At 43.1% G+C, this 66,486-nt stretch overlaps 1 protein-coding gene across 1 annotated transcript; it reads right to left on the minus strand.

Moving 5' to 3' along the window:
- Nucleotides 1–1,748: 1,748 nt before the first annotated feature.
- LOC120064072 (exportin-4) lies at nt 1,749–59,674 on the minus strand. Its single transcript, XM_039014403.1, has 22 exons — nt 59,606–59,674; nt 58,385–58,490; nt 53,709–53,850; nt 53,458–53,596; nt 49,760–49,876; nt 49,440–49,593; nt 40,392–40,504; nt 36,725–36,882; nt 35,795–35,969; nt 35,469–35,645; nt 35,080–35,222; nt 30,076–30,221; nt 25,076–25,253; nt 23,357–23,516; nt 20,768–20,937; nt 20,408–20,582; nt 13,272–13,565; nt 12,935–13,115; nt 11,455–11,576; nt 11,085–11,333; nt 10,887–10,979; nt 1,749–3,254 (listed from the first exon to the last, which is right to left on the minus strand). Exons 1-22 carry the CDS (start codon nt 59,669–59,671, stop codon nt 3,057–3,059), a joined length of 3,456 nt encoding a protein of 1,151 aa, XP_038870331.1. The 5' UTR covers nt 59,672–59,674; the 3' UTR covers nt 1,749–3,056.
- Between the last annotated feature and the right edge of the window lie 6,812 nt (nt 59,675–66,486).

Raw genomic sequence — 66,486 nt, forward strand, 5'->3', positions numbered from 1 at the left:
ACAGGGACAGTTTCGTTGCAAACAGGACACACTGATTTGGTGTTGGAGATAAGATGAACACAGGCATATCTATGTTCATTCTTAGCCTGTAATTTGTGTGGTATTAAAAAAGTGTAAAATGACTAGAATTGCATTTTTCCACCCTTACTCGTTTGTCCATGGTGGTCTGTGAACCAACAACCTTCTGGCCCACAGCGCTATCAAAATTCCTGCGTTGCCATGTAATGCTTACAGGATGAAGAGTTTCTAAAACTTCATATGGCTCTGGTCTGTCCAAGAAGTGAGGATAAATGGTAGGCATGTTCTCTATCCACTTAATTATTGTTTAATATATAGGGGAAGGTCACTTTTAAGAGTTCAGGGAGGACTAGGTTAAATATATTTTGCTGAAGGGAGGGCCATACGTTTTCATTTCAGGGAGGTCTGATTTTCTCCATGTAACAATTTTAAATAACTTTCACTTTAAAGGAGTAGTTCACTATTTTACAACTCGATGTTAGATGGTCCCTCCCCCTGAGAAACTGTAGTCCATGGTTCAGTTGTCTTTAAACAGCCACTACAAACTAAAGCTAACATTAGCCACCACATGCTAACAATCAATGGAAGTGATAATGTCCAAATCACTGAAAATCTATTCAAACAAACTCCGTATTTGGTTTGATGTTACTTAAGGTGATTTGGCAACTTTAAAAAAACATGCTCATATGCCCCCATCACTTCCATTGATTGCTAGCTTGTGTTGTGGTGGCTAAAGTTTGTAGTGGCTGTTTAAAGAAAACTGAACAATGGATTATAGTTTCTCCTGGCCCATAGACTACTTTCAGGGTGAGGAACCATCTAACATCATTTTAAAATGGTGAACTACACCTTTAACACGTGCAGACGGGCACTGGTACTGATGATTGTCAGTGTGCTTGTAAAACATTTTTGGGATACTACTTATACTTTTCACATTATAACCATATTAGAAATCCCAATGCATTTCAGGGGCCATATACTTTAATGGGGAAAATTCTGGTCGTCACTAGTCTGCAACTGTTGGAAGATGGAAATGCCATTTAAACTATAAAACGTGCAGACTGGTCTGGAATGGTGTGCTTGTATACAGCTTACATTTTTTAGTATAAAGCTACATAAGTATTTGGATTCACCACTTGTGTTGAACTGTTAAGGTACAAACTCCAAACCAACTTTGACATGTACAAACTAACAACTTACATTGAAGGTCAAAAGATTTGATTCCATTATTGAACTATAACTTTCAAATTAGCATAGACGCTCCAGACTTCAACGGCTAAATTTGTATTCACCATTGATTATTCTTAATGCATTTCACCTACAGAGACCACCTCAATGTTCACATGTGCAGACCGACTCAACTTAATGGCTTCACAGGTTTTCTACCATTCCTACTTCAAACTATAAAGCGTGTTGTATCCCCATTCATTTCAATGGCAGAATGCAAGCTGCAACATTCTAAACCTAAATCACCGCCACAAAACATTCAGAATGTTCAAAATAAAACATTTTGAAAGCTTAAAAACATATGGTTTATGATAGTACTCTCTAGCCTACTATACTAGCCCACTATAACCACCTTAAAGTAGGTCCTATAACAAACAGCCTACAAAAACTATTACTACCATTTCATAACCATAAATACTTCAACACTAGCAAGCACACCACATTTACTATTGTAAATGTCATTTTCTGAAAATAATTTCTAATTTCAATTTTTTTTATTTCATAGATATTGAAAGCAATTTTGGGTTTCATGTGTGGAACTTGTTTGCATATTCTGTAGAACAGGACATTGAGGAAAAAAACTTTATACAGAAGAGGAAAAACAACTCCATATTTTATATAATAAGTTTATGTACACTTTTACATTTCAATACAATTCAGTCAGGCATTCCAAAATAACCAGGGTAGTGGTCTAAACAGAGGAAGGGCAGCGAGTCCACCTCAAATGTCATGGTTACAACAAGTGGCTCGGTTCCTTTTTTGGTTTGTTATTGCTTCCATTCAGTGTGTTTTGAAATGGAGATAGTGGCTGTGACATAGAAAAATATAACTAGACAGAAGATTGCTAAACTTCAGGGGCCCAAACTTCCTAAGGCCTCCAATTTTCTGGATATTGGCTGTGGGCAGTCCGGACTGAGACAAAAGGGTGGCAGAGAATAAAATTACAATCTAGAACAATAAAGAAATCAAAACCCAAAGTTTTCAAACTTGCCCCCTTTTTCTTCAAGTGATCATAACCATAAAATTTCAGCTCCTCTGCCATCTTATAAAAACTTTTCAGTCATTGTTTTAAAATTTCCCCCACTTTTTTTGGAAAACATATATACACCCTTGATGACGAAGTGAATCGTTTTTTTGTCCAGTTAACAGGTTCAGCAACCTGAAGGTGGTGGGATCTAGCCTCTCGTGGTCATGGAGATGTGTGTGTGTGTGTGTGTGCTTCCACTGTGTTTTTGGTGTGTGTGACAGGCACAGTTGTTGCTGTAAGACACCTCTCAGCTTGGCCACACAGACACACTGGAGTCGACACAAATAAGAAAACCAAGGCACTCTGGGAGGGGAGAGAGGGTATGGGCATGGGGAGAGAGGGAGGGGCATAGCGTTCTCAGAACAGATTGGCACCTCCTGTGTTCATCCCAACCCTCCCACTGGCAAACGTAAACAATGATTGGATGATGGGACAGAGGGGTAGAGCGGGCAAGTCCATCCCTCTCTGACCCCCCCACCACCAAATCTTAATCCCCGAAGCCACTGTATGTTTGCGCTGGGGGCCTTTGAGGAAAAAGGAGGGGTTAGGGGGAGGAGCGGGTGTGAACCTGCCCAAACCACACCCTAGTCCAGGCCACACCACAGCTCCCGTCAGTGTCTCAACCTCACCTATTTTTTCCCACACAGTCTAACAGTGCAGCTCATCAGCTCAGTCTGTCCGTCTTCTCAATGGTTTGGCTTGGTCAGATGTGGTCAAGGTAGGTAGGTAGATCATCTGTGAGCGGGATGGATATAGAGGGGGTAGGAGGGAGGGGAGCTAATAGTTATTTGACACAAAGTAGCCCCCCTACATTGGACACAAACTCCTCCAGACTCTTGAGGAAGGCCACCTTCTGCTTGCGGTCCATGCTGGGCGGCGTGCTGCTGGCTGTCAGCTTGTTGAAGGCGTCGGCCAGTCTCTGGTAGATGACGGCGTCTCTCTGGGTGGCAAGCAGAGACTCCACCAGCTCCTGGTACTCCACCTGGAGAGAGAATAGGAAATGACATCATCATATGAGGCCGACAGGAGGTACAACATCCAGATCACCAGAGCCAATAAAAAGAATGAGATGCATGTGTGCAGGAAGTTTAAAAACAAAGGATACCTCCCCGCTCAGTCACAATTCTGTGTTCCAACAAAAAAAAAACGGGAACAGTTAGCAACGCACAACGTCTCCCCCTCCCCACCAAAGAAATGCCTCATCCTCTCCGCCCCGCATTGAGTAAATGACAACGTAGCCCCCGTCCAGACCACATTAAAAAAGGGAGAAAATAAAATCAATAGCCCAGCCTACATATAGTAGGCCTAGGTTATAATATGGGGCCTATCCCTCTCAGCTAAAGGAACATAAATATAGATTGGACGGCTATAATGACATTTAGCAGGGCGGGTGGGTCTTTGGATATCGGCTATATGTTGTCTTACCTCCTTTAGTAATAACAGTAATCGCATTTAGTCAATGGTCCATTTCTCATTGACCGGGGTTGTCTTTCAAAAAACGTTTTGCCTCTTCGGGAGTTTTGAAGTGTCGCAGGGCTCCTTGGTGAAGAATCCTGAGCTCGTTTGGGTATTTGAATCCCCTAAAGATGCCTCGGTCAATGGAGCATTTCTTCACCTCGTCAAACTCTCGGCGCTTTCGGCGTATTCCAGCTGACAGGTCCTGGAGTAAGGTGAGTTTGGCGTTTCCCACTGTGATGGTGTTGGTTTTCGCCGCCTGTAGGACTCGTTCCTTGTCGGTGAATCTCAGGAAACGTATGGTGATTGGGCGCGGTGGTTGTCTGGCTGCTGGTGGGGGCCTCAGTGCTCGGTGAGCTCTCTCGAGTTCTATGGGCCTGTCGGTGGACAGGTGGAGCCACTCGGGAAGTTTGTCTTGCAGGTAGCGGATCAGTGGCATGTTTCCCTCTTCTTTTTCGCCCAGATTTAATAGAACACAATTATTCCTTCGCCCCCTGTTTTCCAGGTCCTCTGTTTTCTCTTCCAGCTGCTCTATTTTTTTTTTAGCATATGCTATTGTTTCCATGGCGTCTGTCAATAAGTTTTCCGTGGATAGGATTCGCCCCTCTGCCTCGTCCAGGCGCCCCGCGTTTATGGTTATCTTGTTGTTTATGTCAGGCAAAGCATTTTCCAGGATTGTCACCTTGCCCCCTATCGCACTGAGCTGAGCGTTAATGGCATCTATGTTAGTGTTGAGTTCTGTAAGTTGGGATCTCAGCTCAGAAAAGATGTCTTCGACAGAGTGCGAGGTTGGCATTCGTTGGGCCTCGGGGGGGAACGGGTCCTCTTTCTCCTGGCTAATGGCGCTAGCTTTTTCTGAAGCTAGCTGCTTCTTGGAGGCTTTTTCCGTCGCTAGTGCTCGAGTCCGGGTAAAAATGTCACCTGTAGTGTCGCCTTTTGTAGCCACCATGACTTTTTGACTAAAGTTAAATGAGTTTAAACTTGAAGTGGAGGTAAGATTAGGAATTGGAAACTACTTGTGCGGAGCTCCTAGTTCATGCGGCCATCTCGTTCGGGGAGGTAATAGATCCAACGGGATATGTCGAGTTGTTTGGGAACTCGGCTGGGGTGTTCAGAGATTGTTATTTTATGTAAACCATTTATTTTCCTTTTATGTGAACGCAGCTGTAACTACTATCCACCTTTACCCAGAGATGACTTGCACTAAAGTTCGATTACTGTTCGATGACGATGACTAGTACCTTAAATCTATTGACATGGAACTGCCACGGTCTAGGCCATGCAATAAAACGGAAAAAGATACTATGTGCTCTAAAAAAGGAAAAAGCAGACATCGCGCTATTGCAAGAGACACAACTCTGTGATGCTGAACATGCCAAACTCCGCAGAGCTTGGGTGGGACAGGTGTATTTCTCATCTTTCAAATCCAACAGTAGAGGTACAGCAATACTTATCCATAAGAATGTTCCATTCATAATTGACAAAAACATATCTGATCCGGAGGGGAGATTTATTTTGATAACTGGGTCACTGTATGGGCAACCAATTACTATCTTAAACATATACGCCCCTAACACAGATACTCCTGCTTTTATGTCGAAAATGATAACCCTGTTCAATGAGCATTGTGTTTCCTTTGGAGTGTTGGCCGGAGATTTTAATTGTACCCTGAACCCAACCCTAGACAAATCATCTCAAGTCCCCACCACAAATCCTAGATCTGCAAAGATGTTGAACTCTCTTACTAAAGAGATGGGACTGATAGATATCTGGAGAGAGACTAATAGCTCATCTATGGACTATACATACTACTCTAATGTCCATAACACCTACTCCCGTATAGATTACATTTTTATCCCAAAGAGTTTCATAAATTCAGCCACGTGTACAATCGGACCCATAGCGCTTTCGGATCACGCCTTTGTCCACCTCCGCTTTGACCTCTGCAAAAACATCCCGAGGTCAAAGAGCTGGAAATTCAACACCTCCATGCTATCAAACGAAGCATTCCATACATTGGTAACTACATGGATAGACAACTACACACAAGACAACAAAGATTCTCCTGTTTCTCCGGCCACAATGTGGGACGCTGCTAAAGCCACACTAAGAGGTCATCTAATTGCATATGCTTCCTCTAAGAAAAAAGCAATGGAAGCACACAGGCTAGATCTGGAGAGGGAGCTGGAACGCTGTGAAAAAGTACATAAACAATCCCCAGACAGCACCTCCTGGAGTCAACTCATATGATTGAGTGTAGTCTGGCCCAGGAGTGTGAAGGTGAACGGAAAGGCTCTGGAGCAACGAACCGCCCTTGCTGTCTCTGCCAGGCCGGTTCCCCTCTCTCCACTGGGATTCTCTGCCTCTAACCCTATTACAGGGGCTGAGTCACTGGCTTACTGGTGCTCTTTCATGCCGTCCCTAGGAGGGGTGCGTCACTTGAGTGGGTTGAGTTACTGACGTGATCTTCCTGTCTGGGTTGGCGCCCCCCCTTGGTTTGTGCTGTGGTGGAGACCTTTGTGGGCTATACTCGGCCTTGTCTCAGGATTGTAAGTTGGTGGTTGAAGATATCCCTCTAGTGGTGCGGGGGCTGTGCTTTGGCAAAGTGGGTGGGGTTATATCCTTCCTGTTTGGCCCTGTCCGGGGGTTTCTTCGGATGGGGCCACAGTGTCTCCTGACCGCTCCTGTCTCAGCCTCCAGTATTTATGCTGCAGTAGTTTATGTGTCGGGGGGCTAGGGTCAGTTGGTTATACCTGGAGTACTTCTCCTGTCTTATCCAGTGTCCTGTGTGAATTTAAGTATGCTCTCTCTAATTCTCTCGTTCTCTCTTTCTCTCTGAGAACCTGAGCCCTAGGACCATACGTCAGGACTACCGGGCATGATGACTCCTTGCTGTCCCCAGTCCGCCTGGCCTTGCTGCTATTCCAGTTTCAACTGTTCTGCCTGCGGTTACGGAACCCCTACCTGTCCCAGACCTGCTGTTTTCAACTCTTAATGATCGGCTATGAAAAGCCAACTGAGATTTATTCCTGATTATTATTTGACCATGCTTGTCATTTATGAACATTTTGAAAATCTTGGCTCTCTCTAATTTTTCTCCCTCTCTCTTTCTTTCTCTCGGAGGACCTGAGCCCTAGGACCATACGTCGGGACTACCGGCCGTGGTGACTCCTTGCTGTCCCCAGTCCGCCTGGCCTTGCTGCTATTCCAGTTTCAACTGTTCTGCCTGCGGTTATGGAACCCCTACCTGTCCCAGACCTGCTGTTTTCAACTCTTAATGATCGGCTATGAAAAGCCAACAGATTTATTCCTGATTATTATTTGACCATGCTTGTCATTTATGAACATTTTGAAAATCTTGGCTCTCTCTAATTTTCTCCTTCTCTCTTTCTTTCTCTCGGAGGACCTGGGCCCTAGGACCATGCGTCGGGACTGCCGGCCGTGGTGACTCCTTGCTGTCCCCAGTCCGCCTGGCCTTGCTGCTATTCCAGTTTCAGCTGTTCTGCCTGCGGTTATGGAACCGCCACCTGTCCCAGACCTGTTGTTTTTCAACTCTTAATGATCGGCTATGAAAAGCCAACTGACATTTATTCATGATTATTATTTGACCATGCTTGTCACTTATGAACATTTTTGAACATCTTGGCATAGTTCTGTTATAATCTCCACCCGGCACAGCCAGAAGAGGACTGGCCACCCCTCATAGCCTGGTTCCTCTCTAGGTTTCTTCCTAGGTTTTGGCCTTTCTAGGGAGTTTTTCCTAGCCACCGTGCTTCTACACCTGCATTACTAGCTGTTTGGGGTTTTAGGCTGGGTTTCTGTACAGCACTTCGAGATATTAGCTGATGTACGAAGGGCTATATAAAATAAAATTGATTGATTGATTGATTGAACTTAAAGCAGCCAAAGCCAAACTGAATTTGGACTATACTCGGGAGATTAAAAAAAACGTTTTCTTTACTAAACAGAAATACCATGAGTATAGCAATAGGCCTAGTAGATTGCTTGCTTATCAATTAAAAAAAGAGCAGTCAGAGCGTACAATTATGGCTATCCGAACAGCAGAGGATGAGGTCACATATGACCCAAAAAATATCAATTTAACTTTTCATGATTTTTACTGCAAACTATATACCTCTGAGAGAAAACACACGGAGGCAGAACTCCACTCCTTCCTAGAGGGAATCTCGCTACCTAAACTATCAGAGACCGACCAAGAAGATCTCAACTCCCCCTTCACTCCTGAGGAGATCCTGGAGGCAATTACCTCCATGCCACCTAACAAGTCCCCAGGCCCAGATGGATTCCCCAGAGAGTTCTACAAAGCTTTTTGGCCCCAGCTTAGCCCTATTTTCATGCCAATGCTGGAGGATTTTTGCAAAAACGGAGTTCTCCCAGACTCAATGCACACAGCTCGCATTACAGTGTTGCTCAAAAAAGACAAGGACCCCCTATCCTGCTCCTCCTTCCGGCCCATAAGCTTGTTGGATTTCGACTACAAAATAATTACCAAATTGCTCGCCAAAAGACTAAACACTCTTCTTCCCAAAATAATAAAAGCGGACCAAACTGGATTTATTAGAGACAGATACTCTTCTGATAACATTCGCCGTCTTTTTGATATTATTGATCAAGTAAACGCACAGAAGACCCCTGTCCTGCTGGCTTCACTGGATGCTGAGAAGGCGTTCGACAGGATGGAGTGGAGCTTTCTGTTCTCAGTCTTAGAAAAGTTCAATATGGGCCCAAACTTTATTAAATGGATCAAATCACTATACTCTCATCCAAATGCCATGGTGACTACTAACGGACTGAACTCTGACAGATTCCCTTTGGGACGGGGCACAAGACAAGGGTGCTCGCTGTCCCCCCTGCTCTACTTGTTGGGGGCGGAGCCTCTGGCAGAGTTGATAAGGAGCAATCCAAGTATTATGGGTGTTCCTGCAGGCGGCCTGCAGCACAAGATTCCGCTTTACGCGGATGATGTCTTGCTCTACATATCCAACCCTGAGAAATCCCTTCCTCCCATTTTAGACACAATTGCTCAGTATGGCACGTTTTCAGGTTATAAGATTAATTTTAACAAATCCACTGTCTGCCCTCTCAATATTACACTCACCAGTTCTATGAAGACACTATGCCCATTCCAATGGAAGACACAGGGGTTTCAATACCTTGGAATATTCATAACACCAGATCTGAATAGGCTTTTCAAGGAGAATTATCTTCCACTCCTGGATCGAATCAAGAACAACCTCCAAACCTGGATCTCCCTCCCAATTAGCTTAGTAGGAAGAATTAATGTAATCCGTATGAACATCCTCCCTAGACTGAACTATTTATTTCAGATGCTCCCATGCTATCTCCCAGCTTCTTTTTTCAAAACAATTAACCAAAGCATCACCAAATTTATATGGGGCAATAAAAAACCTAGGATCAAGCTCTCCACTCTATCGAAACCTGAATCTAAGGGTGGTCTTGCCCTTCCCTCCCTTCAATTGTACTACTGGTCTGCCCAAATCCGCAACATGCTAACATGGATCACAAACAGACAAGAGTCAACGTGGATCCAGATAGAAGCCCAATCCTGTGGTTCATTGCCACTAAGCTCAACTATATTCATTAATAACTTTAGTGAAGTGGGCAACATAGCCAAAACATTTGTGATTTACAGCACCCTACTAGCGTGGAGGGACTGTAAGAAATACCTGGGCATCTCCTCCCAAATATGTTCTCACTCGCCTATAGTAGGCAACCCAGACTTGCCAAAAGCCCTGAGGGATGCCAACTTTAATCTTTGGCATACTCTAGGAATCAGGACCTTTTCAGACCTATTTCATCAGAAGACCACTACACTGAAATCCTTTCAAGAGCTCTGCAATTAATTCAATGTGCCAAGATCCCATTTTTTAAAATATCTTCAAATTAGACATGTCATCTCCTCATTTACTTCCAAGAGGAGGTTTAGAACTCAGTTGAATGAAGTTGAAACCCTTCTTGTCACAGCACAATCCATTAAAGGCAAAATATCCTATATCTATAGACTCCTTTCTGAGAAAGGAGGATCCTCCTTTACTCCTTTGAAAATAATATGGGAAAAGGACCTTGGTCTGACTATCAGTGATGAGTTATGGGCGGAGGTTTGCGACAGGGTATACTGCTCCTCTACTAATGTAAAAATGAAAGAATCTAATTACAAATTTTTGTACAAATTTTATTACACTCCCTTGAGACTCCATAAAATGAAAACAGACATTTCTCCTAACTGTAAAAGATGTACCTCTGAAAGTGGAACCTATATGCATGTATTTTGGAGCTGTAGAGAGATTGCCAGATTTTGGCAATCTATACATACTGCTGCACAGAAAATACTAGATGTACAGTTTGATATGACCCCGTGTCTCTATCTTCTTAATGCCCAGCAGGACTTTGTTCTTGATCCTGACAGAGAAAATTTGCTCATGACCATTACATACTTTGCTAAGAAATGTATTCTTCTATTGTGGGCCTCTAATACTTCTCCTACATTTAAAATGTGGATTGACCAGATTGTTGACTTTCTCCCTCTTGAAAAGCTCACTTATGACCTCCACAAGAGACAGCCCAAGTTTGATAGCCTCTGGTCTCCACTACATTTCAAATTGGACAGAGTGAATGGGGGAATCAGGGAGATGAGCAGATGCGTGTTGTGTAAGGTGCTGTAAAATCTAAAAACTAATTATTGGCTCGTCATCTCAGCTAAGGCTGGAAATGGCTAATAAGAACCTTGATAGTGCTGCTGCAAGTTCTATAATTTAAATTTTGTTATAATTATTATTTGTGTGTGTGTGTGTGTGTGTATGTATGTATGTATGTATGTATGTGTGTATGTATGTATGTATGTATGTATGTATGTATGTATGTATGTATGTATGTATGTATGTATGTATGTATGTATGTATATGTATGTATGTATGTATGTATGTATGTATGTATGTATGTATGTATGTATGTATGTATGTATGTGTATGTATGTGTATGTATGTATATATATATATAAAATAATTTTGTATTATTATTATTTTTTAAGTCACATCTGTGAATGTGGAATGTGTTTGGTTGGTTGATTGAAAACTTAATAAAACTTTAAATTGAAAAAAACAAAACAAAGGATACTCACTTGATGCAGGCACACTAGTGTATAGAGAGCTTCTCCCGCTGCCACTGTGATCTCTGTGTTGTGTTTTTGCAGTACCAGCATGTCAAACACCAACTAGAGAGGGAGAGATTTTCATTACAAAACATTTCCTCTTTTTGAGCATAATGGAATGAAGCAGACCTTGTAGTTAGGAGGAAATCCCAGGAGGGGGTGTCTCACCTTGAGGAAGTGGCGTGTGGCGATGAAGAGGGGCGTGTCTTTCTCCTGGGTCTTGGCACACTGCTCGGCCAGGGGAGACAGAGCCTCCAGACACAGCTGGCTGACCTCTGAACTCATGGATGTCATGCCCAGCTCTAGGGAGTACATGAGACTCTTAAACAGCTCCTCTGGTAACTGGGGGATCTTCTCAGGGAAGATCTCACAGATGAACGTGATAAGCTTGTAATACTGGTTACACAGAGACGGGAACTGAAAACACAGACAAACCAGTTTAACAACAGTTTGTAGTACAGTGACAATGTACATCAGTGATTACTTTGAGGAAGGAAGAAGCATTGTTTAAGTATTGAGACTGGGCCCTGGGTCTTACCTTGAGTAGGTCCTGAGACATGAGAGGCAGAATGATGTTGACCCCAAACAGAACTACGTCTGCAGCCGACACCGACCGACCTGCCGCTCCCGAACCCTGCTCCTGCCCCCGGAAAACCTCATCTGTTCCACCATCAACACACACACAAACCAGAGGATTCTGTAAGTTGACTATAGCTCAGCCTTCAACACCATAGTACCCACCAAGCTCATCAAGCTCAGGGCCTGAAATCCACCCTATGCAACTGGGTCCTGGACTTCCTGACGGGCCGCCCCCAGGTGGTGAAAGTAGGAAACACCTCCAATTAACTTATCCTCAACACGGGCCCGACAAGGGTGCGTGCTCAGCCCCCTTCTGTACTCCCTGTTCACTCTTGACTGCGTGGCCACACACGCCTCCAACTCAAATCATCAAGTTTGCAGACGACACAACAGTAGTACGCCTGATTACCAACAATGACGAGACAGCCTACAGGGAGGCAGAGTGGTGCCAGGAAAACAATCTCTCCCTCAATGTCAAAACAAAGGAGCTGATCGTGGACTTCAGGAAAAAGCAGCGTGAGCACATCCCTATAAACATCGACGGGACCGCAGTGGAGAAGGTGGAAAGCTTCAAGTTCCTCGGTGTACACGTCACTGACAATCTGAAATGATCCACCCACACAGACAATGTGGTGAAGGCGGCGCAACAGTGCCTACAGCTTAGCCCCTAAGACCCTCAGAAACTTTTCCAGATGCACAATTGAGAGCATCCTGTTGGGCTGTATCACCGCCTGGTATTTGCAACTGCGCCGCCCGCAACCGCAGGGCTCTCCAGAGGGTGGTGCGGTCTGCCCAACGCATCACCGGAGGCACACTGCCTGCCCTCCAGGACACCTACAGCACCCGATGTCACAGGAAGGCCAAAAAGATCATCAAGGACAACAACCACCTGAGACACGGCCTGTTCACCCTGCTATCATCCAGAAGGCGAGGTCAGTACAGGTGCATCAAAGCTGGGACTGAAAAACAGCTATCTATCAAGGCCATCAGACTGTTAAATAGAAATCACTAGCCGGCTACCACCTGGTTGGTTACTCAGCCCTGCACCTTAGAGGCTGCTGCTCTATGTACATATAATCACTGGCCACTTTAATAATGGAACACTAGTCACTTTAATGTTTACATACTGCTTTACTCATCTCATATGTATATACTGAATTTAGTCAATGCCACTCCAACATTGCTTGTCCTAATTTATATATTTCTTAATTCCATTATTTTACTTTTAGATGTGTGTATTGTTAGATATTACTGCACTGCCTAAGAGCTAGGAACACAGGTATTTCGCTACACCCGCAATAACATCTGCTAAATATGTGTATGTGATCAATAAAATTTGATAAGTATTGATAACTAACTATGAACTTAAAGTATCATACATAAATGCAGACTGATGTCATTGGGGATGGTGGAGATGTACACACACCCACCGTCCACACCTGTGTCTGAGAAGTCAATGAACTCCTTAGAGAGCAGGTTGGTGAGCAGCTCCATGATGAGCAGCAGGTCCTGGTACTGGTCCTCCTCAGCAGCCACATCAGCTCTCTTCCTGCCCAGGTTGTTCTTAGAGTAGACCTGCAGCAGTGTCAGGCACACCTCGTACAGCTTCATAGACTTAGACTGGGGGTCAGAGAGGGAGAAGAGGTGGCTGTTAACTCTTTCCAGTGGAAGCCCCATATTCGATTACATTGCTCTACACATAATACAAGTATAGGGATTTGTAATTCTAAGTGTGTAGTTATTATTAAAGCGATTAAGTGTTTTTGCTATCTTCACCTCTCCAAGGTAGCAGATCTGTTTGTGGGCGACCTCCACGAACACCTCAATGATGAGGTTGATCGTCTCGGGCGTGTTGCGGTACACCTCCATCAGGCCGATGCAACTGGACAGGAAGTCCATGAGGAAGCTGAAGAGAGACGCCACGTTGTCGATCTGCGTTGCCTCGGCGATGCCACATAGAGCCTCCAGGGTGGCAACGATCTCCCGCTTCACACTCTCCTCCTGACAGATCTGAGGAAAGTTCTCCTGGTTGATCAGGTTGAGGAAGCGCTGCTGGAGGGGGTGCAACACCTGAAGGAGGAGAAAGGGAGGGAGGAAGGGGGAGAGAGGTGATCAATCAACAACATTTGTCACAAAGTGCTTTACAGTAACCTGGACCCAACCCCCAAAGAAGGAGAGCAGGGAAGAAGAGACAAAGATCAGCTGCAGGCTATTTTCATTCCCACCTCTTCTTGAATGGGCTACTGTACTGTACACACTGGTCACAGCAGCTGGAAGGCAGGACAGCTGCCGTCTCACTCATACATCTCTACTAATGGCTTTGGAGTCGTCTTGCATTACTATAGAATGGCCTTCAAGATCATTATGAGGATCATTATCTAACCATATACTCTAGGGAGGTCTAATGGTTTTGGCTAAATCATTTGGCTTCGCCGTTTGTTACTACTGAAGTCTATAGGGAGAGTGGTTAAATAGAATCACCATAGTAGGGAAAAGACATTTGATCTCACAACTTGTTACCAACTAAAGTCTATGGGAAAGAGAGCCTATATAGAGAACATCTGAAGGGAAATTACACTTGAGAGCTTTAAGTTATAGCTCCATTTCTCTGGGTCCTTGGAAAGGCGTGTGTGCGCAAGTTAGTTCCATTCAGGGATTCAGAGTGGGGGGGTTCCATGTAGGGGTGTGACGTTTAAACGAATTTGGGATTGGTAACGCTTAGAAGAAAAAAATGATTTGCCACAGATAGTCGTTAACAGTTGTAAAAATGGAAGAGAGTGAGACAGGGAAGCGGCAGCTGCGAAGTTCTGTATGGCAGTACTTTGAGAAGTTAAATGAGAAGGTGATGAAATGCAAACTTTGCGAGGTAGAATTGAGCTACAGTGGCAGTACAGGTGCAATGCTGAAAGAGGCACTGTGAGAGCCAAACCATTTCTATCAGCAGTGCGATTATGGGCGGAGTGAGAAAATCACAGCGCTGATTACAGAAATGACTGCAGTTGATAATCAGCCATTGTTAAATGGTAGAGGATGTCGGTCTTCAATACCCTAATGCAGGGATCATCAACTAGATTGAGCCGAGGGCCAATTTTTTTCTTGAGCGGATGGTCAGGGGGCCAGAACATACAGTTGAAGTCGGAATTTCACATACACTTAGGTTGGAGTCATTAAAACTCGTTTTCTAACCACTCCACAAATTTCTTGTTAACAAACTACAGTTTTTGCAAGTCAGTTAGGACATCTACTTTGTGCATGACACAAGTCATTTTTCCAACAATTGTTTACAGACAGATTATTTCACTTATATACAATTCCAATGGGTCAAAAGTTTACATACACTAAGTTGACTGCCTTTAAACAGCTTGGAAGATTCCAGGAAATTATGTCATGGCTTTAGAAGCTTCTGATAGGCTAATTGACATCATTTGAGTCAATTGGAGGTGTACCTGTGGATGTATTTCAAGGCCTACCTTCAAACTCATTGGCTCTTTGCTTGACATCATGGGAAAATCAAAAGAAATCAGTCAAAACCCCAGAAAAAAAATTGTAGACCTCCACAAGTCTGGTTCATCCTTGGGAGCAATTTCCAAACGCCTGAAGGTACCACGTTCATCTGTACAAACAATAGTACGCAAGTATAAACACCATGGGACCATGCAGCCGTCAGGAAGGAGACGCGTTCTGTCTCCTAGAGATAAATGTACTTTGGTGCAAAAAGTGCAAATCAATCCCAGAACAACAGCAAAGGACCTTGTGAAGATGCTGGAGGAAACAGGTACAAAAGTATCTATATCCACAGTAAAACAAGTCCTATATCGACATAACCTGAAAGGCCGCTCAGCAAAGAAGAAGCCACTGCTCCAAAACCGCCATAAACAAGCCAGACTACGGTTTGCAACTGCACATGGGGACAAAGATGCTACTTTTTGGAGAAATGTCCTCTGGTCTGATGAAACAAAAATATAACTGTTTGGTCAAAATGACCATTGTTATGTTTGGAGGAGAAAGGGGAGGCTTGCAAGCCGAAGAACACCATCCCAACAGTGAAGCACTGGGATGGCAGCATCATGTTGTGGGGGTGCTTTGCTGTAGGAGGGACTGGTGCACTTCACAAAATAGATAGCATCATGAGGTAGGAAAATTATGTGGATATATTGAAGCAACATCTCAAGACCTCAGTCAGGAAGTTAAAGCTTGGTCGCAAATGGGTCTTCCAAATGGACAATGACCCCAAGCATACTTCCAAAGTTGTGGCAAAATGGCTTAAGGGCAACAAAGTCAAGGTATTGAAGTGCCCATCACAAAGCTCTGACCTCAATCCTATAGAAATTTTTTGGGCAGAACTGAAAAGGCGTGTGCGAGCAAGGAGGCCTACAAACCTGACTCAGTTACACCAGCTCTGTCAGGAGGAATGGGCCAAAATTCACCCAACTTATTGTGGGAAGCTTGTGGAAGGCTAGCCGAAACGTTTGACCCAAGTTAAACAATTTGAAGGCAATGCTACCAAATACTAATAGTGTGTATGTAAACTACTGACCCAATGGGAATGTGATGAAATGAATAAAAGCTGAAATAAATCACTACTATTATTCTGACATTTCACATTCTTAAAATAAAAGTGGTGATCCTAACTGACCTAAGACAGAAAATGTTTACTAGGATTAAATGTCAGGAATTGTGAAAAACTGAGTTTAAATGTATTTGGCTAAGGTGTATGTAAATTTCCGACTTCAACAACTCAATTACAAATTGACCGCAAGAAGCCCAAACAGAGATGAATTTCAAACCTTGCTTACATTTGTATACAATCACATATCTCTTGTGTGGGAATACTTTGGAACAAAATTCCAAAATGTAAAAAAAATCACTTGGAGCTGATTTGCTGGTGTTTTTAGTCTACATAAAAAAAGAAAAAATTTGGGGGCTCAAAACAAGGGGGGCCAAATGAAATTGTTAAGTTCATGTTTTAAGTATCCCTATATTTCTGTTATTACGGGGCTATCACTCAGTCAAGAGTGTGCCTGCGCAGGGAGTCTGGTTGTCGATGGACCTAGCCTTGAGTGTAATGGCTGCCTTTGAGTGTGTTCATACGGTATAGTAAACTTTGTTAAACTGGAACCTTGTCGTTGTGTCATTTCAAATTTGGAGATGGGAGAACTGTCCATTCTACCAAGAGAGTTAAGATACCAGCAAAAGTTGGTCAGACTAAGTGTCACATTGAAACAGAGGTGGTCCCTACAGATATTCCCTTACTATTAAGCAAAGCTTCCCTCAAGAAGGCAGAGGCTGTACTAGACATAAAAAATGACAAGGCAGTGATGTTTAAACAACCAGTGACTCTTGAACTTACTACCTCAGGCCACTATTGTGTAAACATTTTAGACAAAGACATCACACAGAGTCCATGCAAAAATGAGATTCTGACTGACACAGAGCACATGGAGATTCTGACAGTCACAGAGAACATGAAAACTAAAGAAAAACACAAAGTATTGTTAAAGCTTTACAAACAGTTTAGACATGCTACAGTTGACAGACTTCAGAAGTTACTCAGCAGTTCAGGGAATAATGATGATAAGTCAGACTGTTTGGCCCTGTCCGGGGGTATCATCGGATGGGGCCACAGTGTCTCTTGACCCCTCCTGTCTCAGCCTCCAGTATTTATGCTGCATTAGTTTATGTGTCGGGGGGCTAAGGTCAGTTTGTTATATCTGGAGTACTTCTGTCTTATCCGGTGTGAATTTAAGTATGCTCTCTCTAATTCTTTCTCTCTTTCTCTCTTTCTTTCTCTCTCTCGGAGGACCTGAGCCCTAGGACCATGCCTCAGGACGACCTGACATGATGACTCCTTGCTGTCCCCAGTCCACCTGGCCATGCTGCTGCTCCAGTTTCAACTGTTCTGCCTGCGGCTATGGAACCCTGACCTGTTCACCGGACGTGCTACCTGTCCCAGACCTGCTGTTTTCAACTCTCTAGAGACAGCAGGAGCGGTAGAGATACTCTTAATGATCGGCTATGAAAAGCCAACTGACATTTACTCCTGAGGTGCTGACTTGCTGCACCCTCGACAACTACTGTGATTATTATTATTTGACCATGCTGAACATCTTGGCCATGTTCTGTTATAATCTCCACCCGGCACAGCCAGAAGAGGACTGGCCACCCCTCATAGCCTGGTTCCTCTCTAGGTTTCTTCCTAGGTTTTGGCCTTTCTAGGGAGTTTTTCCTAGCCACCGTGCTTCTACACCTGCATTGCTTGCTGTTTGGGATTTAGGCTGGGTTTCTGTACAGCACTTTGAGATATCAGCTGATGTACGAAGGGCTATATAAATAAATTTGATAAGTACGAAACTGGAAACAAAGTAAACTACAAACGAGTTGACTGTCAAGAGTGGAAAGGACCGGGAGTAGTCATTGGTCAAGATGGTGTGGTGATATTTGTGAGGCAAGGAGGCATCATTGTCAGGGTGCATCACTCAAGATTGTGGAAAGTAAATGATCAACAAGATAGAGGGGCTGTTGCTGAGAATCAGTCTCCTAATGAAAATGACAAAAAGGACACAGTAACAGACACAAACCTACCAGATGTCGCATCCAATGATATGGACACCGAAACTGACACAGGAAATGAACCATGCCACAGGTAATACTGTTGAGCGTTCAAATGAGGAAAACATTCAACAACAGCCACATGTGTTAAGAGAACATGGTTGTTCCAATCTGAATACTGGACAAACTGTTAAATACATGGACAGAGAAAGGGGTATTTCACATACAGCAACCGTCATTGGACGAGCAGGAAAAACAAAACACAAGAACTGGTACAACTTGCAGTACTCTGAACCAGCTACACTTTCTGGTACAACAGGGTCAGCTGACCTGTCACTTGTAGATAATATCAGAATTGAACCAATGGAAAATCGAGAAAAACAGAATGACATTCAAAATTATGATGTACTTGAAACAAAGGACGTGTCATTTGACTCAGCTAAGCTAGATGAGCTCAATAATTGAAGGAAAAATGGAGTGTTTGAGGAAGTCAAAGACATAGGCCAAAAATGCGTCTCAACAAGGTGGGTGTGTACCCTTAAAGAATCCTTAACTGGAATAGTGCCTAAAGCACGTCTAGTAGCTAGAGGTTTTGAGGAGCTGGCTGCTAAAGAACTCCCAAAAGACTCACCGACATGCGCCTCAGAGTCACTCAGATTGCTGATGTCAGTGATCTGCCAGAAAAAATGGAAACTTAATTCCATAGACATCAAATCTGCATTTTTGCAGGGAACAGAGCTGTCAAGGGACATTCACATCCGACCTCCGCCTGAAGCTAAAAGCGAAGGAACACTGTGGAAACTAAAAAAGTGTGTGTATGGACTGGCAGATGCATCACTCTACTGGTACAACTAAGTCAAGGCAACAATGCTGAATACAAAAATGTCACAAGTGGATCCTGCAGTCTTCTATTGGCTTGATCAAGACTGCAATGTGACTGGAGTACTTGCCTGTCATGTTGATGACTTTATCTGGGGTGGCTCACAAACCTTTGCTTCAACTGTGATTCCACACCTCAAAGCTGTTTTCTAGGTTGGCCGTGAGGAGCATGATCATTTTTGTTATGTTGGCATAGAGTTTATTACAGTTGATGGAAAAATACTGATGCAACAGGAGAGCTATATCAAGAATCTTCAACCCATCCACATGGATTCTTCAAGAGCCGTACAAAGGAATTCCCCTCTATGTGGAATTGAAGCTGGTCAATTGAGGTCAAAGATAGGACAAATTTTATGGGCTGCGAGACAGAGTAGACCTGGTTTGATGGTTGCAACTTGGCATCTAACACAAAACACGCCACTGTACAAACCATTCATGAGGCAAACAAAGTTGTTCGTAAACTGAAATCACTACAAGTGACTTTAAAGTTTCAGCATGTTGGAAAAGATGACTTTGAAACTAGTTGTCTTCAGTGATGCTTCGCTAGGGAACCTTACAGATGGAGGCACACAAGGTGGACATCTAATCGTGTTAATGGGTGAAGGAGGAAGATTCTCACCTATCTGTTGGCAGTCAAAAAAGGATCAGAAGGGTCGTCCGAAGCACACTTGCTGGAGAAACCCTTGCTCTTGCGGATGGAATTGACAATGCTATCTTTCTTGCAACTCTGTTCTCAGAGCTTAACACTGGTGGGACAAAACGGCACTTTCTACCTGTAGTTTGTGTCACTGACAACTACTCATTAGTTGATGCTGTGAAGTCAACCAAGTCTGTCACAGAGAAAATACTTCAAGATTAACAGCATCTAGGAACTTATTCAAGCACAGAGAATCCAGCGGATTCTGTGGTCGACCACAAAGGAACAGCTTACTGACTGTCTGACTAAAAAGGAGCATCCGGTCTTGTGCTCCTACAGGCTCTCAGTAATGGAAAGTGGCAGCTTGAGTAATACAAATAAAAACTGTCACACAACCCATTTGTAATGGGATCTTGAATAATACTTGGACATTTAATTATGTTGTTGATGTTTTATTTGTCTTTAAAGAAAAGGGGGAGATTGTTAAGTTCATGTTTTAAGTATCCCTATATTTCTGTTATTACTGGGCTATCACTCAGTCAAGAGTGCGCCTGCGCAGGGAGTCTGGTTGTCGATGGACCTAGCCTTGAGTTTAATGGCTACCTTTGAGTGTGTTCATACGGTATAGTAAACTTTGTTAAACTGGAACCTTGTTGTGTCATTTCGAGTTAACAGAAATCACCCGCGGGCCAAATTCATCCCGCGGGCCACCAGTTGGGGAACCTTGCCCTAATGGCATATTAGGGCAAGGTTATCAGTATGGTTAGGTTTAAAATCACATTTTAATAAGATACATTTTAGAAATAGGCAGGCTTTGTGTTCTTTGGGGTTCTATAGGATTCCCTACCTCGGTCCAGTATTGCTGCTTGGTGTCTGAGTCCATGTGTGCGAAGCCCCCCAGAACCAGGGCCTTCATCAGGGTCCTTTGTACTGAGCTGGAGAGCAGGTCCAGGGGAGGGCTGCGGCTGGCAAACTGCTTTGCTAAGTTCCACCAGTTCTCACACTGCACCACTATGTTGGCCCTGAGAGAGGAGGGATGGAGAAAGGTTTGTTGGCATGTGATAATCATTGGTGAGATACATTTTCTCATCTACTATCACTCCACCACAAGGGGTAATTGTTTCAAGCACCAACGTTTAGGCTCATTAGCAATCTAGATGTTTGTCTGTGCATTGTTCAAGTTGGGATACATAAGTCAGTGTCGGACCTCTCCCTCTTCTCCACCAGACAGACCAGTAGCTCCACCGTGTCGTTAGCCAGTTCAGGTTCAGAGCTCCACACAGACAGGTTGTTGATCACTTTCTCCAGCAGGTATCCCACAATCCACTGGGCCCCCTCCGTGTCGGCCCCAAACGCAGTGCTCAGGGGTATACTGACCTGAAGGAGGGATGAAAAGAGTGAGAAAGATAGGTGTGAAATGGTTTGAGGCATAGGTGAAAATCACTGCAACACTTGAACAGATCACATCATAAATAGCCATGGCAGCTGATGTCAGTCAACTGCCTGCACGGTCCAGTCCAGTGGTATACTGCACTGCTCCACACCATGCCAAGACCCACAGCGAACCCGGTTTTACAAGACACACTTCCAGAGAGTACACTGGTGTTAAGGTGAAATTACACTGGTGGTGTAAACATGACAGAACTCTACAGGGATACTTTAAGAACACTCAATAGAGCTCTCAGAGCTTAGCTACTGTAGACAGTGATGGAGGACAATCCCTGGCATTTTCACCTCAAGTGTCCAGTGGCCGCCTCCTCATCAGTGAATGTCACAAAGACTATTTATGAAGTCATCCGTCAAGCCATCTGTCAAATCCATGCCAAGTCCATTACCATGCCAGTGTTATTGTTTTATTTAAACTTTTTTTAACTAGGCAAGTCGGTAAAGAACAAATTCTTATTTACAATGACAGCCTAGGAACAATGGGTTAACTGCCTTGTTCAGGGTCAGAATGACAGATTTTTACCTTGTCAGCTTTGGGATTCGATCGAGCAACCTTCCGGTTACTGGCCCAACGCTCTAACCACTAGGCTACCTGCCGCACCATGTTATAGGGCCTTCACACTCAGAGGGTTGGAGTGAGAAGTGTTATTATGGACGACCAAATTAAGACAAATCAGACGGTGGTGTCTGGTGTTGTGAACGTTTCAAAAAAATTGTTATCTTTAACGTTAAGGAAAAAAATCCCGAACTGTTTTTTGTCTCTGGCCATTTTGAGCCTGTAATCGAACCCACAAATGCTGATGCTCCAGATACTCAACTAGTCTAAAGAAGGCCAGTTTTATTGCTTCTTTAATCAGAACCGTTTTCAACTGTGCTAACATAATTGCAAAAGGGTTTTCTAATGATCAATTAGCCTTTTAAAATGATAAACTTTGATTAGTTAACACAACGTGGCATTGGAACACAGGAGTGGTGGTTGCTGATAAATGACCTCTGTACGCCTATGTAGATATTCCATCAAAAATCTGCCGTTTCCAGCTACAATAGTCATTTTCAACATCTACACTGTGTTTCTGATCAATTTGATGTTATTTTAATGGACGAAAAATTTGCTTTTCTTTCAAAAACAAGGACATTTCTAAGTGACCCCAAACTTTTTAACGGTAGAGTATATATTTTTTATTACCAAATGTAAAATTACAAAACTACCACTAACAGGTACCGATCATCATCATAAAGTGAAAATTAAAATGTTACAAATACCTAATGAAACAATCCTGTAATGTTAGGAGGAAAAAGCTACTTTTTAAAAATTTTGTTTTTAATTTAACCTTTATTTAACTAGGCAAGTCACTTAAGAACAAATTCTTATTTACAATGACTGCCTACTACACCGGCCAAACCCGGACAACGCTGGGCCAATTGCGTGCCGCCCTATGGGACTCCCAATCACGGCCGGTTGTGATACTGCTTGGATTCGAACCAGGGTGTCTGTAGTGATTCCTCTAGCACTGATAATTTACCACAAGTTGTAGAAACTGCTCAAGGATGATCAATGGAAACAGGATGCACTGGAGCTCAAATTCGAGTCTCATAGCAAAGGGTCTGAATACTTATGTAAATAAGATATGTTTTTTACTTTTTCTAAATTTGCAAACATTTCTAAACCTATTTTCACTGTCATTATGGATTATTGTTTGTAGATTGAGGGGGAAAAAACGATTTAATCCATTTTAGAATAAGGCTGTAACGTAACAAAATGTGGATAAAGTCAACGGGTCTGAATACTTTCCGAATGACCTGTATTTATTATCTCATCTGATTACATAGTATCTCTGTCTTGACTGCCTCAAATTGAGATGAGCTAGCTAATGTTAGCTAGGCTAATTGAGACTACATAACTTTCTCCCCTCCCGAATCCTACAGTAAATAACAACAAATCCATTCAGATTATTACTACCTGTTGGCTCTTGGTGTTGTAGCTGGTCCTTCTCATTTAACTTTTAGTTCTGCCATTTTAATTCCATCTTCCATTGATTAGCCTAGAAATATCCTAATAACTTGCCACTTGGAGGATCTAGCTCTATGACTGTAGCCTAGTGCCAGTTTGATGACTTGTGATTGGACGACAACAAGCTACACGCGCTACACTCCTGAAAAGAACCAGCAGCATAAATAATGTATTCTCTGTCAGCGGGAAGCGCGATGTAGACCATCTGCATTGTGAATTCACATGGAACTGTGTGAATTTGTCTTATTGTTTTAACGGAAAACCGTTTAAGAAATGGCAGCTTAAATGTTAAGATTTTTTTCTCCATTTGTCACATCCCTAGTCTGGTGGTAGTTGTACCTGTCCGTAGAGTTTCTCGTCCACCAGTAGGTAAGTCTTAGCCCAGCGTTTGAGGAACCAGACAATGTCCTTCCCCATCTGAGGGCTGAGCAGCTCTGTCAGACTGGCCCTGGTGGCCCTGGACTCTACCTCTGATGTCCTCAACACCGCTGACAACAACCTGAGAGAGGGGACAGGGAGAGTGAAGGAATGATAGAGGTTAAAGAGAAAGAAATGGCAAAAGAGAGAGTGAGAGGAGGAAAAAGAGGTGGATAAATTGTAATAAGAAGCCAAGGCCCGGATGAGCAAGAGGAGGGAAGGGGAAGAACAAAAGAGGTAGGGATTTAGTCTGTTCATTTCAGTAACTCCGACAACAAATGACCACGTTGACCCACACACACACGTGACAAAGTCCAGAGAGATAGAGGGCTTAGTGCAGCTTAGTGTTCTGTATGTAAGAGATGGGCCTCAGTACGTGCCCACGCAGCATGACAGTGCACTGTTTCACATTGTTTGCAAAAACAAAAGCCCATTGACATTAACAGAGCCGGGGTCGCACAGTGTTATTAGGAAATCCGATGCCCGGCCTCTTGCCTTTCCATTCCTCTGTCCCTGTGCCCCCTCAAAGAACAATCCAGACCCCCACCACCTCAAATTCCCTATATGATTGCCCATGTACCCCCGACCCCAAAAGCACGCGTGCAGACACGCACACACTACCCCAGCCCCCTACTAGTCTTAGCAGCACCTGGCCCTGCCTTAAATGAATGTTGGGGAGTGGTGGTCTGGGGCTGGTGCTGCTCTAAGGCTGGCTAGGCCGCTACGCCATCATGTGTGTGTCCAAGATCCTGTGTGTGTGTGTGTGTGAGCGGCTAGCATGGCTGGGTCTGTGCCAGGGCATTCCCCCTCTGTGGCACTGGCACCACACCCCCAGGGGGCCACACCCAAATGCGTGCACACACACGGGTGGCTCATTAGCCCTGTACGTAATATTTCCCCTACCATTGTACTGTACTGGTGGTGCGAGGAACCAATACCTAGATCTGTTGCCGCCTAAAAAACCTTCTGTTTGCTTCAATGGACAGTTTCTGTGCCAGATGGCCTGTGTAGTGCTATGTGGACCTTTGTGCCCCACCTGGAAAATACTATAAGGGAAAGGCTGCTGCCATGCCACGGGACAGTAGGTTTTTACAAGGCACACTCCGGACAGACAGCGCAATGTTGTGAACGTGACAGAGCACTACAACCAGGGCTTAGTTAACAAGTACACCGCTTAGAGCTCAGCTTCTGTAGACAGTGGAGGGAGCTGTTCATTAGATCCCTGACTGAGACAATGAGGGGAGACTGTCCAAGCTGTTCATTAGATCACTGACTGAGACAGTGATGGGAGACTGTCCAAGCTGTTCATTAGATCCCTGACTGAGACAATGACGGGAGACTGTCCAAGCTGTTCATTAGATCACTGACAGACAGTGATGGGAGACTGTCCAAGCTGTTCATTAGATCACTGACAGACAGTGATGGGAGACTGTCCAAGCTATTCATTAGATCCCTGACTGAGACAGTGCGTTTTAGACCCATTAATTGATGGATTTATAGCGGAGATGAGCAACTCTGGTCCACTGACGGGGGCCTGGGTGTCTGTTGGTTTTAGTCATTCCTTTCAAATCAGCTATCAAATTTAGATCTGGGAATTTGATACGAAACTAGGTGTTTGCAATGAAGTAGTCCCTCCCTTACCTGATGACGGAGTCTGTCCTGTTGCATCCTGGGATAGAGGAGGCCTTCTCTCCAGGGGAGCCCAGTATCTGCAAGGTGGTGTTGATGTCTACCTCAGTAGAGTGGTTGATAGAATACTCCATCACCTCAGCTGGGATCAGAGGAGTCTCACCCTGAGGGTCATCTGCCAGGAGGTAGCCTGGAACACACGCACACACACAAATCATTTGCATTCACAATTACAACTAGGACTAGCACTAGCCAGAAACAATCCATTATAGAGGCACTTACAGAAGAAAACGTTTTCAAACAGAGCAAACATCATGCTCACTGCAGTGGAGCGGTCCACTAATAAATGACTAACAATGCCATTCTTTATCAGTTGCTAGGATACCCTAGAAAACTCTGAGCACACTAAGAGAACCAACTAGGGGTGCAAATTGAGTTACGCGCTGAAGGGGAATTCTGTAGCCAATGGGAATGCTAAAATGCACTATACAGTAAAACAGTTGCACAACTGGTGGCCTGGCCCTCCACGAACCAACATTCCTGCCATGCACCAATACACCAGCGCAGCCTAAATTTAGTCCCTAAAAACAACTAAGGAGATCGAAGGACATAGTCTATGCCCCCCAGAGTGCAGTTAGGTTTAATTTTATGCTAATGGTCAATAAAATGGACTGAATGCTAAAAAGATTTGTTACAAAATAAATCCATGCATAAAACAACAAGGGACCATATATAAATACACACACACACACACAGTCAACTTTCACTATGTGGACAACACACAGCTGTACATTTGGATGAAACATGGTGAAGCCCCAAAATTCCCTATCCTGGAAGCCTGTGTTTCAGATATAAGGATGGGAGAGGGAGGTAGCCTAGTGGTTAGAGCGTTGGGCCAGTAACCAAAAGGTTGCTCGATCGAATCCCCGAGCTGACAAGGTCAAAAATCTGTCGTTCTGCCCATGAACAAGGCAGTGCACACTGTTCCTAGGCTGTCATTGTAAATAAGAATTTGTTCTTAACTGACTTGCCTGGTTTATATATATATATATATTTTTTTTATAAAGTGGATGGCGGCAATTTTTCTCTCGTTTAAACTTGGACAAAACAGAGAAGTTAGTTCTAGGCCCCCAAAAAGAAAGAAATCTGCTTTTGGAGCTGACAAAAATGCAGAACTAAAAACAGATAAAGCCCTTAGTTCACTCCAGACCTGACTGCCCTCAACCAGCACAAAAACATCCTGCGGCGGACTGCACTAGCATCGAATAGCCCCCACGATATGCAACTGTTCAGGGAAGTCAGGAACCAATACACGCAGTCAGTCAGGAAAGCAAAGGCTAGCTTTTTCAAACAGAAATTTGCATCCTGTAGCACTAATTCCCAAAGGTTTTGGGACACTAAAGTCCATGGAGAATAAGAGCACCTCCTCCCAGCTGCCCACTGCATTGAGGCTAGGTAACACTGTCACCACCGATAAATCCACGATAATTGAGAATTTCAATAAGCACTTCTCTACAGCTGGCCATGCTTTCCTCCTGGCTACCCCAAACCCGACCAACAGCTCCGCACCCCCCGCAGCTACTTGCCCAAGCCTCCCCAGCTTCTCTTTCACCCAAATCCAGATAGCAGATGTTCTGAAAGAGCTGCAAAACCTGGACCCGTACAAATTAGCTAGGCTGGACAATCTGGACCCTCTCTTTCTAAAATTATCTACCGTCATTGTTGAAACCCTATTACCAGTCTGTTCAACCTCTCTTTCGTATCGTCCGAGATCACTAAAGATTGGAAAGCTGCCGTGGTCATCCCCCTCTTCAAAGGGGGTGACACTCTAGACCCAAACTGTTACAGACCTATATCCATCCTGCCTTGCCTTTCTAAAGTTTTCGAAAGCCAAGACAATAAACAGATCACTGACCATTTTAAAATCCACCATACCTTCTCCATTGTGCAATCCGGTTTCCGAGCTGGTCACGGGTGCACCGCAACCACGCTCAAGGTACTAAACGATATCATAACCGCCATCGATAAAAGACAATACTGTGTGCAGCTGTCTTCATCGACCTGGCCAAGGCTTTCGACTCTGTCAATCACCGTATTCTTATCGGCAGACTCAACAGCCTTGGTTTCTCAAATGGCTGCCTCGCCTGGTTCACCAACTACTTCTCAGGCAGAGTTCAGTGTGTCAAATCGGAGGGCCTGTTGTCCGGACCGCTGGCAGTCTCCATGGGGGTACCACAGGGTTCAATTGGGCCGACTCTTTTCTCTGTATATATCAACGATGTCGCTCTTGCTGCGAGTGATTCCCTGATCCACCTCTACGCAGACGACACCATTCTGTATACATCTGGCCCTTCTTTGGACACTGCGTTAACCTCCAAACGAGCTTCAATGCCATACAACACTCCTTCCGTGGCCTCCAACTGCTCTTAAACGCTAGTAAAACTAAATGCATGCTTTTCAACCGTTCGCTGCCCGCACCCGCCTGCCCGACTAGCATCACTACTCTGGACGGTTCTGACTTAGAATATGTGGACAACTACAAATACCTAGGTGTCTGGCTAGACTGTAAACTCTCCTTTCAGACTCATATTAAACATCTCCAATCCAAAATTAAATCAAGAATCGACTTCCTAATTTCACAACAAAGCCTCCTTCACTCACGCCGCCAAACATACCCTCGTAAAACTGACTATCCTACCGATCCTCGAATTCGGCGATGTCATTTACAAAATAGCCTCCAACACTCTACTCAGAAAACTGGATGCAGTCTATCACAGTGACATCCGTTTTGTCACCAAAGCCCCATATACCACCCACCACTGCGACCTGTATGCTCTCGTCGGCTAGCCCTCGCTACATATTCGTCGCCAGACCCACTGGCTCCAGGTCATCTATAAGTCTTTGCTAGGTAAAGCTCCGCCTTATCTCAGCTCACTGATCACGATAACACCCACCCGTAGCACGCGCTCCAGCAAGTATATCTCACTGGTCATCCCCAAAGCCAACACCTCCTTTGGCCGCCTTTCCTTCCAGTTCTCTGCTGCCAATGACTGGAACAAATTGCAAAAATTGCTGAAGCTGGAGACTTATATCTCCCTCACTAACTTTAAACATCAGCTATCTGAGCAGCTAACGGATCGCTGCAGCTGTACATAGCCCATCTGTAAATAGCACATCCAATCTACCTACTGCATCCCCATAGTTTTTATTTACATTTCTGCTCTTTTGCACACCAGTATTTCTACTTGCACATCATCATCTGCACATCTATCACTCCAGTGTTAATTTGCTAAATTGTAATTACTTCGCTACTATGGCTTATTTATTGCCTTACCTCCTCACGCCATTTGCACAAGCTGTAAATAGACGTTCTTTTTTTCTAATATGTTATTGACCGTACGCTTGTTTATTCCATGTGTAACTGTGTTGTTGTTTGTCGCATTGCTTTGCTTTAATCTTGGCCAGGTCGCAGTGTGTGAAATAAATAAGGTGAAATAAAATAAAAAATAATCTTGATGGTGTCGTCTCAAATAAAACTGAAGGACCTCGGCGTTACTCGGGACCCTGATCTCTCTTTTGACGAACATACCAAGAATATTGCAAAAAATCTGAAACGTTTTGTCCCAAAATTATGCAGAAAAGCTAATCCATGCTTTTGTCACTTCTAGATTAGACCAGTGCAATGCTCCTAACTAATCTCTGATTTGGTCCTGCCGTACGTGCCTACGCGTTCTCTACGGTCACAAGACGCAGGCCTCCTTATTGTCCTTTTCTAAGCAAGCAGCTGGAGGCAGGGCTTTCTCCTATAGAGCTCCATTTTTATGGAATGGTCTGCCTATCCATGTGAGAGACGCAGACTCTGTCTAAACCTTTAAGTCTTTACTGATGAGCATTCAATAGGTCCTATGATTGAGTGTAGTCGAGCCCTGGGGTGTGAAGGTGAACGGCAAGGCACCCTTGCTGTCTCTTCCTTGCTGGCTCCCCTCGGATCTCTGCCTCTGACCCTATTACGGGGGCTGACTCACTAGTGCTCTTCCATACTGTCCCTAGGAGGGGTGCGTTACTTTAGTCACACATTGGATCTTCCCGTTCGGTTTTGTGCCCCCTCGGGCTTGTGTGGTGGAGATCTTCGTGGGCTATACTCAGCATTGTCTCAGGGTAGTAAGTTGGTGGTCTGTTGATATCCATCTAGTGGTGTGGGGACTGTGCTTTGGCAAAGTGGGTGGGGTTATGTCCTGCCTGGTTGGCCCTGTCCGGGGGTATCGTGGGACGGGGCCACAGTGTCCTGACCCCATCCGTCTCAGCCTCCAGTATCTATGCTGCAATATCTCTCTCTCACCCAGAGGACCTGGGCCCTATGACCATGCCTCAGGACTACCTAGCCTGATGACTCCTTGCTGTCCCCAGTCCACCTGGCCGTGCTGCTGCTCCAGTTTCAACTGTTCTGCCTGCGGCTATGGAACCCTGACCTGTTCACCGGACGTGCTACCTTATCTCGGACCTGCTATTTTCAACACGCTCTCTTTCTACCGCACCTGCTGTCTCTAACTCTGAATGCTCAGCTATGAAAAGCTAACTGACATTTATTCCTGAGGTGCTGACCTGTTTCACCCCCTCTACAACCACTGTGATTTTATTTGACCCTGCTGGTCATCTATGAACGTTTGAAAATCTTGAAGAACAATCTGGCCTTAACGCATGTACTCTTATAATCTCCACCCGGCACAGCCAGAAGAGGACTGGCCACCCCTCAGAGCCTGGTTCCACTCTAGGTTCCTGCCTTTCTAGGGAGTTTTTCCTAGCCTCCATGCTTCTACATCTGCATTGCTTGGTGTTTGGGGTTTTAGGCTGGGGTTTTGTACTGTGACATCTGCTGATGTAAAAAAGGCTTTATAAATACATTTGATTGATTGATAGTGCCTTATGTTGGGAATCGTGCCTTATAATTAAACAAATAAAATATTTTCTGAGTGGACTTTTCTGAGTAAATATGATCACAGTGATCCACTGACCTGAGACCAGTATGAGCCAGTGGATGTCTTCGTAGAGGTCATCCAGGACCTTGCGGTCCACTGATCCGGGGTTAGAGGAGTTCATGAGGTGCTGCTGGGTCCTCTGGAGCTGGCCGTGGAGCCGCGTCACCCGCTCCTCCAACAAACTGACCAACCACACACACACGGGTCAGAATCATGTTTACAGAGCTAGGGGATAGTCTAATAGCAAGAGGTGTGTGTGGAGTTTTTCAACTAATTTGTGGAGTGGTTGAAAAACAAGTTTTAATGACTCCAACCTAAGTGTATGTAAACTTCCGACTTCAACTGTACATATACATACATATAGAGAGTTGAAGTCGGAAGTTTACATACACTTAGGCTGGAGTCATTAAAACTCGTTTTTCAACCACTCCACAAATGTCTTGTTAACAAACTATAGTTTTGGCAAGTCGGTAAGGACATCTACTTTGTGCATAACAAGTAATTTTTCCAACAATTGTATGCAGTGTAACGATCGTTCTCCTCCTCTTCGTCCGAAGAGGAGGAGTAGGGATTGGACCAAAGCGCAGCGTTGTTATAATACATACGGATTTATTTAAACGAATAGACGAAACACGAAAACACTTTAACAAATTACCAAAACAAATAAACGATGTAGACAGACCTGGACTTGAGAACTTACAATAAACGAAGAACGCACGAACAGGAACAGACTACATGAAACACAAACGAAACAGTCCCGTGTGGTAGACATACAGACACGAGATACAATCACCCACACACAAACAGTGAGAACAGCCTACCTTAATATGGTTCTCAATCAGAGGAAACGTCAAACACCTGCCTCTAATTGAGAACCATATCAGGCAACACATTAAACCCAACATAGAAACACAATACATAGAATGCCCACCCCAACTCACGCCCTGACCAACTAAACACATACAAAAACAAGAGAAAACAGGTCAGGAACGTGACATGCAGACAGATTATTTCACTGTATCACAATTCCAGTGGGTCAGAAGTTCACATACACTAAGTTGACTGTGCCTTTAAACTAGAGGTCGGCCGATTATGATTTTTCAACGCCGATACCGATTATTGGAGGACCCAACAAAAAAAACATACCGATTATTCGGCCGATTTTTATTTATTTGTAATAATGACAATTACAACAATACTGAATGAACACTTATTTTAACTTAATATAATACATCAATCAAATCAATTTAGCCTCAAATAAATAATTGTTTTAAATAATGCAAAAACAGTGTTGGAGAAGAAAGTAAAAGTGCAATATGTGCCATGTAACAAAGCTAACGTTTAAGTTCCTTGCTCAGAACATGAGAACATATGAAAGCTGGTGGTTCCTTTTAACATGAGTCTTCAATATTCCCAGGTAAGAAGTTTTAGGTTGTAGTTATTATAGGACTATTTCTCTCTATACCATTTGTATTTCATATACCTTTGACTATTGGATGTTCTTTTGGGCCCTTTAGTATTGCCAGTGTAACAGTATAGCTTCCGTCCCTCTCCTCGCCCCTACCTGGGCTCGAACCAGGAACACATCGACAACAACCACCCTCGAAGCATCGTTACCCATCGCTCCACAAAAGCTGCGGTCCTTGCAGAGCAAGGGGAACAACTACTTCAAGGTCGCAGAGCGAGCGACGTCACCGATTGAAACGCTATTAGTGCGCACCCCGCTAACTAGCTAGCCATTTCACATCGGTTACACCAGCCTAATATCGGGAGTTGATAGGCTTGAAGTCATAAACAGCTCAATGCTTGAAGCACAGTGAAGAGCTGCTGTCAAACGCACGAAATTGCTGTTTGAATGAATGCTTACGAGCCTGCTGCTGCCTACCACCGCTCAGTCAGACTGCTCTATCAAATCATAGACTTAATTATAACATAACACACAGAAATACAAGCCGTAGGTCATTAATATGGTTAAATCCGTAAACTATCCTTTCGAAAACAAAATGTTTATTCTTTCAGTGAAATACGGAACCGTTACGTATTTTATTTAACGGGTGGCATCCATAAATCTAAATATTCCAGTTACATTGCACAATCTTCAATGTTATGTCATAATTACGTACAATTCTGGCAAATTAGTTCGCAACGAGCCAGCCGGCCCAAACTGTTGCATATACCCTGACTCTGCGTGCAATGAACGCAAGAGAAGTGACACAATTTCCCTAGTTTAATATTGCCTGCTAACCTGGATTTCTTTTAGCTAAGTATGCAGGTTTAAAAAAATATATACTTCTGTGTATTGATTTTAAGAAAGGCATGGATGTTTATGGTTAGGTACATTCGTGCAACGATTGTGCTTTTTTCGCAAATGCGCTTTTGTTAAATCATCCCTCGTTTGGCAAAGTTGGCTGTCTCTGTTAGGAACAAATAGTCTTCACACAGTTTGCAACGAGCCAGGCGGCTCAAACTGCTGCATATACCCTGACTCTGTTGCACAGAACGCAAGAGAAGTGACACAATTTCCACACAAGTTAAAATAAATTCATGTTAGCAGGCAATATTAACTAAATATGCAGGTTTAAAAATATATACTTGTGTATTGATTTTAAGAAAGGCATGGATGTTTATGGTTAGGTACACTTTGGTGCAACGACAGTGCTTTTATCGCGAATGCGCTTGTTAAATCACCCGTTTGGCGAAGTAGGCTGTGATTCAATGATAAATTAACAGGCACCGCATCGATTATATGCAACGCAGGACAAGCTAGATAAACTAGTAATATCGTCAACCATGTGTAGTTAACTAGTGATTATTTTAAGATTGATTGTTTTTTTTATAAAATACGTTTAATGCTAGCTAGCACCTTACCTTGGCTCCTTGCTGCACTCGCATAACAGGTAGTCAGCCTGCCACGCAGTCTCCTCGTGAAGTGCAATGTAATCGGCCATGATCGGTGTCCAAAAATGCCGATTACCGATTGTTATGAAAACTTGAAATCGGCCCTAATTAAATCGGCCATTCTGATTAATCGGTTGACCTCTAGTGTCAACAGTACAGGCTGGTGGTGTAATTGTTTACAGACAGATTATTTCACTTATACACAATTCCAGTGGGTCAGAAGTTTACATACACTAAGTTGACTTTGCCTTTAAACAGCTTGGAAAATTCCAGGAAATTATGTCATGGCTTTAGAAGCTTCTGATAGGCTATTTGACATCATTTGAGTAAATTGGAGGTATTCATGTGGATGTATTTCAAGGCCTACCTTCAAACTCAGTGCCTCTTTGCTTAACATCAAGGGAAAATCAAAAGAAATCAGCCAAGACCTCAGAAAACAAATTGTAGACCTCCACAAGTCTGGTTCATCCTTGGCAGCAATTTCCAAACGCCTGAAGGTACCACGTTCATCTGTACAAACAATAGTACGAAAGTATAAACACCATGTGACCACACAGCCGTCATACCGCTCAGGAAGGAGATGCGTTCTGTCTCCTAGAGATGAAAGTACTTTGGTGTGAAAAGTGCAAATCAATCTCAGAACAACAGCAAAGGACCTTGTGAAGATGCTGGAGGAAACGGGTATAAAAGTATCTATATACACAGTAAAACGAGTCCTATAACGACATAACCTGAAAGGCCGCTCAGCAAGGAAGAAGCCTCTGCTTCAAAACCGCCATAGAAAAGCCAGACTACGGTTTGCAACTGCACATGGGGACAAAGACGGTACTTATTTGAGAAATGTCCTCTGGTCTGATGAAACAAAAATAGAACTGTTTGGCCATAATGACCATTGTCATGTTTGGAGGAAAAAGGGGGAGGCTTGCAAGCCGAAGAACACCATCCCAACCGTGAAGCACGGGGGTGGCAGCATCATGTTGTGGGGGTGCTTTGCTGCAGGAGGGACTGGTGCAGTTCACAAAATAGATGGCATCATGAGGGCGGAAAATTATGTGGATATATTGAAGCAACATCTCAAGACATCAGTCAGGAAGTTAAAGCTTGGTCGCAAATGGGTCTTCCAAAATGGACAATGACCCCAAGCATACTTCCGATGTTGTTGCAAAATGGCCTAAGGACAACAAAGTCAAGGTATTGGAGTGCCCATCACAAAGCCCTGACCTCAATCCTTTAGAACATTTGTGGGCAGAACTGAAAAAGCGTGTGCGAGCAAGGAGGTCTACAAACCTGACTCAGTTACACCAGCTCTGTCAGGAGGAATGGGCCAAAATTCACCCAACTTATTGTGGGAAGCTTGTGGAAGGCTAGCCGAAACGTTTGACCCAAGTTAAACCATTTAAAAGCAATGCTACCAAATACTAATTGAGTGCATGTACACTTCTGACCCACTGGGAATGTGATGAAAGAAATAAAAGCTGAAATAAATCATTCTCTCTACTATTATTCTGACATTTCACATTCTTAAAATAAAGTGGTGATCCTAACTGACCTAAGACAGGAACTTTTTACTATGATTAGATGTCAGGAATTGTGAACAACTGAGTTGAAATGTATTTAGCTAAGGTGTATGTAAACTTCGACTTCAACTGTACATATACACACACACACATATACGTACACACATATACGTATATATATATACACATATACATATATACACATATACATATATACACATATACATATATATATATATATATATATATATACACATATACATATATATATATATATACACACATACATATATATACATATATATATACGTGTATATATATATATATATGTATATATATACGTATATATATATACATATACATATATATATGTATATATATATGTATGTATATATATACATATATATATATATACACACATACATATATATACATATATATATACGTGTATATATATATATATATGTATATATATACGTATATATATATATACGTATATATATATACATATACATATATATATGTATATATATATGTATGTATATATATACATATATATATATATATATATATACACACATATACATATATATATATACACACACACACACGTACGTATGCATACCTGGTCAGTAGGGGGATACAGTGGTTGGCTGCTATGCGTCCTAACATGCCGATGCTGGCCAGCTGATCTGAGAACAGCTCTCTGTCATCCTCCTGTAACTCGTTAATCTCATCCTCCTCATGAGATGCCACGCCGTTCACCGTCTGGAGGGAGGGAGAGACCATGACATTAAAGAGGGACCGAGACCAAGGAAGGAGAAGAGTCAGATGAAGAGAGAGCGAGGAAGAAAGAAAACAGAAAGAAAGAGAGTGATGGAATGTATGACAAAGGAGTTAGAAGACGTGGATCATGGTGGATTGACTGTTGAAAGCACTGACATATCATTTACCCATAAAAACAATTGACTGACTGCTTATTTGAGTCTAGATTGACGTGTGTGTGTGTCTCACCAGGTTGCGGGTGCCGTCAGGCGCAGCCAGGTGACACTGGATGTAGGAGTTGAAGACCTGAACAGCGGGCTGGACGAAGCAGCCGCGGGGGAAATGTTCATCATCCTGAACCAGGGTCAGCCATGACTCTAACAGCTTGTCATACGCCTCCATGTATACCATGTCATCCTTATCCAGCTGGAAGAGAGAGAGAAAAAGAGAGAGAGCGAGAGAAGTGGGAGAGTAGAGACTCATTGAATGTGCATTTTCAACGCAACAGAACGAAAAATAAAAGAATGGATCAACTATGTAATGTTCCTGCAGTAAGGATTGAGTGTAATGCTGACCACTTCCTCCAGGGCGGCGCTGCGTCCAAAAGAGCAGGTGAGGAGGGTGAGACAGTTGATGAAGGAGGTGAAGAGCTCGCTGGGCAGGGCAGTCAGGATGACACGGGGAAATGTGCTGATCAGGTTGGAGATTATGTTAGAGATGCCCACCGCCTCAGAGTCCTCGATCTCTATCCTGGGGGAGGGACACAAACAAAAACACAACCTTAGAGGAATGTTGGCCAATTTCATTCAAAATCTGGAAAATGAGTTTAAAAAAAAAATCTGAAATATATGTTTGAAACAGGCATGGTATGAAACCAGATGCGGTGCTGCCCAGTGTGTGAGCACTGAGCAGTACCTGTTGCCCGGGTAGGGCCATGTTTCCACAGCCCCAGTTTGAGTACTGTCTTGAGGCCTGCCTGCCGTAGCTAGCCCACTGCCTAGAACAGTGCGGCTCGCTAAACCTTATCAGATAGATTTCAATAGCAAGCAGAGCTGTTCAACCACTGCAGATTGGCCATCCTGCCCGCATGGTTTTCCGATGATGTAACTGGAAAAAAGCTCCAGGAATAGGTGATTACGGAGAGAGCGAGCGAGCCCCTAACTCACTCCGCCTACTGAGTCACGAGTTCCGAGCACAAGTGTGGGTGTGTGTGTGTTTTATTTATACATTCGAGCAGAGCCCTGTTGATTCAGATAAGTACTACTTCAACTGAAAGGACACACAAGTCGATTACATACAAATCACATCATTCATGCTACCAGCCTCCAGTCCAAATAATCCCACTAACACACATACAGCCCATCATAATCATCATGCAGTACTGATATACAGGCCCAAGTATCAAATTAGAGCTTCTTGCATGCACAGAGGGCAGCAGTGTTTCTAGCCCTGGATTGGGTCCATTGAAACCAACCAGAATTAGTCTAAGGCTCTGACAGACTCACCCATTGATCATGCTGAGAAGCCCCTCCACCAGGTGGGCCAGGTAGGAGACCTGGGCACTCTCATCAGGGAAGATTGGGCCGTGCATGGAGGCCAGCTGGGACAGGCACTGCAGGGAGTCCTGGGCCATGTCTGAATCCTCACGGATCTTTATGTGGACCTGAGTGGAGGGGAGCATGGAAGGTTATAATTAAATAGTTGTTCTGTTGAGCAAGGGAGATATAATAACATACAAGCTCTTGCCCATGTTAGTTTTAAAGGACAGAGAATATAATTTTTTCTGATGACGATTATGATGATTGTGTGACACCATGAATGTAAAATGAGCAGAGCGGTGAAAGCAGCTGGATGAAAACCTATCCAGGTTATTTTATCTACAAAGACTGTGCTGTAATGGAATAGACCCCAAACAGGATTTGCACCTCCCGTACGTCATTGTGCATCTCAGACAAAGTAACATGGCTCATACACACACCTGACCAGGGCCGGTTATGCCACGGGTACAACTGACAGAGCAACAACTCTCAATGCAGTTTCAGTTTACAACCAGAAAAAGACAGCATTATGAGACAAACTGAAGTGACAGACTCACCGTCTTCTGAAGCAAAGGGAACAGAGAATGAATGCTCAAAATGCCAGCCACTGTACCCAGACACAGTAACTCTGGATGTCAACACAGACAATACCAATCAATCACAGAGCCAGTCTGAAACTTGCTGAAGCCGTCTCAATCAAACCCAGAGTGAGTCAGTAGTCAGAGAGAACCTGTAATTCTCTGTCAGAGAAGTTGCATGGTGAATCGGATGCGTAGTGACCGGGCAGTGAGGCGGTTTCAGCTCCACTGTGGAGCAACGTGTGCTTTCACTGACAGGCAGCGCAATGAGGAATCCTGGCTCTGAATGCTCACTCAGAACTCTGTCTATTCTCTCCGTCTGCTTTTTCTCCCACTCTCTTACTGTTATCGACCCTGAAAAAGCCCAGGTGCTTGCCACACAATCCCTACGCAACCCCAAACAGCTCCAGAACACTCTCCCCACCTCAAGTATCCTTTCTTCCACTGAGAAACTCCTTCTCTCAACCTCCCTGTCTCACTCCCGTTCTGGCTTTCCCTCCCTCCCCCAGCTGTAGTGGTTGTTTGTCGGCCACGGTGTTCCAAGGACTCTGATGCTAATGTAGCGTAGCAAAGAGACCTCTGCTGCTGGTGAGTGCTGCTGCCCTCTCCAGAGTCTGAAGTCATTCTCTGGAGTGGAGGGAAGGAAAGAGGGAGGGAGAGAAAAAGAATGCAAGGCCAAAGATCGCACACCGCACGCGCTCTAAAAACAGCTGCACCAACGAACATCCGCGCAACGCTAGCTATGCCAATCGCCTCGAGTACGACTATAGTTAGAGACAGGCAGGGGGTAGAGGGGGGAATCAAAACAAGACTGGGTACTCCTCTGCGGAGAGAATGAATCTCCTATTTATAGCAGGAGACAAAGCCTGGTGTCTATTTCCTCAGGGGGATTGAAGGCTCCCCTTTCTGTTTTTTTAAATTAACTGAGCGCTTCCGTATGATTGTCTCCCTCTCTCTCCTTTTCTCACTCCCTCGTTTGTCAGATTCAGTTACTGCCGCCCAGGGTAGAATCAGCCATCGTCACATCATCATAGGCTCAGCTCTATAGACGCAGCCCTGATTGGGTTTACTGGGCAAACAGAGCTGGAGTGTACGTGTGAGAATGACAAATTAAAGCCACTCTCACAAGCCAAAAACAACACAAACCACAAACAAAAACAGTCGTAGACCCAAATTACAGCTGGTGGGGAAAATGATAACTTAGAGCTCATTTTGCTAGGTGTCAAAAGAACAGAGGGGATGGATACGATGTATTTTGAGGGTGGCGTCATTCCCATCGCCGATTTATCCTCCCCGGCCTAGACCAATATCTCAGAGTGGAACTGAGAACGCTATTCATTCAAATTACCTCTAACATTTGTTATTTCTTTCAGATCTGTTAGTCACTGAACTGAAGCTTCAATTTTGCAATGTAAAGGACATAGGTGATTCTATGTACCTGGAGGGAGACCTCTTTCGCCAAATTCTGCCACTCTCCAACCCTCCTAGACCACTTCACCTCCAGAGTAGGGTCATTTAAAGGGAGATTGACACCTACACAGGGGGAGATGGACCCCCTCAGGGTCCTTACGGTAAGGCGAGGCGAGGGGTGTTAACGGGGCCCCCTAATCTAGGGCCCTATAAAATCAGTCTTATTTTGCCCCAAAATTCTGTTTCCACCTGGGTTTCCATTTCTACCTGTTTTTACCTCTCAAAATCATACGTTTTAAAATAGAAAAACAACAGAATTGGATGTTCTAAATCCACAACAATGCTTAAACCACATAAGGAGACCACTTTTTAGGTCTGGGGAAAAATGAAGACATTAGATTTTTGGGTGTAGTTACCCTTTAATGAAAGTGGGCACCAGCCAGATACCATTGATTTGTTAGCTATGTTTCTGTAGCACTCAAGTTATTGCAGAATCATGATACAATTTTGCCAGGTAGGCATAGGCTACTGTGTAGTTAACATTTAATTGAGAAGGTTTTTGGGAAAGCCTTTCCATCTACCAGAAGGTTATCATTAGCATCATCGCTAAAGTGTGGGCACAGGCGCGCACGCACACACATTCCTGTGTCGTTTCAGAAAGTTGCAGGAAAATACAAATCACTGATGCATTTTGTTCATGTCTTATGATAAAAATAAAATAAAATGCTTGAATTCCATTTGTCTGGATTCTGTGATCCCGTCCGCAACGCCAATATTATAGGGCCTTAATAATCCCAGGGTTAGCGTGTAATCCTACCATCGCTCTGTTTGAACTCTGACCCTGGCGGCACGTGTCTGGACGGCCCCCTCCATGGGCCTTCACCCTCACAGCTGAGGATTGAGGAGCAGCAGCTGAGCACCCACCAAAACACACACACACGACGAACAGTTGCACTACAGCAGTCTTACAATAACAAACACCCCATCCACCACAAATACCACAGAAGGAGGTAAGAGACACTAGCCCTCTGTTAGACCAATATACTGGTCAGTGGTCAGACAATACAATAGATCTTCTGGTCTCAAACCACTCCATGAAACGAGGGGGGGGTTACACATTTATAACTTTGCAGAGAAGCTGGACAAAAAAAGACCATAATACAAAAGATATCTTCCAGGGCCAAACCACTCAAAACCTCTATGGGCCTCTCAACCTCAATCATCCAACAACATATCTCATGTCAATTGTAGAAATTGAGAGATGCAGAATAGAGAGCAGCCTCCAGTTGGGGATATTGCCTGGAGGAGAAGGGAGCAGTATTTGGCAGAGAGAGCCTGATGCTGGGGGAGAGTTGACTGATTTGTTCCACACTCAGACACAAACACTTTATAAAAAAGTTTCACTACCATATCTACGCGTCACCCAGGAAAAATACTACTACATTACAATAAAGATAATTTTTAATACGTGGCTCACTATAAAATATGTCATATGTTTCACATGCCTCATAAAATACACAGTTCAAACCCTCCCTCTCCTAATCTGTGGTAAGAACTATAAAAGACAAATGGTCAAAGAACAGTCAGCAGGACACAAGGATATTCTAGCTACAGAGAGACGAAGAGGAGAGAAAGATAAGACTCACGGTGAAGAAGAGGTCCATGACGCGGGTGTCAAGCAGGGCTTCTCTCCAGGTCTCTGTGGGCTTCAGCATCACGTTCTGGGTGGACTCGAACATGGCGATGTAGTGGCGCCCCAGTGACCCCCAGGTTAAGGCCAACAACATAAGGAACGCTGACTCTCTCACACGGAGTCCCTGTCACTAGAGCCCTCTCTGTCAGTCACAGTGGAATCTGGTCTCTCAGCCCTCTCTTTCTCCTCTCTGAGGTCTGAGTGCAGTGGAAACTTGTGGTTACTAACTCACTAGTTCTCCCTCATCAAGTCTGCCACGCTCTCCCTCCCCGACCCTCTTGCCCTCTCTCTTACACTCAAGGCTGTCTCTCTCTTTCCTTCACTCTGTCTTTTTCTCTCCCTGTCTGTGCTGAGGCCCAGTGAGGAAACTCCCACAGGAAAGCCAGTCACTGGCACAGACCAAGCATTCCACTGGGCAGGACCAACAGTCACTCCCAAACACACCCTACACAATCGTGCTACCGAGACAGGTGCGTTTCTGTGCCCCTCACCCCACAGCAGCCTTGCCTTTTTGGCCATTTAAACAGCCCTGGTCCACCAGAACGCTAAATGAACAGACCGAGAGAGAGCGTGTGAGAAGCCTCTTGGGAAGAGTGTTGGAAGCATGGTTATTAACTCTAGAGCCCAACCACCACAGTGTTCATATGTGTGAGAGATTTACCTTACTGACAACCTTGTATGTATCAATCAAATAAAAATATGATTTTGGGGTATACACTCGAGCAATTTGGAATGGATCTTAGATCGAATAATGGATACTCTTCACTTTACGTAGTGTAAAGTAAAGAAGGTCATATGTCTGTATGAGCATGAATGTACATGCTTGTGGACGGATGGATGTGCTCAGTCAGGTGACTTTTTCCACATATCACCCATCTCTATCATCACACTGTCCAACCTTCCAGCACGCTCCAGAATAAGCAACAGTACTCTGTTACCTCACCGACAGAGACAAAGGAAGAGGAGACGTAGAGACAGAGACCTCCTGCTGGGCTCTAAACCCTGCTGCACTAAAACGGGTCTGGATGACAGGTCAAACATCCAGCAACACTTTTAGAGCGTTGTTTTAGTATCAAACATTTACAGTTGTCCATCAACTGTCTCTCAATTTACAGTTCTGTCAACAGTGTTGCAACTCATATGACAACTGTGCCATCTGTAGAAATTAGATGACTGTTTAAGTATCTTAACACTATTGGTGTAAACACACTGTGATGAGTAATATTTTAAGTCTATATAGAAGTGTGTTTACTTATATTGAACTCATCTAGGTATTTTCTGTCCAGATGACTTTGTATTTAGATACTGTACATCAACAGTGGACGTGTTAAGAGTGCAAAGCTATGTTAAGGAGTGGTAGGGTTTAAGCGATACATCCTCCACTAAGTCTTACTTGCAGCCTTGCCATGTGAAATAACACTGGAGGAATGCCCATCACCCCCACCCTCTTCTGCCCTAATGCTCTCCCCAATAGGGTTGGCCCGATAAAATATTAAATTGAATATCGTGATATTTGACATTGACGATACACATCATTAAGCGCAGGAAGATTTATTGTGATGTGCAAGACTATACTCTATTCGACTTTACAAATCAAAAATGTGAAGTTTTATAATTTAAGACTATATCAATATGTTGAAAATAAAGCCTAAATCAAGGGTTCTCAAACGTTTTCAGGCTGGGGACGCCTTTTGTGATTCAAATTCATCAGGTACCCTCTCATAAATCAGGAGGGGGATCAAAATAGCATACAAGGACTTTACTAGGACTTCGGCAGTGCATGACAGGACGAACCAAGTCTCGGGACCTGGGAAGGAACATTTTAATTCTACATATTTAATGCGTTTTGTTGTTGCAGTTTTAAAGCTAATATCCTGCAATTCTACAAATATTTCCATGAGGCAGAGAAAACGTTGCAGTTTTATAGATTAAATTAGTGCATTTATGTAAAACAAATAAAAATAAGTATTGCGTGTGGCTGCGATCCGGATTTTCTGGAACCCGAATTCCCGCAGCTATTGAAAGATATCTCTGCGCATGTACAGGAATAAAAAATAAAGTGTAGCTGTTGCCCACTCCGCTCCCTACGTAGTTTATACTCAGTGTTCCCACAGCTCCACTGCCTCTTCATTGACATGGGAGGGGGAAACTTAATGGTGTACACTAAAGACACGATCGACATGTTCGAACTATGCATTCATGCCTCAAGCACGATTTCATGTTATTTATTCATGGTGTACACTACACAAAAAACACGATCGACATGTTCATACAAACTGTTGTCTGTTGTAAGAGTATATTTAGGCAAGCAAAACACAAGCAACACATACAGGCAGTCAACATAGCAATTACTTTCTCATCATTACAAACATTGGCTAGTTCTTTTTTCATCAACTCTCGCTACGATATGGCAGCATGAGGAATAATCGGGTGCCGGGCGATGCAAAACAAACTTGCCCATTGTCAGACTGATTACCGGTCCGGATACACAGCTAGGTAGCCTACTCATGTGTTACTTGCATGATCTTAAGGTGGTTAAAACGCAGATAGTTTTTTGCCCCAATGCAAAACTCAAGTGGGGAGTTGCATTCCTTTCAGTAACTCTGGCTAGTGGCTACGATATGGCAGCAACTATAAAGATTAGCCTACATTATCACACAAAACATTGATTGTTTTTACTCCAATGCAATGTGTGCGCCCTGCTTGTAGTTTTGATGTCTTCACTATTATTCCACAATGTAAAAAATAATAAAAAATAAAGAAATCTTTGAATGAGTAAGTGAGTCCAAACTTTTGACTGGTACCGTGTGTGTGTGTGTGTGTGTGTGTGTGATACATAAAAAGAAAACTGGCCGCGGACCGCTTGCAGTACCTCTGCGGACCCCTAGCCGGTCCGTGGATCCCACTTTGAGAACCCCTGATGTTTTATTGTCACATACACCGGATACGTGCAGTGAAATGTGTTGTTTTACAGGGTCAGCCATAAACTAAGCTAAAACATTTTTTCACTAGACAATGTATTTATGAGAATGTGACTATAATATTGGAAATAAGCACACAAATGGCCCAAAACGATTATATCGGATATCGCAATATTTGGAGTAGCATACGGTAGAAGCGGTCTCCCCAAATATTACCCGATTCCCCCTCACCTGTGCATGAGTTGGGACAGCCGTCCCCAAGACAGCATTACTCCCTGTTTGGTGTGTGTGTTTATGTCAAGGTCCCCAGTGGGTCAAGGCAAGGGGCAGGACATAGAGGTTGTGTCATCCACAGTAGCCATTCAGAGCACCTGACCAGCCTTGAGCTTGACCACATCTCCATCCCGACTCTGGGGTTAACATCAGCGTGGAGAGACGCGCTGTCTTACTAACGCAGGGGCCACATGCTGGGCCCAGAGGGGGGAGTGTGGCGCAGACAGATGACACACATGCCACACGGTTGGTTTGTGAAGGATGGAGCCGCTGTGGTGTTTTAAAAAGAGTCTTTAAAAAGGAGAGGGGTGGGGGGGCTAACAGGCTACAGCTGCCAGGCATGCAATTAAGGAGTGGCCCCTTGATACACATACGGTCACGGACACACACACTCAAATTCAGACAGAGAGACATGCCTGATACACACGGACAGAAGGCCACACCGCTTTACCTTCACAGAAGTCTTCATAAATCTGTTCTCCGTTCAAACAAGCATCCAGACAGCACACACACCAGGGTTTCCGTTAGGAAAATGTGGCGCCGGACAAGTGACCGGGAAGATTTTAATTTATCGGACATTTGAGAAATGTATCGGTCATCCATGCATGTCCACCCACGCAGCCAGAGCAATCAATAAACAAGGGATGTTGGCCAAATGAGCCACAATTACAAAAACACAATTCCTTGAGTTTCATTTAGCAGACGATCTTAGGCAAAGAGACTTACAGGAGCCATTAGGGTTAAGTGCCTTGATCAAGGGAACAGAGATTTTTCACCTAGTCAACTCAGGGATTCGAACCAGCAACCTTTCGGTTACTGGCCCAAAGCTCTTACCGCAAGGATACCTGTGTAAAACTTCATAGCCTACTGTTGTATAGGTTTTACTTTCTTAAAACAATAATTGTCCACCTCACAGTTCAGTTGTCAGAGTATTTGTTGATTTTAAATATATAAAAAGGAAGAGAAGCCTAGGCCTAGCCCCAGAGAGAGAGATATGCCGGTGGTATGCTACAACAACAACATGCATTTCTTTACCCTTGTCAGACAGGCTACTGCGTCTGTGACACAGATATAGACGTACAGAAAGAGGCTAATTCATTCATTTTCTATCCCAATATTTTTTCTAAACATAAGCATCATATTGTTCGATTATAGGAAAAACTATGGTAGGCCTAAAACATTCTTCCTCACCTCAAGTTCAACTGTTGGGAGTCAGTAGGAGCGCCGTTGCCTGCAGTATAATAGGCTAATAGCCAAATCAACAGCCTAATAATTGTCTGCTCTGTATTTAGTTTAAGATGGGTTATAAGCAGGCCTGTCTTAAAAAAAATATCATTAGCCTATTGCTATCATTTGTTGGGTATCTTAGGTAGTAGTCTTTGTTGGTAATTGCTGCAATATAGACTATTCAAAACTTTTGTGAAGGTTTAAACCAGTTTGCCAGTGTTTTGTTTCATTCTGTTGAGCCATTTTCTTTGGCCAAATTAAGTCTCAACTGTAACGTTGTGTTTGCCACAATATACACGGAAGAAAAATAAACGCAACATACGACAATTTCAAAGATTTTACTGAGTTAATGTTCATATAAGGAAATCAGTCAATTGAAATGAATTCATTAGGCCCTAATCTTTGGATTTCACATGACCGGGAATACAGATATGCATCTGTTAGTCACAGATAACAAAAAAAAAAAAGGTGCGACCACCATTTGCCTCATGCAGCGCGTCACATCTCCTTCACAGGCTGTTGATTGTGGCCTGTCAGCTCAATGGCTGAGCGAAGTTGCTGGATAGTGGCGGGAATTGGAATACGCTGTCGTACACATTGATCCATAGCATCCCAAACATGCTCAATGGGTGACATGACTGGTGAGTATGCAGGCCATGGAAGAACTGGGACATTTTCAGCTTCCAGGAATTGTGTACAGATCCTTGCGACATGAACAGCAGATGAATGGCACGACAATGGGTCTCAGGATCTCATTACGTTATCTCTGTGCATTCAAATTACCATTGATAAAATGCAATTGTGTTCGTTGTCCGTAGCTTATGCCTGCACATACCATAACCCCACCACCACGGGGCACTCTGTTCACAATCTTGACATAAGCAAACTGCTCGCCCACACTACGCCATACACGCCTAGTGCCATCTGCCAGGTACCAGTGAAACCAAGACTCATCTGCCAAGAGCACACTTTTACAGCGTGCCAGTGGCCATCAAAGGTGAGCATTTGCCCACTGAATTTGGTTACGACGCCGAACTGCAGTCAGGTCAAGACCCTGGTGAGGACGACGAGCACGCAGATGTGCTTCCCTGAGACGGCTTCTGACAGTTTGTCCAGAAATTCTTTGGTTGTGCAAACCCAGTTTCATTAGCTGTCCAGGTGGCTAGTCTCAGACGATCCCACAGGTGAAAAAGTGAGATGTGGAGGTCCTGGGCTGGCGTTGTTACACATGGTCTGCGGTTGTAAGGCCGGTTGAACGTACAGCCAAATTCTCTAAAATGACATTGGAGGTGGCTTATAGTAGAGAAATGACATTCAATTATCTGGCAACAGCTCTAGTGGACATACCTGCAGTCAGCATGACAATTGCACACTCCCTCAAAACTTGACACATCTGTGGCATTGTGTTGTCTGACAAAACTGCACATTTTAGAGTAGCCTTCCATTGTCCCCAGCACAAGGTGCACCTGTGTAGTGATCATGCCATTTAATCAGTTTCTTGATATGCCACACCTGTCAGGTGGATGAATTATCTTGGAAAATGAGAAATGCTCACCAACAGGGTTGTACACAAAGCAGTGCACAAAATGTGAGAGAAATAAGCTTTTTGTGCATATGTATAATTTCTGGGATCTTCTATTTCAGCTCATGATACATGGGACCAACACTTTACATGTTGCGTTTATATTTTTGTTCAGTGTAATAGCCTGCTCGTATTTTCCCTATAAACACAAGCTTGATTTACTTTTGATATTACCCTTACAAAGTTTAGAAACCTTTGTGAAGGTTTGGTGTGGTGTAGCTATTATTAAGCTTTAGCTACTGACAGTTGAACTTGAGGTAAGGAAGAATGTGAGGTGGACAATTATTGTTTTAGGAAAGTAAAAAACTATTGGTTATAAAGTTTTGCATATGCTACTGGCTGGCAGGTAGCCTAGCGGTTAAGAGCGTTGGGCCAGTAACTGAAAGGTTGTTGGTTTGAATCCCTGAGCAAATGCTACATATCGAAACACAAGGAATAGTGTTTATGTAATTTGTTATATGGCTGTTTTTAGGACCTACATTTAGCTCATTTGGCCAATATCCCTCGTTTATTGATGGCGCTAGCTGCGCCAGGTCGGAGGTTTCTTTCTCACTCTTTCTACTCACAGATATGAATGCATATGGGCTCCTGAGTGGCGCAGCGGCCTAAGGCACTGCATCTCATTGCAAGAGCCATCACTACAGTCCCTGGTTCGAATCCAGGCTGTATCACATCCGGCATTGGGAGTCCCATAGGGCGGCGCACAATTGGCCGTCATTGTAGAAAAGAATTTGTTCTTTACTGACTTGCCCAGTTAAAAAAAATATATAGATAGATAAATGTCTGGTAAATTTCTCAAATGTTTGGTAAATTAAAATCTTCCCAGTCACGTTGTACAGACACATATTTTCCTAACAGAAACCCTGACACACATACACACACAGGACCATGTCTGGCATTCCAGACGCACACTCAACAAGCTGTGGGGTTTAAAGAGGCTGGCGGCAATCCACCCCCTCGCCTGTCCCCCATTAAAGAGGCCTGGTTATCAGGCTGCTATCTGGTATGGGCACAAACACACAGGGCCTCTTTGAAAGTGATACATAACCCTGGTTTGCAGCGACGCCACCTCAGATCCCTTTAAACACAGAGGCGGGAGAGAGAGGCTGCTAGTCTGAGTAGGATTAACGCTCCAACGAGCCAATGACACACACGTACGCGCACCCACACAGTCTTAGAACACAGCCAAATGAGAGCAACAACTGAAAACAATAAGTGGTACGACCATATGCCACACCCCAAACATTTTGCACTGTACCCAAGACAGCCACATTTTCCTATGACTCACCTAACATACAAGACCAATGTTTCTGATCAAACCAGTCTACAGTGTTTCCTCTAGGATTTTTCAGCAGTGGTGGAAAAGTTAGAGTGGTCAATGGCGCAGTTTTAAAGGCCCCCCTTTTGGCCGCAAAGACAATATTTTACAGTTTTAAAGCTAGTTTCTGCAATTCTACACATTTTGCCATGGGGCTCCATTATGTTTTCTAAATACTTTATATCTGCTTTTAGTCATTTAAGACCACACGGAAAACATTTTACCATCCCTAAAATTACAGTGCATTCGGAAAGTATTCAGACCCCTTGACTTATTCTACATTTTGTTACGTTACAGCCTTATTCTAAAATTGATTAAATAAAAAAACATTCCCTCAATCTACACACAATACCCCATAAAGCGAAAACAGGTTTAGACAAGGCACACACCAGTCTATATAAGGAACCACAGTTCACAGTGCATGTCAGAGCAAAAACCAAGCCATCAGGTTCAAGGAATTGGCCATAGAGCTCAGAGATAGGATTGTGTCAAGGCACAGATCTGGGGAAGGGTACCAAAACATTTCTGCAGCATTGAAGGTTCCCAAGAACATAGTGGCCTCCATCATTCTTAAATGGAAGTTTGGAAACGCCAAGACTCTTCCTAGAGCTGCCCACCCCGGCCAAACTGAGCAATTATGGGAGAAGGCCTTGGTCAGGGAGGTGACCAAGAACCCGATGGTCACTCTGACAGAGCTCCAGAGTTCTGCTGTAGAGATGGGAGAACCTTCCAGAAGAACAACCATCTCTGCAGCACTCTACCAATCAGGCCTTTATGGTAGAGTGGCCAGACGGAAGCAACTCCTCAGTAAAGGAACATGACAGTCTGCTTGGAGTTTGCCAAAAGGCACCTAAAAGGACTCAGACCATGAGAAACATGATTCTCTAGTCTGATGAAACCAAGATTAAACTCTTTGGCCTGAATGCCAAGTGTCACATCTGGAGAAAACCTGGCACCATCCCTATGGTGAAGCATGGTGGTGGCATCATCAGAACCTTGATGAAAACCTGCTCCAGAGCACTCAGGACCTCAGGCTGGGGTGAAGGTTCACCTTCTAACAGGACAACGACCCTAAGCACACAGTCAAGACAACGCAGGAGTGGCTTCGCGACAAGCCTCTGAATGTCCTTGAGTGGCCCAGCCAGAGCCCGGACTTGAACCTGATCGAACATCTCTGCAGACCTAAAAATATCTGTGCAGCGACGCTCCCCATCCAACCTGACAGAGCTTGAGATGATCTGCAGAGATGAATGGGAGAAACTCCCCAAATACAGGTGTGCCAAGCTTGTAGCGTCATACCCAAGAAGACTTGAGGCTGTAATCACTGCCAAAGGTGCTTCAATAAAGTAATGAGTAAAGGGTCTAAATACTTAAGTAAATGTGATTTCATTTTTTATATACATTTGCAAAAATTTCAAACCATCTGTTTTTGCTTTGTCATTATGGGGTATTGTGTGTAGATTGATGAGGGGGAAAAAACAATTGAATCCATTTTAGAATAAGGCTGTAATGTAAGAAAATGTGGAAATAGTCAAGAGGTCTGAATACTTTCTGAATACCCTGTATTTTCAATAACAATATTTAATACAATTCTTCCATGACCCAAAGGGAATAAACTGCTACCCACCAGTGGGTCCTAACCCACCAATGGGGAAACACTGCGGACGCAAGAAAGGATATGATTGGGCGGCAGGAAGTTCCAGCTAAGGACCTGATTGGCCAGGGCCAGGTATCTCTGGAACACAGAGGACATCTGAGCGTTGAGGTTCTCTCTGCGACTGAACTCCTGCAGCACCTCCATGGTCAATACGAAGATCTGACGCAGGTTGTCCTCCTGAACGTGAACACACATCAGAACAAAAACACACGCACAAAAGGTGTCAACACAAACACACACTACTACCAAGCCAGAGAGAGCATAGCATTCAGTTAGAGGGACAGAGGAGAAAGGAGGAAAAAGGAGCAGGAGGAAAAAGGAGCAGGAGGAACGGAAGTCTGACCTGAAAGATGCGTTTGCAGCTGCCGTGGAACTCCATGTTGAGGCCGATATTACTGGTCTTACTGGAGCTGGAGAACTCACTGATGAGGGCCGTCAGGATGGAGCAGGCCAGTGTCTGCTGCAGGGGCACACACACAGGTCTGATGTCATATGTCACATTGAGGGTAGCTGACAGAGGACAGCAGCCGGCTTACTAAAGAGGACAGATCTAAATAGACCCAAGCCATGAAACCCTCCCTGGCCTCCTGAAGAATGACTGCCATCTAGTGGAGACAGTTATACTACTGGGAGAGCTCATATCAGGTTGGTGAGGTCAGAAATCTCAAAGGAACAGTGGGTACCGCATGGGCATTTAACTCCCCTGTTTTGGGGACCTGCATGGTTCTGGTACCGGCTCCGACCAACATTTTAGCTTATAAATTAACCTGTGTGAAGCAGAATGTGAAATCTGACATCATTTTAAGCTGGGATGTCCCTCGTACCATTTCATTCGCTCTTCCGACTGTCCAACTCCTGGCTGAACCCTACGTCACAGCCCCTAACATCATAATGCAGCAGGACTGAGTGGTTTCGTCACTGTGGCACATTCAGAGATATTTTAGATTACTAGCTATAAATCATTCATAGATTTTAAACAAAAACATTGTCATAAATGGACAAGATTAATATAAGATGAAAGGTGAGTTCCTAACAAGTTCAGGAAGACACGCTAGAGTTCTGTGAGACATTCACAGAAATGGGGGCAGACGTTTTGATCAAGAAAGACCTTAAGAAAATATGCAAATGTTTTAACACTAAACATACAAATATGTATTTTACAGTTATAAGGAAGGTGAAATCTTATAGTTAGTTGTTTTATAATTTGATTATAGTACTTTTTAGAAAGCATATAATTAATTTCAAGCCTTATTCATACAGCTGTGTTGAATAGAAAATACAGTTCGGAAAGTACTGACCCCTTGACTTTACCCACATTTTGTTAAGTTACATCCTTATTCTAAAATGGATCAAATAAAATCCTCAATCTACACACAATAACCCATAATGACAAAGTGAAAAAAGGTTTTAACCTCTCTTGGGTACGTGAGACGTTAGCGTCCCACCTCTTCAACAGCCAGTGAAATTGCTGGGCGCCAAATTCAAATACATAAATACTCATTATAAAAATTCAGAAAACAAAACATATTTTACATAGGTTTAAAGATGAACTTCTTGTGAATCCAACCACAGTGTCAGATTTAAAAAATACTTTACGCCGAAAGCATACCTTACGATTATTTGCAAACAGTAACCAGCCAAGAAGAACAGTTACACAAGTCAGAAATAGAGATAAGATTAATCCCTTACCTTTGATGATCTTCATATGGTTGCACTCAGCAGACATTCATTTACTCAATAAATGTTCCTTTTGTTCGATAAAGTCTCTTTATATCCAAAAACCTCAGTTTTGTTCGCGCGTTTTCTTTTCAGTTTTGGAAACGTTAGAGTGTTTTCTATCCAAATCTACCAGTTATATGCATATCATATCCTCTGGGCCCGAGAAGCAGGCAGTTTAATTTGGGCATGCATTTCATCCAAAATTCCGAATGCTGCCCCCTACCCTAGAGAAGTTAAGACATTCAAAATAAAAAACAAATACCTTATTTACATAAGTATTCAGACCCTTTGCTATGAGACTTGAAATTGAGCTCAGGTGCATCCTATTTCCATGGATCATCCTTGAGATGTTTCTACAACTTGGAGTCCACCTGTGGTCAATTCAATTGATTGTACATGATTTGAAAATGTACATACCTGTCTATATAAGGTCCCACAGTTGACAGTGCATGTCAGAGCAAAAACCAAGCCATGAGGTCGAAGGAATTGTCTGTAGAGACCTGAGACAGGATTGTGTCGTAGCACAGATCTGTGGAAACGTACCAAAAAACATCTGTAGCATTGAAGGTCCCCAAGAACACAGTGGCCTCAATCATTCTTAAATGGAAGAAGTTTGGAAACACCAAGACTCTTCCTAGAGCTACCCACCCAGCCAAACTGAGTATTGTGGGAGAAGGGCCTTGGTCAGGGAGGTGAACAATAAACTGATGGTCACTCTGACAGAGCTCCAGAATTCCTCTGTGGAGATAGGATAACTTTCCAAAAGGACAACCATCTCTGCAGCACTCCACCAATCAGGCCTTTATGGTAGAGTGGCCAGACGGAAGCCACTCCTCAGTAAAGGAACATGACAGGCCGCTTGGAGTTTGCCAAAAGGCACCTAAAGACTCTCAGACCATGAGAAACAAGATTCTCTGGTCTGATGAAACCAAGACTGAAGTATTTTGCCTGAATACCAAGCATCACGTCTATAGGAAACCTGGCACCATCCCTACGGTGAAGCATGGTGGTGGCAGCATCATGCTATGGCGATGTTTTTCAGCGACAGAGACTGAGAGACTAGTCAGGATCGAGGGAAAGAAAAACAGAGCAAAGTACAGAGAGAACCTTGATGAAAACCTGCTACAGAGCACTCAGGATCTCAGACTGGGGTGAAAGTTCACCTTCCAACAGGACAATGACCCTAAGCACACAGCCAAGACAATGCACGAGTGACTTCGGAACAAGTCTCTGAATATCCTTGAGTGGACCAGCCAGAGCCCAGACTTGAACCTGATCGAATATCCCTGGAGACCTGAAAATAGCTGTGCAGCGACACTCCCCATCCAACCTGACAGAGCTTAAGAGGATCTGTAGAGAAGAATGGGAGAAACTCCCCATATACAGGAGTGCCAAGCTTGTAGCGTCATACCCAAGAAGACTCATTGCTGTAATCGCTGCCAAAGGTGCTTGAATATAGTACTGAGTAAAGAGTCTGAATACTTATGTAAATGTATTATTTCAGTTGTTTTATTTTTAATACATTTGCAAAAAATATCTAAAAACCTTTTTTTGCTTTGTCATTATGGGGCATTGTGTGTAGATTGATGAGCAAAAATCCCAACTGAATCAACTGTAGAATAAGGCTGTAATGTAGTAAAATGTGGAATACTTTCCGAAGGCACTGTACATCATAAAATATTTGTACTGTGTACTTGAGCTTGTGTCCTCAAAAGTGACTACTCCTCAGCAATGTATAGATATTTTTACCAGAAAGGTGAGATTTTAACCTTTTTTTGGAGTATGCAGCATTACTAGTTATTGTTTATGGCCCTCTCGTGATAAATAATTACTTTTGGGGATAATGTAGATTACATAGATTTTCAATTACATTTAGTTACATTTAACTGCTTTTAAAGCCAGAAGCAAAGTGAACATCTGTGGGATTTGAGGGAGTGGACTCTTTTCCCATATCACTAACGAGTGTACTCCTTTCACATCTTTGATAATTATGACATTCTGATGTTTTTTCCATTAATTGATCATTTGCCCAATCACATCGGATCTTTTCACATCAGATCTTTTTCAGAGTGGACTTGTTGATCTGAAAAAAGATCAGAATTGGGCTGCGGAGTCAAGTAGGCTGCGTTTACCTAGGAAGCCCAATTCTTTTGACCAATAAGATCAGCTCTGAAAAATATATTACATGAAAAGATGGGATGTAATTTGTTAACATAACATTTAGTGAGAAAAAGATGAGAATTTGGCTGCCTGTGTAAACACTGCCTTATACATGTGTCTCGTGTCTGTGATAAGTGTAAGAATTAGACCGGTGTTTCTTACCACTGTGGGGTTGCCGCTGCTGATGAGCTGGCTGACTTCGTGGAAGATACCTTTACAGTTAATGGACTTGTCCAGAGAGCCTCTCTTCACTATGACCGCTACAGCCAGCAGGATCTGCTCCCGGACATACTTCTGTAGACTGGGGGGGAGAGAGGAGAGACATATTTTTAAACTGCATTACAGGCCTGCATGAAGTGAGATTGATAGATCCTTGAGAATCTAATTCATGATGCCGCTACACACACGCCTACTTGGGTCTCTGTAAAACGTAGGTGAGGAGGAATGTCCGTAGCGATTCGATGCTGGCCTTCTCCAGCAGGATCCACTCCCGTACCACCGCCTCCATGACGGCCGTGGCTGCCTGGAACAGCACATAGTCCACCTTACTGGTCTCTGTGGAGGGTGACAGATGCACATTAATCACAGAGTAGCGTTAAGATTTCCCTTCCCTGGAACTCAAGGGCCTAGCCCAAACCCAGAACATTATTCCTCCTCCACCAAACTTTACAGTTGGCACTATGCTTTGGGGCAGGTAGCGTTCTCCTGGCATCCACCACACTCAGATTTGTCTGTCGGACTTGCCAGATGGTGAAGTGTGATTCATCACACCAGAGAACGCATTTCCACTGCTCCAGAGTCCATGGGCGGAGAGCTTTACACCACTCCAGTCCAGTCGACGCTTGGCATTCAATTCAAATGGCGATCTTAGGCTTGTGTGCAGCTGTCCGATTATGGAAACCCATTTCAGGAAGCTCCTGACGAACAGTTATTGTGCTGACGTTGCTTCCAGAGGTAGTTTAAAACTCGGTAGTGAGTGTTGCAAACGAGGACAGGCAAATTTTACTTGCTACGCTCTTCAGCACTTGGCGTCCCGTTTTGTGAGCTTGTGTGGCCTACCACTTTGCGGCTGAGACATTGTTACTCATAGATATTTCCACCTCACAATAACAGCACTTACAGGGCATACATTTTATGAACTGACTTGTTGGAAAGGTGGCATCCTATGACAATGCCACATTGAAAGTCACTGAGCTCTTCAGTAAGGCCATTCTACTGCCAATGTTTGTCTATGGAGATTGCATGGCTGTGTGCTCGATTTTATACACCTGTCAGCAATGGGTGTGGCTGAAATAGCCGAATCCACTAATGTGTGTCCACATACTTTTGTGTATATATAGTGTATTTCCATCCATTAATAGGCTAAAACGCATTATGTCGCAATGGGATTTTTTTCTTTCTTCTCCCAGACAATTGGTCGGCGCCAATTTGAATTAAATCGGCTTTTCTCTCATTTATTTTTAAAATCGGCCAAACGCTGGCTAAAGGAAACACTGTTATGGGCACACCTGCACACACACAGTATCATAAATCACCCTCACAAACTTTTACAGATGCACAATTGAGAGTAGAGGTCGACCAATTATGATTTTTCAACGCCGATACTGATTATTGGAGGACCAAAAAAAGCCGATACCGATTAATCGTCCGATTTATATATATACATATATATATATATATATATATATATATATACATATATATATATATATATATTTGTAATAATGACAATTACAACAATACTGAATGAACACTTATTTTAACTTAACTTCACTAGGGAGGGGGCAGCATTCGGAATTTTGGATGAAAAGCGTGCCCAAATTAAACTGCCTGCTACTCAGGCCCAGAAGATAGGATATGCATATAATTAGTACATTTGGATAGAAAACACCCTAAAGTTTCCAAAACTGTTAAAATAATGTATGTGAGTATAACAGAACTGATATGGCAGGCGAAAACCCGAGGAAAATCCAACCAGGAAGTACTATTATTTTGAAAGTCTGTTATTCCATTGAAAGCATAACCACCATACAAAGACTTAAGACCCAGTTCACGAGCCCCGTGGCTTCCTCTACATGTGGCCAGTCTTTAGGCATTGTTTCAGGCTTTTACTTTGAAAAATGAGGGAGATACAGCACTTTCAATCAGTGGCCAGTGGAAATTTCCATTCATCAGCCATGCGCCTGATCGGGAACGCGCCTTTCTTATTTCTCCTTTCCTATTGACGAAGCTTTTGTCTGGTTGAAATATTATTGATTATTTATGACAAAAACAACCGGAGGATTGATTTTAAACATTGTTTGGCATGTTTCTACTAACTTTTATTGTACTTTTGAAAAACTTTGTCTGGACTTAGTGAACGCGCCTTAAGCATTCGGATTACTGGACAAAACATGTGAACAAAAAGGACGTTTTTGGTCATAAAGAGAGGGACATTATCGAACAAAACGAACATTTGTCTAACATGGAGACCTGGGAGTGCCACCAGATGAAGATCATCAAAGGTAAGTGATTCATTTTAATGCTATTTCTGACTTTTGTGACACTCTCCTTGGCTGGAAAATTGCTGTATGGGTTTCTGTGGCTAGGTGCTGACCTAACATAATGGCAAAGTGTGCTTTCTCCATAAAGCCTTTTTGAAATCTGACACAGCGGTTGCATTAAGGAGAAGTTTATCTTTATTCGTATGTTTAACACTTGTATCGTTTATGATGAGTATTTCTGTAATTTGAGGTGGCTCTCTGCACTTTCACCGGATGTTTGTTTGAGACAATGCATTTCTGAACTTAACGCGCCAATGTAAACTGAGATTTTTGGATATAAATATTAACTTTATCGAACAAAACATACATGTATTGTGTAACATGAAGTCCTATGAGTGCCATCTGATGAAGATCAAAGGTTAGTGATTAATTGAATCGCTCTTTCGGACGTGTGAGCCCTTTCCTTGGCTGGAAAATGGCTGTATGGTTTTCTGTGACTAGGTGCTGACCTAACATAATCACATGGTGTGCTTTCACAGTAAAGCCTTTTTGAAATCGGACACTGTGGTTGTGATTTACAAGAAGTTTATATTTAAAATGGTGGATAATACTTGTATGTTTGAGGAATTTTAATTATGGGGTTTCTGTTCTGAATTTGGCGCCCTGCAATTTCACTGGCTGTTGTCGATGTGGGACGCTAGCGTAATTTTTGTTTTGTTTGTAATAATGACAATTACAACAATACTGAATGAACACTTTTATTTTAACTTAATATAATACATCAATAAAATCAATTTAGTCTCAAATAAATAATGAAACATGTTCAATTTGGTTTAAATAATGCAAAAACAAAGTGTTGGAGAAGAAAGCGGGTGGCATCCATAAGTCTAAATATTGCTGTTACATTGCACAACCTTCAATGTTATGTCATAGTTATGTACAATTCTGGCAAATTAGTTGAGCCAGGCGGCCCAAACTGTTGCATATACCCTGACTCTGCGTGCAATGAACGCAAGAGAAGTGACACAATTTCCCTAGTTTAATATTGCCTGCTAACATGAATTTATTTTAACTAAATATGCAGGTTTAAAAATATATACTTCTGTGTGTTGATTTTAAGAAAGGCATTGATGTTTATGGTTAGGTATGTTCGTGCAACGATTGTGCTTTTTCGCAAATGTGCTTTTGTTAAATCATCCCCCGTTTGGCGAAGTTGGCTGTCTTTGTTAGGAAGAAATGGCCTTCACACAGTTTGCAACGAGCCAGGCGGCCCAAACTGCTGCATATACCCTGACTCTGTTGCACAGAACGCAAGAGAAGTGACACAATTTCCCTAATTAAAAGAAATTCATATTAGCAGGCAATATTAACTAAATATGCAGGTTTAAAAATATATACTTGTGTATTGATTTTAAGAAAGGCATTTATGTTTATGGTTAGGTACACTTTGGTGCAACAACCGTGCTTTTATTACAAATGCGCTTGTTAAATCACCCGTTTGGCGAAGTAGGCTATGATTCAATGATAAATGAACATACACCGTGTCGATTATATGCAACGCAGGACAAGCTAGATAAACTTGTAATATCAACCATGTGTAGTTAACTAGTGATTATGTTAAGATTGATTGTTTTTTATAAGATAAGTTTAATGCTAGCTAGCACCTTACCTTGGCTCCTTGCTGCACTCACATAACAGGTAGTCACAGCCTGCCACGCAGTCTACTCGTGGAGTGCAATGTAATCGGCCATAATCGGTGTCCAAAAATGCCGATTACCGATTGCTATGAAAACTTGAAATCGGCCCTAATTAAAATCGGCCATTCCGATTAATCGGTCGACCTCTAATTGAGAACATCCTGTCGAGCTGTATCACCGCCTGGTACAGCAACTGCACAGCCCTCAACCGCAAGGCTCTCCAGAGGGTGGTGCGGTCTGCACAATGCATCACCAGGGGCAAACTACCTGCCCTCCAGGAGACCTACAGCACCCGATGTCACAGGAAGGCCAAAAAGATCATCAAGGACAACAACCACCCGAGCCAATGCCTGTTAACCCCGCTACCATCCAGGAGACGAGGTCAGTACAGGTGCATCAAAGCTGGGACCGAGAGACTGAAAAACAGCTTATATCTCAAGGCCTTCAGACTGTTAAACAGCCATCACTAACACAGATAGGCTGCTTCCTACATACAGATCAAATCATAAGCAACTTTAATAAATGGATCACTAGTCACTTAAAAAAATGCCACTTTAATAATGTTTACATATCTTACATTACTCATGTCATATGTATATACTGTATTTTATACCATCTTTTGCATCTTGCCTACGCCGCTCGGCCATCGCTCATCCATATATTTATATGTACATATTCTTTTTCCATCCCTTTACATTTGTGTATATTAGGTAGTTGAATTTGTTAGATTACTTGTTAGATATTACTGCACTGTCGGAACTAGAAGCACAAGCATTTCGCTACACTCGCATTAACATCTGCTAACCATGTGTATGTGACCAATAACATTTGATTTGATTAAGGCCTAACACACACAAACAAACATAATTGAGGAGTGTTTTGAAGCTTTTTTGTTAGAGGGACACTTACCTAATATGTGCTTGCAGACAGCGAAGGGTGATTTGGACTTCCGGAAGGAGAGGAATACGTGTTCTGCGTGCTGCCTCTGTTCTGTATTGACCATGGACGGCGGTGCCTAAACACACACACCATTTGTGTACAGTCAATTACACCAAATCTCAACTAAGTAAAGTCTCACACACACACACACACACACCTTAAAAGACCCCCAAAATATACACAACTAAACACACATACGCGGTAAGCCAAGGAGTATGGCTAGAATGGGTCTCGGCAGGAAAATCCCAATCCAGGTCTAATTGCAGTAAAATAAGCTCTCTGACTCACGTCACGGTGGCCAGGAATGAGGCGAGAAAGACCATTTTTTCTCTCCTGACCACAGGCACGACAGGGGCTTCCTTTCCATGCCCACCCCTTCCCCTGGACATACTACACACGTCACACACATTTAGGATCTATTGGACCAGAATCTGTTAACTAGCTAGCCTCTTATTCAACACAGTTACATAATTATGTGGCTAAAACAATAGCAAGGATAGAATAAACTCAAACATGAAGAATGTTATTCGAAGTAACTGGCACGAGCTCCCCAGAGTACTTCAATCACCAAGCATGGTGCTTAATCAAGTATGTGATCGATAACTTTTAGCCAACTAACGTTACTATACTAGCAAGCCAACCCTTCCTGATGGTTAGCGTTTGCAATATATGACTTTTCCTTTACTAAAAGCTGTGCTTTGTGATATATTCGGGTAATTGAGACAGTGCCCTCCTTGACTGTTGCATAACGTTGGTGACAAATAGACGGTAAAGTCAGTAGCTAGCTAGCTAACGTTAGGTGGAACATGGTGAATCAACAGCGTGTCTAACGACGTGGGCTGCAATGGGGATGTTCACCGAACTGTCTAGTGTTGAAGAAATACAACTTGAGTATTGAATCAAACTAACTAGCTAAACAAGTGTGTGGTTCCCTGTAAACATGAGTGTTCTACTAGTGAAGTAAAAAAACAAACATCGTCACAACAGACACTGTCACACATAGCTAGCGGCTTTTGGGGATGATGGCTATGCTAGATTTTTGCAGGATGGAGACAGCACTGCGCCACGCATCAGTATCCTTCTCCGATAAATAACTGTGCCCGCTAAATCGCTCGCCGTCACATAACTCTCAATAAAACCAAGAACCAAACACATACCAAAAAACTTTAAAAAATAGATTATATTTCTCACCATTAAAACTTTGGCAGCGCTTTCCAGCTGTGAAATCACTTCTGGTGCACCAACCGCCGCCATCATTGTCTCTCTTCAATGACGCGCCATGCGCTGAATTGTGGGATTAGGGGTACTCTGGCCAATTTGATAGTGGAGACTTTTTGCAGGGAATTTCAGAACAGCGCGTGGCTCTATGGACGATATGTAATAAAAAAACATAGCAATAAAATATTGAACATAAGGTCTTAATTTTTACAAGCCAAGACGCTTGCAAACGTCATATGTTGTGATACCTGAATGTTTATAGATGATTCCTACCACCAGGAGAGCGCACCAAAAAAGTCACAAAATCATTTGAATCCTTTTGTCAAAATGGCTTTTTGAAAGATTTGCACTCAAGTGGGCCTTTCTGGAAAGTCTTTTTTACAATATTGATAAAGGTGGTCATTATTACTACTAAAATAAACCCCCATTATGCCTATTTATTAAGAATGTCTAAATGACATATTACCAGAGATCTATGTTATTACCTTTACCTTATCATAACCCCCAGAGGACCTATTCTGTTCATAATGTTATGGTTGTCATAGCATAGGACACAAATTATACCTATTAAAAAAAGTGATGTTGCTCTCATGAAATGTAATTCCTTGCCCCACTAGCCTATCATAGAAAATATGTTGTTTTACATGTGATTTTATAGCTTCAAATTATGATGTAAATGACTTTAAAGAGATATGTCAGTTCTGAAAAAATATGCAGCCACATTTCTTAGAACTATGTGACAGCTAAAAGCCTACCAGTTATGTCTAAATGGTGTGTGAGTGTCCTTCAAATCTGAGCCCACAATATCATCTGTTGTCATTTGATTTCATCTGTTGTATGTTGCACTTCTGATTGTTCTATCTCATTGTTTCCTTCTGTAAGATAAATATTTGACACTTCATGGTAGGGTTAACATATTTATTTTTGAAAATGTCATCAATTCGGACATAATTATTGGTGACGTGATAACTAGTTCTTCCTGAATACATACAATGCCTGTGCTGTGTAGGATAGATTGTGTGCTGGACTTCCTCCACTGGTAAAAAGTTTATCAGAATCTACATGTTCATCCATCTACCACACATAAACCTCTTTCAACCAAGATGAATAACCTGCATAGATTTAAGTTGTAATCAACCCCCATTTGAATATTTGACTGTATTGCTCATCTTACCATTGATTAAATGGAACCCATGTTTCAGTTTACGTGTGCATCGAAAAATCTTCTTCAACCTTTTTAACACCTTCAGAGAGGTAGCCCACACAGTGAAATGACAGACTTGAGAAAAATTACAATTTATGTCAAAACACCTTCTAAGTGTGTCTTGTTGCATTTCAATAGAATACTGAATAAAAAGATGTCCAGGTCTATATTTGAACACCCTTGTCCTTATACTGCTTTCTAAATAAATATTATGGTAAGACAAAAATGTATGTCACATTCTATGTCTCCTTCTGATGGAAATTAACAGTTTAATTGGCATCTGAATTCATTAATGTTATGAAAATGATCTTGTATCAGTACCGTTGAAAATCAGGCTAAATAATATTGGGTACGGCCAGAATGCTGATATTGGTATAGCTCACTGTATACAATTTCAAACTCTCAGGGGACAATCTTCTAATTATCCAAAGCAAAGCAACCCACAAATATCCACAATGCCCAAAACAACCACCAAAAACAACACTAGCTACCCAAAACAACACAACTACCCCCAAAATACCCCAAACTACCCCACAATGAACAACTACCCAAAACAGCTACCTCAAACCTACCAAAAACAACCCATAACTACCCACAATGCCCAAAACAACTACAAAACCCCAAACTCTTCACTTTAAAGGTATGGGGTTAAGGTCTGACTACAACCTACTCTGAATATTGTCCTCTTTTCTTTGGCACATATGGCCTGTTGATCTTGCTGATGTGTGTGGACCTGTCAGATTCTGCAGGAACTGCAGAACTAGTCCTAGTTTCCCTATGTCCACAGCTAGTACAAACAGCACTGAACTATTTTGTTCATAGAAGCATTACAATGCTTAACATGCACTCAGCAGTTTAAAGAAGACTGTGATTAAAAGAAGAGTCCTGTGGACATTGTGATGTTGCACTGTATTAATCATGATCATGTATTTTGCAATAACTATTCTTTGCACTGTATTTATCATGTGCTATAACATATAAACCAATAGCTTCTGTGACAGTTGAAGTCGGAAGTTTACATACACCTTAGCCAAATACATTTAAACTCAGTTATTCACAATTCATGACATTTAATCCTAGTAAAAGTTCCCTGTCTAAGGTCATTTAGGATCACCACTTTATTTTAAGTATGTGAAATGTCAGAATAATAGTAGAGAGAATTATTTATTTCAGCTTTTATATCTTTCATCACATTCCCAGTGGGTCAAAAGTGTACATACACTCTATTAGTATTTGGTAGCATTACAGTGCAAAGAATACAGTGCAAAGAATAGTTATTGCAAAATACATGATCATGATTAATACAGTGCAACATCACAATGTCCACAGGACTCTTCTTTTAATCACAGTCTTCTTTAAACTGCTGAGTGCATGTTAAGCATTGTAATGCTTCTATGAACAAAATAGTTCAGAGTGCTGTTCAGATTGCCTTTAAATTGTTGAACTTGGGTCAAACGTTTCGGCTAGCCTTCCACAAGCTTCCCACAATAAGTTGGGTGAATTTTGGCCCATTCCTCCTGACAGAGCTGGTGTAACTGAGTCAGGTTTGTAGACCTCCTTGCTCGCACACGCTTTTTCAGTTCTGCCCACAACTGTTCTATAGGATTGAGGTCAGGGCTTTGTGATGGCCACTCCAATACCTTGACTTTGTTGTCCTTAGGCCATTTTGCCACAATTTTGGAAGTATGCTTGGGGTCATTGTCCATTTGGAAGACCCATTTGCGACCAAGCTTTAACTTCCTGACTGATGTCTTGAGATGTTGCTTCAATATATCCACATAATTTCCCGCCCTTATGATGCCATCTATTTTGTGAAGTGCACCAGTCCCTCCTGCAGCAAAGCACCCCCACAACATGATGCTGCCACCCCCATGCTTCACGGTTGGGATGGTGTTCTTCGGCTTGCAAGCCTCCCGTTTCCTCCAAACATAACAATGGTCATTATGGCCAAACAGTTCTATTTTTGTTTCATCAGACCAGAGGATATTTCTCCAAAAAGTACGATCTTTGTCCCCATGTACAGTTGCAAACCGTAGTCTGGCTTGTTTATGGCGGTTTTGGAGCAGTTGCTTCTTCCTTGCTGAGCGGCCTTTCAGGTTATGTCGATAGGACTCGTTTTACTGTGTATATAGATACTTTTGTGACCGTTTCCTCCAGCATCTTCACAAGGTCATTTGCTGTTGTTCTGGGATTGATTTGCACTTTTCGCACCAGAGTACGTTCATCTCCAGGAGACAGAACGTGTCTCCTTCCTGAGCGTTATGACAGCTGCATGGTCCCATGGTGTTTATACTTGCGTACTATTGTTTGTACAGATGAACGTGGTACCTTCAGGCATTTGGAAATTGCTCCCAAGGATGAACCAGACTTGTGGAGGTCTACAATATTTTTTCTAGGTCTTGGCTGATTTCTTTTGATTTTCCCATGATGTAAAGCAAAGAGGCACTGAGTTTGAAGGTAGGCCTTGAAATACATCCACAGGTACACCTCCAATTGACTCAATGATGTCAATTAGCCTATCAGAAGGTCTAAAGCCATGACATCATTTTCTGGAATTTTCCAAGCTATTTAAAGGCACAGTCAACTTAGTGTATGTCAACTTCTGACCCATTGGAATTGTGATACAGTGAATTATAAGTGAAATAATCTGTCTGTAAACAATTTTTGGAAAAATTACTTGTGTCATGCATAAAGTCGATGTCCTAACCGACTTGCCAAAACTATAGTTTGTTAACAAGAAATTTGTGGAGTGGTTGAAAAACTAGTTTTAATGACTCCAACATAAGTGTATGTAAACCTCCGACTTCAACTGTATATACAGTGCATTCAGAAAGTATGCAGAACCCTTCACTTTCTCCACATTGTTGCATTACAGCCTTATTGTAAAATGGATTAAATAGTCCCCCCCCCCCCCTCAACCTACACACAATACCCCTTAATGACAAAGCAAAAACAGGTTTATTAAAAATAAACTGAAATATCACATTTACATAAGTATTCAGACCCTTACTCAGTACTTTGTTGAAGCACCTAAGGTAGCGAATACAGCCTCGAGTCTTCTTGGGTATGATGCTACAAGCTTGGCACACCTGTATTTGGGGAGTTTCTCCCATTCTTCCCTGAAGATGCTCTCAAGCTCTGTCAGGTTCGATGGGGAGCGTTGCTGCACAGCTATTTTCATGTCTCTCCAGAGATGTTAGATCGGATTCAAGTCCGGGCTCTGGCTGGGCCACTCAATTACATTCAGAGACTTGTCCCGAAGTCACTTGTGCATTGTCTTGGCTGTGTGCTTAGGGTCATTGCCCTGTTGGAAGGTAAAGCTTCGCCCCAGTCCGAGGTCATGAGCGCTCTGGATCAAGGATCATCAAGGATCTCTCTGTACTTTGCTCTGTTCATCTTTCCCTCGATCCTGACTAGTCTCCCAGCCCCTGCCGCTGAAAAACATCCCCACAGCATGATGCTGCCACCCCCATGCTTCACGGTTGGGATGGTGTTCTTCGGCTTGCAAGCCTCCCGTTTCCTCCAAACATAACAATGGTCATTATGGCCAAACAGTTCTATTTTTGTTTCATCAGACCAGAGGATATTTCTCCAAAAAGTACGATCTTTGTCCCCATGTACAGTTGCAAACCGTAGTCTGGCTTGTTTATGGCGGTTTTGGAGCAGTTGCTTCTTCCTTGCTGAGCGGCCTTTCAGGTTATGTCGATAGGACTCGTTTTACTGTGTATATAGATACTTTTGTGACCGTTTCCTCCAGCATCTTCACAAGGTCATTTGCTGTTGTTCTGGGATTGATTTGCACTTTTCGCACCAGAGTACGTTCATCTCCAGGAGACAGAACGTGTCTCCTTCCTGAGCGGTATGACAGCTGCATGGTCCCATGGTGTTTATACTTGCGTACTATTGTTTGTACAGATGAACGTGGTACCTTCAGGCATTTGGAAATTGCTCCCAAGGATGAACCAGACTTGTGGAGGTCTACAATATTTTTTCTAGGTCTTGGCTGATTTCTTTTGATTTTCCCATGATGTAAAGCAAAGAGGCACTGAGTTTGAAGGTAGGCCTTGAAATACATCCACAGGTACACCTCCAATTGACTCAATGATGTCAATTAGCCTATCAGAAGGTCTAAAGCCATGACATCATTTTCTGGAATTTTCCAAGCTATTTAAAGGCACAGTCAACTTAGTGTATGTCAACTTCTGACCCATTGGAATTGTGATACAGTGAATTATAAGTGAAATAATCTGTCTGTAAACAATTTTTGGAAAAATTACTTGTGTCATGCATAAAGTTGATGTCCTAACCGACTTGCCAAAACTATAGTTTGTTAACAAGAAATTTGTGGAGTGGTTGAAAAACTAGTTTTAATGACTCCAACATAAGTGTATGTAAACCTCCGACTTCAACTGTATATACAGTGCATTCAGAAAGTATGCAGAACCCTTCACTTTCTCCACATTGTTGCATTACAGCCTTATTGTAAAATGGATTAAATAGTCCCCCCCCCCCCCTCAACCTACACACAATACCCCTTAATGACAAAGCAAAAACAGGTTTATTAAAAATAAACTGAAATATCACATTTACATAAGTATTCAGACCCTTACTCAGTACTTTGTTGAAGCACCTAAGGTAGCGAATACAGCCTCGAGTCTTCTTGGGTATGATGCTACAAGCTTGGCACACCTGTATTTGGGGAGTTTCTCCCATTCTTCCCTGAAGATGCTCTCAAGCTCTGTCAGGTTCGATGGGGAGCGTTGCTGCACAGCTATTTTCATGTCTCTCCAGAGATGTTAGATCGGATTCAAGTCCGGGCTCTGGCTGGGCCACTCAATTACATTCAGAGACTTGTCCCGAAGTCACTTGTGCATTGTCTTGGCTGTGTGCTTAGGGTCATTGCCCTGTTGGAAGGTAAAGCTTCGCCCCAGTCCGAGGTCATGAGCGCTCTGGATCAAGGATCATCAAGGATCTCTCTGTACTTTGCTCTGTTCATCTTTCCCTCGATCCTGACTAGTCTCCCAGCCCCTGCCGCTGAAAAACATCCCCACAGCATGATGCTGCCACCACCATGCTTCATCGTAGGGATGGTGCCAGGTTTCCTCCAGACGTGATGCTTGGCATTCAGGCCAAATAGTTAAACTTGGTTTCATCAGACAAGAGAATCTTGTTTCTTATGATCTGAGAGTCTTTAGGTGCCTTTTGTCAACTCCAAGCGGGCTGTCGTATGCCTTTTACTGAGTAGTGGCTTCTGAGCTCTGTCAGAGTTACCATTGGATTATTGGTCACCTCCCTGACCAAGGCCCTTCTCCCCAATTGCTCAGTTTGGCCGGGCAGCCAGCTCTAGGAAGAGTATTGGTGGTTCCAAACTTCTTCCATTCTTCAATGCTGCAGGATATTTTTGGTACCCTTCCCAAGATCTGTGCCTCGACACAATCCTGTCTCGGAGCTCTACGGACAATTCCTTCGAGCTCGTGGCTTGGTTTTTGCTCTGACATGCACTGTCAACTGTGGGACCTTATATAGACAGGTGTGTGCCTTTACAAATAATGTCCAATCAATTGAATTTATCACAGGTGGACTCGAATCAAGTTGTAGAAACATCTGAGCTCAATTTCGATTCTCATAGCAAAAGGTCTGAATACTTATG

This window comes from Salvelinus namaycush, chromosome 19, assembly GCF_016432855.1.
Source record: "Salvelinus namaycush isolate Seneca chromosome 19, SaNama_1.0, whole genome shotgun sequence".
NCBI classification, from domain to species: Eukaryota; Metazoa; Chordata; class Actinopteri; order Salmoniformes; family Salmonidae; genus Salvelinus; species Salvelinus namaycush.

Bases quoted from the DNA above. Each gene is read 5' to 3' on its own strand.
- LOC120064072 (XM_039014403.1), bottom strand. From the start codon at position 59,671: ATGATGGCGGCGGTTGGTGCACCAGAAGTGATTTCACAGCTGGAAAGC. The intron at 35,970-36,724 runs GTGAGTCTGTCA...TCCCTCCCCCAG, and splicing joins CTTCTCAGCATGATCAATGG to GATAGAGATCGAGGACTCTG. The intron at 35,646-35,794 runs GTCAGCATTACA...TCTCTCTTCCAG, and splicing joins GCGCCGCCCTGGAGGAAGTG to CTGGATAAGGATGACATGGT.